At 43.5% G+C, this 72,089-nt stretch overlaps 1 protein-coding gene across 2 annotated transcripts; it reads left to right on the forward strand.

Moving 5' to 3' along the window:
* Window positions 1-15,000: 15,000 nt before the first annotated feature.
* On the forward strand, window positions 15,001-57,352 carry TMEM64 (transmembrane protein 64). 2 transcript variants are annotated; one of them, XM_075582937.1, is made up of 4 exons: window positions 15,001-15,944; window positions 44,885-45,040; window positions 54,542-54,654; window positions 54,775-54,903. In XM_075582937.1, exons 1-3 carry the CDS (start codon window positions 15,288-15,290, stop codon window positions 54,635-54,637), a joined length of 909 nt encoding a protein of 302 aa, XP_075439052.1. In that variant the 5' UTR covers window positions 15,001-15,287; the 3' UTR covers window positions 54,638-54,654; window positions 54,775-54,903. The 2 variants fall into 2 exon arrangements, with proteins under 2 accessions (XP_075439052.1, XP_075439046.1); XM_075582931.1 differs by lacking the exon at window positions 54,542-54,654 and having other exon boundaries at window positions 15,023-15,944; window positions 54,775-57,352.
* Window positions 57,353-72,089: the final 14,737 nt, after the last annotated feature.

Raw genomic sequence — 72,089 nt, forward strand, 5'->3', positions numbered from 1 at the left:
CGAATTCTCAATTTTCTCTAGGCTGCAGGGCATCTTGGTCCCCCTTTTTTCCTCTGTGGGATCTGCGGACATGTCTGTTCCTTCCACGGTAAGTGAAGACCCGCTTTTCTTTTTTCGCCTCTTTGTTTTGGATGACTCCATCCCATCAGGAATACTGGAGTCTTCATCTTTATTTGGAATTTTAACAGCTTCACTGGATCCACCATGCTTTTCTTGCGATTGTATTAGCTGGCGTATATATTCGGTGATCTGCTGCTCCCGCTCTTGCCAATCGCATTCGTCATCATAGAGAGCGGTCTTTTCGGTTCCTACCGAGTTCAGGCACCCCCACTATTCTTGGGGTGTTTTGTAGGTGTGACTTGGTTCGGGTTCCCCATAAGAGATGTCTTCCTCCTTATTGGACTTAAAGGGTCACTCTTCCATGGGGTAGGGTTCATTACAGGAACGCTGTATATTGTCCTCCATTTTGGGGCTATCAGGTGTATTTTTCTTCCTGACCTCTGGAGGCGCTATTGCAGCTGTTGCCACTGTATTTGCTAGAACCCCAAATTTTGGCAGTCCTACAGGTGGGCAGACTTTGCATGTATAGGTCGCAGCTCTCACAGGCATCTCTGTAGACTTTTTCTTTACTTTTGTATGTTTTACAATATTAGCAGTACTGTGCATGCATTCACTCTCATCGTCTGAATAAGGCCTGAAGGGACACTGCTCCGTGTGGTGAGGTTCTTTACACCGGGAACACATTTTCTTCCCCATTTTTGCAGAGTCTGTATTTGACTTCAGCTGGGTGGCCATTTTAAATTCCCAGAATCAGTACCTTGTGTCGGTCACCGTCTGTAAAAGTTTCCCTGCTTCAGCACAGTCTTGCATCAATTTTCACACTTTTCTGCATATACTCCATTCACAGCTGGTAGTCCTATGCGGTGTGGCAGTCTTTATTTCCAGAATCAGTACCGCTTGTAGGTCACCGTCTGTATTCACTGCTTCAGCGCAATTTTTTTTTAAAGAAAACAACAAAGCCTAGCTCCTCTGGAGCGCTAACTCACTTCTTGAACCCTGACTACAGATGGAAGGCAAAGCCCCTTTTTCAACAACCATATTACACTTTATTGTGATAGGCAAGTAAGGTTTACCTGCTTCAGCAGTCTCTCTCTCTCCTCTTGGGATTGGGGAAAAGAGTCCATCTGTAGTTTTGTGGCTTTCTTCAGTGCAGTGTAGATTTCCTGCCTGGATGTGTATCCCTTTAATTCTGGTCTCTGCTGCATGTGATTCTTTGCTTTGTTGCTCAGGCTGTTTGCAGGAACTATGCAGGCAAAAGCACAAAAAAATTCACAGGCAGTCTCCGGGGCCCCTTTGAACTTCAAGGGCCACCTCTCATCCCAACTTCTGACACCATATGTAAGAGATGTGTGCAGAGGTACGCAATGGAGACTGGTTTTAAGGTGAAATGCAATAAGGCTTTATTGAGCCTGTTGCTTTAAACACAGCAAACATGTGAAAATCCACAAACAAAATCTGCTCCACGTTGGAGTATATTTACACTTGTATTCCAGCGATTCACCAGCCCAAATCATAGAGACATTTATATATATATACATATATAGACAGACATAGATAATCAGTCTTATAAGAAAAGTCTTATCTGTCTCGTAGTTGTAGGGGGAAGGCTTCTCTCTTTCCTGGGTTGCTGCCTTTTCCTCAGGTTATCTCAGCATTGAGGTGTAGAAGTCTTGTGAGCTCCAGACATCTGTGATCCCTCTGTCAGTCTCATCTGTGAGACTCAGGAACCTCTGCTCTGTCTGTTTCCTTGGTCAGCCGAGTTATGGACTAAGGAATCTCTCTTCCTGTCTCAAAGGCAGGCTTTTCTAACCAATCTCTAATCAGCCAGGTGGTGTTGGTTAATTGACTACCAGCAGTTAACCACCACATTCCTGGATTAGAGGCACCTTTTTGAACAGGGACAAATCCCCTGTTACAGGCATATATCTACCTTATTTATCCCACTCATACCATCTGTCTAGTTGGTCCATTTTCACTGAGGGTTTTTTTTTCACATTGTAAATAAATATTCACTGTGTCTGTTATTATAATTAATATACATGTTAATAAAATGTTATTATTTTTCCATATTAGTGGGGTCTCTTGGGAACTATTATTAGCCCTTTAGTCGTTTTATGACGTTTTGAGTATTCTATTCTGCAGCACATTCTGCAATATATATTATTACATAGGTAGAGTGCAAATTGAGAGGGACTTGTGAACCCGAGAGGTATTCACAAAGTTTTTGGGATTCATTTATCTAATATTGGTTTAGATATTTTTTATTAGGTAATTTCGGTTTACAAAAGGGTATGGATAGGACGGATTTCGAAGTCCAATTTGATGGGTTAAATGGTGGGTTTAATGGGTCTTGTTAAGGTTGATGTTTTAGGCTAGGAGGCAGACTTGGTTAAAGTTATAACATGTATTTCCTTCTGGTTGGTAGGAGAGGGAGTGGTTTATTTTACTGTGTTTTTAAAAAAATAAGATGTTATTGTTTTAAATTGATGGTTAATTTACCATCATGTTCCTTTGTCGTGTCAAGTTATTTTTACTTGAGTTATTTATTAATGTATGTGTACTGCACAGAACATAAAACGTAAGGGTGCATCGGGAGGCAGTGGAAGTAAAACTCATAATAAATGTTTGTGTAATATGCTTGTTGTTTTTCTGTATGTAAAGGATTGAGCTATCAGTGAGCAACCACATACAGTACCACCTTGCTAATACTTTTTTTTTTTTTTAATAATCTTTATTCTAAAGTCTACTACTTGTCCTGTAAGACAAGCTGAACCTACTGTATTAAAGAGAACGTTTTTTGTGTGAAAATAAAGTTAGGTGACTTCTTTAGGAATTGCTTAGAAGTACCTCAATCTAGCTCTAGGAGAGAAGCTACAATGCTATCTATTTTTATGTGCAAAATGTTGTAGGGTCCACTGGAGTGGCAATCCTTTTTTTGTGTCAACGATTATACGTAAGCTTATTGCCAGGGTGCCAGGACTTCCACAGGGAATCTAGAAAGTCAAGTATAGTACATTCAAATACTAATAAGTAAGGTCACTTATAGACTTACAGAGTAACACAAATAACAACAGGCACACACAGTTTGACCCACTAAGAGCACTTTGTTGATGTATCTGGCATAATTAGAAGGAATGATGGTACGACAGAAGGAGTCCAGTGGTATCAGTTAAAGATTCTTATTCCCTGTTGCTGCAGATGTAAACCTAGTGATTATCAACTAGAGAGACAGTCTTTCCTATCTAGCAGCTCCAACGGGCATGGGACGGAACACAGTGTGCAAACGCGAGGATACTCTACAGGACAGTCCATAGCAGGCTGTAATGGCCCATCGGGATTAACACAGCGGGGGTCCCTGCATTTGAATGGGACTCGCGCTGTGTGAATCCAATCGGGCTGCGCCTGTCTGTAAGAGATGCGCACATAAGCTGCGGTCCCATTGACTGCGCTGTGCACAAGCACCGGCCACCCAGTCACTCAGGGCAGAGTACATGCGTCGGCGCACATTCAGCAGCCGCGCTGTACTGCAAGATTCCACACACACAAAAAAATTGTGTGTGGAACTTGCGACGGAGCCGTGGCCACTCCCCCGCTGGCGGTTCAGCCAATGAGGGTGAACCAGCCGCGTGAGGTCATGACCATGCCCTTGCAACCCCCCCCGCCACGCCCCTTACCATCGCAACCTCTCCACCACACCCCCTCCCGTCGCAAACTCTCCCTCCCTCCCAGGACGTGTGTGCGGGTGCAGCGCTGTGCACGCGCCTCCCCTCCGCTGGGCGCGTGTGCACTGGCACCGCAGCCTAAGAGTGAGACTAAATCAGTCACTCTACCTGCACAGGCGATCGTGTGGCTTTTATTTTATTTTGGTAACAGTATTGAAGCATGGGGTCTCCGGAACTGAATCAGATTAATTACAGCTCCGGGGACCCCTGCTTCCCGAGTTACAGGCCCCGTTATGGGGTGCCAGTATCCCTGCCATGTTTAAATTCTCCTGCGTGACCGGGACGTTTAAACAATGCAGGGAGAGACCGTCTCCCCATACCAGGACCTGTAACTCAGGAAGCAGGGGGTCCCCAGGCTGAAATTAATGTGGTTCAGCTCCGGAGACTCACTGCTTCAATACTGTGTTATTAAAATAAAATAAAAGCAGCTTCATTACCTTAGTGGCTAGCTGCTAAAGCAATGAAGGGGTTAAACCAGAGTACCTGGTTTATTGGGGGTAGAGAGGGTGGGTGAAGGGGGTAGTGGCCTGAGGGTGGGTGGTTAAGCCTACCGGAGAGTTTTGCGGTATGGGCTAACCCCTTCATTACCTTAGCGGTAGTAGCGATAGTTAACCGCTCCCACTACCCAACCGAGAGGCCTAACCACCCACCCTTGGGCAACTACCACCTCCACCCCCCTCTACCCTCAATAAACATTACAATACAATACAAACACCAATACAATACATTGAACAACCCCCCCTATCCCCTACCAAAACACATACAGTACAATAATGAGCAAAATCCCTATTATCCAGATCTGGATAATAGCACATTTGCCCATTAAAAATAAAACATAACCAAAACATTACCCAGACAGCATATAGTAAATGAAAGTTGTACTTACCCATGCCAGGATGAAGGCCATCCTCGTCCTCCTAATGTACGCGAAAGAGGGGCGGGGCGCAGCAAACCGTGTCAGGGTGATGTGCCTACTGGAGCACCAATGAAAATGTCCCAACGCGTTTCGTAGCATAGAAAGCGACTTCCTCAGGAGCATATTGGGTTATGCCTATGCATACATATATACACACATACACACATACTATATATTGGGTACAGCGTTATGATGACAGTACATGGTTACATTAAATGAACAGCAGTAATAAATTATATTTATAGACATTTCATGGACAGCTAGAGATAATATAAGTTGGGCGTATGTAACAGTTACAGACAAGATTAAAATGTGAGACAGCTGAAGTCTTGAAAGAACTGAAGTCAGAACAGCTTTGAGAGTTTATGGTAGGTTGTTCCAGACATGAGGTTCATGGCAGCAGAAGGAAGAGCGACCAGATTCCTTGTTGAACCTTTGGACCATTAACAGTCTTTTGGAGTTCGATCTCAGGTGATAAGTGCTGCATGTGGTAGGGGTAAGGAGTTTGTTTAGAAAGTATTTGAAGGCAAGATAGGAAAATGTACTTTGCGCCTGGACTCAAGTGATAGCCAATCAAGTTCTTGGAGCATTTTCCAGTGATGTGTGTTCTACTGTAGCTACTTTATTATAGGACAAAGCGACATATTAAGTTGTAGAGGTTGTACCATATACGTACTATCTCCACATAGTTTATAATTGGCATTAGATTCTGCTGTGCAATGCGCTTTCTGACAAGCTGGCTTAGGGAGGATTTGTTCCTATAAAGTACACCTAGTCTGGCATAGGTTTTGGATGTCAGAGTATCAATTTGCAACCCAAATGTAAAATCTGAGTCAAACCATATGCCTAGATTTGTAAAACTAGTGACGTGGGTTAGAAGGGTGTAAGAGTTGGTCCTGATCTGTACCTCTGTCATTGATGGCTTTAGAAATGTAGCCCTAGTTCCAAATACCATTGTTACAGTTTTGTCAGTGTTTAAAAACAATTTGTTTTGGGAAATCCAGTTTTCATGTGTTGAAAAATCAGATTGGAGTACGTGTCTGTAGGAGGCGAGTGCAGAGGTACAACCAGGGAGGCATATACTGGGGAAAATAAAGCTTGGCTTTTATTTAGCTCATATCTTCAAACAATACAGCTTTAAAGCAGCATACAAATAAACAAACAGCCTATCCCTTTGTAAGGGCTAACAAGCTCTCCCAGTCCCTATCTGAAAGGCTGTGAGGCTAGGTCTTGTACCAGCTTCTGGCCCAAAGTTGAAAGAGGTACTTCTTATCAGGGGCTCTTTCGCTCAGTCCGGGTTGGTGTCCATGGGGGGCGCCCTCTGGCGGGTTCCAGCGACTGATGTGTCCTGGAATAGAGGGGCTGATTCCCTGGGATCCCTCGCTGTCTGCAAACTCTTTCCATGTGCTAGAGCGATCCCCTGCAGTTCAAGCAGGAGGCTTTTCTACCTGTCTGATGAGCCAGGTGGAGACTGGTTGATTGTCTGTAGCTGCAATTAACAAGCTCCCTGCTGGACATAGTTACATAGTAGATGAGGCTGAAAAAAGACATGCGTCCATCAAGATCTGGGAAACTGCCAAAATTGTTACAACCTTCAACCTATGCTAAATTTAGACGGCAGATACTTTATCCTATATCTGTAGTTACAGTATATTGATCCAGAGGAAGGCAAACAAAAAACCCCAGTGAAATATCATCCAATGATATTTCATAAGGGGAAAAATAAATTCCTTCCTGACTCCAAGAATTGGCAATCATATTATCCTTGATAAAGTGCAACGCGAACGAAACATGTAGGAGGGTTGCTACACCTCCATTTTTTTAATATGGACCAAATAAAGTAATACTTTTTATATCTATTTTGTGACCCACTCTTGGCTGTGCGCCATATTCCTATTTTTGTCAATCACATTACTCCCTTGATCAACATCCTTCCCATGTTTACTTATTTGTATATCCTTGTATACCTTTTGTTTCTAAAAAGATGTCCAACATTTTTTTAACAAATCTATTGTATCTGCCATCACAGTCTCCATGGATAATTAATTCCACATTTTAACTGACCTTACTGTAACGAACCATTTCCATTGTTGCTGGTGAAATCTCCTTTCCTCCAACCTAAAGGTATGCCTCTGAGTCCTTTGTACTGCCCGTGGGATGAATAGTTCTTTTGAGAGCTCCTTGTACTGTCCCAGAATATATTTGTATATATTGTAGTTATCATATCCCCTCTTAGACGCCTCTTTTCTAATGTAAATAAATCTAATTTAGCTAGCCTCTCCTCAAAAGATAGATTGTCCATCCCCTTTATTAATTTGGTGGCTCTTCTCTGCACTCTCTCTAGTTCCAGAATGTCTTTTCTAAGTGCCCAAAATTGTACTCCATATTCAAGGTGTGGTCTTACTAATGCTTTATGACTCATCAGACCAATACAGTCTTTCTATTGAAGCCCTTTTAGACAGAGGTTAAGGCATCTAAAATACCTCCCCTGTTTGTGGGTAGATCGGGCTAGCTACGGCTGAAGCTCATCCCTACACTTTTAGTCACGAGGTACCTGTGGCTCAAATGAGAATGGGTGGAGGGAGAGAACCCCCAGTCATGCGGGGGTTGGAGCCCAGGTAACCAGTGTCTCTTCCAGAAGGTGCCTGAAATCAGCGCACTTTAGTTGCTCGAGGAGGACTTTTCCCACTTTCCAATATCTGCTTAGCTTCCTCAATTCTGCCGGGACTCTTCGCTCAAGCCATGAGTTTCCTTGCATCGGGCAATCTTTTCTTCCCTGAGACTAAGGTGACCACCTGCATCGGGTTCAGTAGCAATAATCAAGGGTTGTTCAATATGGGCAGAGTTTTTGTCCACCCTGATTGACCCCCGTGGCATCTCTGTTTGGTAGTTGGTAGACTTATCGTTTTGGACCTCTCTTGACGTATTCCTTTTTCTAAGATGACCGCTTCTTATATGTGTGTGTAAGTCCCAAGTGATGTCTGGTGGTGTTTCTCTACTGCAGTAGAACAATCTGTGAGCTCCTTCTATACTGGTGGACCCTGGTCTACAGCTTCCTTATCCATCACGGGCTTACCCGCAAACAGTATGACCCCCTTTTCCGTAGAGGGGTCACTTGCGGCTGGTTTAGGATCCCTAACTTCCAGAACATTAGTCTTTTTGTCGTTCTCCTTTTTGCAGTTCTCCAGCCTGAAATGTTGTGCCTTTATCCCTTGCAAAAATGAGTCGGTAACTACAGTTTCATATTCAGGCTCACAACACCGTTGTCTCTTAATCTAGCCAAAGATTGAATCTTTAAGCATCTATTTTCTTCGTGAGGAAACTGGTTTGGGCTACATGAGTATGGTAACAGGACTGAATTTGTATAGTCCATTGCGGTTTGAATTCGTCTTTTTTTCTGTGATTTCGCTGGACTGCCAGTTCTAGCACTGAGATGGTATTGTGGATGTGCTTATAGCAACACACCGCTTGCTTGGTTGTGACATAAGACCTATATCTGGACTGAATCACACAAGCAGCTTCTTTTATTTTTCTGTAGCATCTTTGCTGCAGACATTTCCTAACATTTGACTGGCGTAGAATTACACATTGCTTCAAATGTTCATAATTCTCTCTTTGTCATTGAATTCTCTATATTGACTGAAGGCAGGCTGCTTTATTCAAATGACACAGCTGACAAGTTTACATTCCTCTGTAGGCAGCCTGTATGAGGAGCGCTGCAGAGCGTTTGCTTGATACCTTTCTCTCACCAACCTTCCTTGGATGAGAGCTAGGCCATATTTCTGGAGGGGTTTCATGCTTCTCTGATCTGTTCTGATCTGAAAGAGTTCCAGTTTTATTCCACATTGGATCTCATTGCAAACTTTTAGGAGGGTAGTTATTGTGAAATGTTTTGGGTGAAAACCAGATTGGATTTGGCTAAAGAAATTTGTCTTGGTATAGTAATCACTTAATTCATATATCTCCATCTATCCTCTCTTCTCAGTTCATATAAACTACTTTCTTACCTGCACCCTCTGACACTACACAGCTATATCCCCTGCACTAAAACACACCCCTACAAATCATCCTCACACTATCCATGCTTCTCCTCCTTGCTTCTAGGGATATCTCTCCCAATCCTGGTCCCATGCTCTCGTCCTCACCTACCAAATGCAGCTTCTACTCCATCTGGTGTGAACCCCTCCAACCCCATACCAATCCCCTGCCACCCTCCCTCCTCTCTCCCTTTCTCCTGTTCCTTTGGAATGCTTGTTTCCTTTCTAACAAGTTCCTCTCTGTGCGTGACTTCTTTCTCTCTCACTCTCTGCTCCCCTTTGCTATAACCGAGACCTGACTCACTCAGTCTGACTCTGCTCCGGAAGTTACCTCTCTTATAGTGGCCTTTCTTTCTCCCACGCCCTGATGGCAGGGGTGGATGTGTGGGGCTCCTCCTCTCCTCTCTCTGCCGTTACCAAACCCTTCCTATTCCTCCATCTTTGCTTTTCCCTCTTTGAGGATCACACTGTCCAGATCTTCTCTCCTCTCCCTGTCCACGTGGCGGTCATCTATCGCCCACCTATCTCTACTCATCCTCCTTCTGCCTTTCTCTCTCACTTTGGATCCTGGCTCTCTTTCTTTCTCTCCTCAGACTCCCCTGTTCTTCTCTTTGGGGACTTCAACTGCCACATTGATGACCCCTCTCCCTTGGGCTTCCTGCTTTCTCTTTCTAACCTCTTCTTTTGGCCTGCAACAGTGGACTGCAGCCAGCACCCACAAGGATGGCCACTACCTAGACCTGGTTGTCACTAAAAACTTTTCTCTCTCCGATTTCTCCATTTCCCCTTTTCCTCTCTCTGACCATCATCTCATCTCATTTTATCTCTCTCGCTTCTCCCCTTCTCCATCTCCATCTCCCACCCATTTCTGCAGAAACCTGTGCTCTATTAACCTACCAGCCGTTGATTCACGTTATGCTCCTCCCTCTCCTCTCTCAGTTCTGCTCCAGACACTGACAACCTGGTCAGGAACTACAACTCTGCCTTATCCTCCTCTCTTGATTTACATGCCCGCTTTCTCGATGCCGTCCCCGCCCTTCTAACCCCAGAAAGCTAAATTCCCACACGCGCATGCTGCGTTCCTCCACTCGTTCCTCTGAATACCTCTGGAACAAATCTCACACTCTCGCAGACTTCCTTCACTACAAATTTATGCTGTCCTGTTTCAACTCTGCCCTCTCTCAGGCTAAACAAACCTACTTTTCTTTACTAATCAACACGCACAAGTCTAATCCACGCTGACTCTTCTCTGTCTCTGACTCTCTACTCAGACCACCCTCAGCTGCCTCTTCTCATTTAGCCATCTCACCTCAGGACTTTGCTGACTATTTTAAGGAAAAGGTGTAATCCATACGTCAGAACATCCCCTGTGTTTCCTCCTCCCATCTTACACCGCATCCTAACGCTCCTCCTGCCTTCCTTGACTCTTTATCTGCTATCTCGGAGGAGGATGTGTCACTGCTGATCTCCTCTTCTCCCTCTACCACCTGCCCTTTTGACCCCATTCCCTCCCATCTCCTAAAACCTTTTGCTCCTACTATAATCCCTATGCTCACACACATTTTTTTACTCCTCCCTCTACTCTGGTACTTTTCCGTCCTACTTCAAACATTCAACAGTTAAACCATTGCTCAAAAACAGCAAGCTTGACCCTACCTGTTTTTCTAACTATCGACCTGTCTCCCTCCTGCCTTTTGCCTCTAAACTCCTTGAACATCTTGTATTCTTTCGCTTGCTCCATTGTCTCAACACCTATGCTCTCCTAAACCCTCTACAATATGGCTTCCACACTACTCACTCGACTGAAACAGCCCTCACTAAAATAACTAATGACCTTCATGCTGCCAAAGACCGAAGTCATTACACTCTGTTCATATTACTCGACCTCTCTGCAGCATTTGACACCATGGACCACCCTATTCTCCTTCACATCCTTTATACTCTTGGTATTCGTAACAAAGCTCTATCCTGGATCTCCTCCTACTTCTCCCATCATACTTTCAGTGTCTCTTTTGCTAACACCTCCTCCTCCTCTATCAATCTCTCTGTGGGGGTACCCCAGGGCTCTGTCCTGGGACCTCTTCTCTTTTCTCTGTACACACTTTATCTAAGTGACCTAATCACAGAGAGAAAGATCAGTGTGGGAAGGGAGTCATCACATGACAAAGGGTCGGAGCGACCACAGAGAGAGCATCAAAGGTCCAAAGATAATCTGCAGCCTACAGTGTCTCAGGATCCAAGAGTAACCAACGAGGGGATACTGCTAGGACAAGGGTGGCCAACCTGACTGGGAGTTTGTCAAGATCGGGGCTAAGCCACGCCCCTCATACACGTCACGCACCATCATGGCGGACGCGTGCAGAGCGCCATCCACGCAAACATGCTGCACTGCAGGGAGACAGCTCTCTGGAGGGGCGGTCTCTACACTCCACTCCCGTGATGCATCCTTGGGGGACAGCCCCACCGGTAACAAGGGCGCCGCTTGCCGCATTCCACATGTACGCGCACGCCGCGCTGTAAACAACATTAACCTCAGCTGCTCCTCACCTGATACCCGTTACCTTTCCACTTATCAACACACAACCTATGTGTAATCCCTCCCTCTGGCTACCTTCCTATTGGCCCTCAGGACTTTATAGGCTCAGTCAGCCCCTAGGTTACTGGCTGAGCATAAACCCCTGTTTGTGTATGCGTGCTTGCTGTTCCTTGCTGTTACTGTGCCTTCTCTGACCTTCCTTGTGACCCCTGCTCATACCTGGACGTCTCTCTTCTGTGCCCCTGGACCTCGGCTTGCTTCTGGACTCCTACTCTCTACTCTCCTTGACTACAGCTACGGATTACAACTACTTTCTCCTCTCCAACCCCTGACTACGGCAAGTACCACGATTTACCTGAACTCTCTTAACCTGACCTAGCTACATGACCCTGACTCTGCAATCCGGACCTGGTCTCGTGTTTGTAGGGCGGTGGCTATATACATCCCCACCTCAGCCCCACAGTCTAGTCCCGTTTGTGGTGAGCACATGCAGAGTTTGAGCCAGAATTTAGCTATCACATTGTCAAAGGGCCAAAATAATAAGAAAAAAAATGAATACGTGTAAACCCTGACACAGAGCATAACCTGATTGTGTCAGTGTGTAGTGCCATCAATCACTATGCTTTGTGTAAGTGTGTAGTGCCATCAGGTCATACTCTGTGTTAGTGTATAGTGCAGAGTATAACTTGGCGGCACTATACACTGACAGAGTATGTAGTCAGCGGCACCATACACTGATACAGAACATAACCTGATGGCACAATACACTAACACAGGACATACCTGACGGCACTATACACGGGTACAGGTTATAACCTGACACAGAGTACAAGTGGGAGGGGGGGAGAGGGGGTGACACATGGAAAGAGGATGAAGAAGGGGTGACACATGGGGAGGGAGAGAACAATGGGTGACACATGGGGAGGGGGTGATATTGGTGGATGGAGGCTGTTTGGGGGACAACGGGGTGACAGGAGGGACAAGGGGGGCAGTGGGGTGATTGTCTCTACATTGTTCTCCATTCTCCACAACCAGTACCACATGGCGCTCTCAGCAGACAAGTTGTAAACTCATTGTACCCTGTGCTGCTTCGTAGACCACCAGGGGTCACTGGTCGATAGGAGCTCTGGATAGGAGCTGGCAAGGGGGCACTATCGCTTCTCCTCTTCCATGTCTCTATGGTCTCTACACTGTCTGCAGTCAGATCCCCCGGTTTTATTTTTTTTCCCCCTTTTGGGACCGTATATGAAGCACTGAAGGGCCGTATGCAGCCCTTGGGCCACAGGTTGGCCACACCCGAGCTAGGGGATTACCACAACCTTGTCAGTTCACACCTACACGGGTCCCCTTTATAAGTACTGGGCCACTGGGACTGAGAATGAGATACTGAGGGACAGCAGCGCAGTGATACACTCATTCTTGATTATTGTGATAAAATGTAATAGGGTCCTCACGATCGAGGTTCATTGTGCCGGTACATGAATACAAAATCTTGCAATTTTGAGATATGTGTTGTATCATATTGTCTGTCCCCAGCCAGGCTCTCTGCTGGCTGATTAGTATTATGTATGTAGCACTGTTTCACCCCCCCCCCCAGTGGGAGATACAAAGTTTCTGCTACCTAGGGTGTGGTGCGGTACCTGTTAGGGTCAGGAGAACTGAGCTGATCTGCGATGATAGGGAGATCAGGACAGGCTTAGGCCCTTCCCCTGAGCTTCTTCTCTGGGTGCTTAGCGCCTCATCAGTAGTGGGCTCCAGGGTGTCCAGAGATCAGTCCCCACTGTTGCACACTTCTTCCCTCCTGCCCAGGGACTGACACTTAGACAGGAGTATGATGAACAAGGGTCTTTATTCTGGTAATCACTGCAGATGTTCCACATACAGTGGTGCAGGGTCTCGAGGTTCCAGGCCTCTGGATGATGCTTGCCCCAGGTAATCAGCAAGCTCATCCCTGATGAGAGAGACTCACATCTCTATTGGTCCCTTCCTCCTCCAGACCAGGACTAAATTTGGCACTGCCCCTCATCAGGAGATCAGAAGGGGCGGGCTCATGGTCTATACCTATCCCTGATAGGCTTTCACAGGCCATGAGTCACCACTACACTTATGTCCATAGGAGAGGAGCATGTAGGGGGGTTAAAAGTCCAGAATTAACCTGTCACAGCCTGCAGCTAGCAGGAACTTACATAACAGGGGTAAAGACAGGCAGAATAGACATACCCTGTTACATATACATACAGTACAGGGGGGGTAAGACTCAGACCCCCACCCTAGTATATGTTTTAATTAATCTAGGGTAATAAAGAGGAGTTACATTCAAATTGGATATCGCTCAGTATATTTCTTAATGTCATTGCCTCTATCTCAGTATGTCTGCAAGTCTTTTATCATCTGTATCCTTGTTTTACAATCGTTTAATCTATTGGGTCAATGTACATTACAACTCATGCTGTTACAGTGTGTCATGGGCTCTGTCATTCGTAATGTCTCCAGTTTTCATCTATTTCACAATGTCTGTTTGCCTCTGTTTCTGAATGTCTTTCTTTCATTGCTGACTCCCCTTACCTTATACTACTTATATATACTAAATATACCGTGAACTTCTATTTCTCAATCTTCAGTATGCATTGCATACTTGAGGTCTCTCCTTTTTTTGGAAGGGAAAGCAATACTAGAGTATATTATTTATGTAAAGGAAGATCGAAGCACGTGAAGAACATGCCACCCTAGAGCATAATTGTTATTTTCTCCCATTTCTCCAGAATCCAGAAGACAACCACTCTTCTTTTACCCTGTTGTATACCTATTTTAACTTCTTATTTTCAGGAGCACAGGAAATTCAAAAGGGTTAACAGAGAGCCATTAAATAAAGCTCACATCATAGTAAGTAGTCATAATAATGTTAGAATGCATATATGGCCCACCGCCTCCTCACCATGAAACTGGCACTAGCTAGTTGGCAAGCTAACCCACAGAATAAAATGTGATGTTTCTAGATAACCAGGTTTGATGACACAGATGAAGTATTAAAAGGTCTGTACATACTTTAACATCTATTAAGACCTGCTTGCTTGCACCGTTTGGCAGAAGCCATAACAAGGAGGTCTGCTCCATGCAATGCTGGGGTTAATGAGTAGGCTACTAGGGGCTCCCTGAAAACATTCAGGGGGTTATTTTACTCTTCCGGATCCAATTGTTTGATTATTTTTCTCTCCAAAATGTTGTATGTAATATTTTATAAGGTCAATTAATCAATTAGAGAATTTAGGAATGATATAAATGCTATTATACATGTTTTACTATGCAATTACAGATCACATTTACAGTAATGTAAAAATGAATACAAGTCGTTTTTTTTTTTTTACACACCTAGAATAAGTGGGGTTGAGGTCCACAGTGACAAAACATTTATGAAGGGATCGGCAGTTTTTAAAATACTGATACCACGGACCTAGGACATCTACATTAATTCCGGACTAATCTATGCATTAGCACACATTTGTGACACAATTCCCACAGCTGGCAACAGTGCAGAGAAAGGACAGATGTGTGTGTGCAGGAGGTAATTCTACATGCGTGGCTGTGGACCTGGGGGCGGAGTCATCTCCTCACAGATTTGACTATGCCTGCACTTGGAGGAGGACTCTGCAGTCACACGCCCCGCCTGCCGGGACTTTATTCAGTAGCAGCTCAGCGGAAGGGCGGGGAACTGCTCTGCGACGCGCTTCTCAGCCCCGCCTCTTCTCCAATAGAAAGCCCGCTGGAGGTAGAGGCGGGGGCAGTGTCCGCGTGACGACTTATGCCACGCCCCCCCATCCCCAGCAGCCACACAACTAGTCCTGCGACCGGTCTGCAGCGGAGTCCGCGCTGTGCGATGCGCTGCAGAGGGGATTGGGGCACGGGGCCCCGAGGGTAGCTAGCTGCGTTGGGTGTGCAGGTAGCTTCCGCAGTGAAGGCGGCTCCTCATCTCCCGCCCGGAGCCGCCGTACTCCCTTCCCCCCGGGTGTCCTCCCGGGATGGCGGGCTCCGCGCTGCAGCTCCTCGCTTTCTACGGACGGCAGGCGCTGGGCCGCTGGCTGCGGGGCCGGGAACCCCCCGACTGCCCGGACTCGCCGGGGGAAACCCACCAGCATCCTCCCCCTCCTCACCACTACTACGCCCTCCTGCAGCCTCCTCCTTCCCCCCCGGAGGGCTCGGCGGCTGCAGCCGGGGATCCGGGGGGCTGCCCGGGGGTCTGCTGGTGCCGCAGCGCGCTGCTGCTGTGCGGCCTGAGCGCGGTGTGCTGCGCCTCGCTGGCCCGCCACTACCTGCAGGACCTGCTGCTGTGGGCGGAGAGCCTGGACAGCGTGGTGGGGGTGCTGCTCTTCATCGCGCTCTTCATCCTGGTGTCCCTGCCCTGCGTGTGGGGCTACATCGTGCTCAACGTGGCGGCCGGTTACCTGTACGGCCTGGTGCTGGGCATCGGGCTGGTCATGGTCGGGGTGCTGATCGGCACCTTCGTGGCCCACCTGGTGTGCAAGAAGGTGCTCACTCGCTGGGTGCTGAGCAAGATCGGGAGCAACCACCGGCTGGGAGCCGTGATACGGGTGGTGGAGGGGGGCAGCGGGCTCAAAGTGGTGGCCCTGGCCAGGCTCACCCCCATACCCTTCGGCCTCCAAAACGCAGTGTTTTCGGTAAGTGGCACCTGGATCGTTGCCTGATTTTAATATACTGTATGTATGACCCCCTCCTTCATACCTCTACCATCTCTACTCTCCACGTCCCTACCATATCTATACTCCGCCTTATACTGCCCCATCTCCACCCAACACTTGGACCACCTGGATGGGGATGGGACATTTGGTGGTGGCTGTTGCACTGCGACTTACCCCGCACCCGGTCGCTCCTAGGTAAAGTTGTATTACTGTGTAGGGGAGGTGGTTACTTTAAGGAGTGGTTAGGTAGGGGCTTGATTTTTAAGGTGTTTTTTTGTGTAGTGGTAAGGGCTTGGGGTAGTGGATGGTAGGGCTAGGGCTTAGGGTACTGGGTTTTTGGGTGGTAGGGTAAGGGCTCGGGGTAATGGGTTTTTGGGTGGTAGGGTAAGGGCTCGGGGTGGTAGGTTTTGGGGTAGTGGGTGGTAGGGTAAGGGCTCGGGGTGGTGGGTTTTTGGGTTAAGCATTTACACTAGCGGCGAAGTGGACAGCGGCAAAGCCGTCCTAGACCGTTACACCTTGCCTACAACACATACTTTCCTTATCTCTGCACTCTAAGCATTTGCTACTTCATGCTATTCATAGACACCCTGCTTCATCGCCCCACCATTGCATCACTTTTGCTTTATCAGCATCAGCGTACCTTGACTATATTTTCTTTTTCATTTATCTGCCTTTACACCACCCCTAAATAACCTATTCATCACCCCCTCTCCCCCGTTCCATCTGTGCTGTGCTCTTTTCACCACGTTTTAAGTATTGTCCACTTTTACTCTTTAGTAATTTTTTTACTATTGACATCACCAGCTCTCTCCAGGTAAATATTATATTGTAAATTATAAAACTGACTATTAAAAGTTTTAGCCAAGAGCCTTTTTATAAATTCTCTTGTAAAGTAGTAAGGATTTTGACTGTCAGTTTGTTACTTGGTGAAAGTAATTACAAGTTTTTGTTTTGTTTGTTTGTTTTTTTAACATTTCAGCTGGGAAGGCATAGTCCTAGGGGCAACAGGTGGTGGTTACAATTTTTGGAAACCCCCAATATTGTTTTGTCCTTTACAGCCAATGCATTTGCTTGAAGTCAATTACATTGTACTTTGCTTACAAAATTATTTATTGGGCAAACTACAAGGGATTGTAAATTTTAACTTCTTTGGTTTACTTTGTTAATCCATCTAATGCATTGATTTTCAAGCAGCCATAGCCCTGAGCTAAGTTCCATGAAACATTATAAAGTAAAACACGTTTGAAATGTAAACCAGGGTGGGAAATGTTAAATACTACTTTTTTTTTTTTTGGTGTACAATTTAAAACTGTGAGATTATTTAGCGTAACTTGTAAATTTTGAAGCATTAAAAGAATAAGGGTGTCACCTGTATTCGGAAAGCAAGGTAGAGGATTTACCATCAAAAAGAAAATATTGGGAGCTAATATTCTCTTGTGATTGTGCGGGTAACAAACATTATGAATAATTATAGAGAATGTGTTTTTTTTTTTTTTTTGTCTGTTTAGCAGTGTTACAGAATTTACTCAGCCACTGGAGTTAATAGAAATATCACTTTAAACTGTAACCTCAATTTAAATCATGTCTGCAGAAGAGAAATGTCACATTACTGAACTTGGCCATGGATAACTCTAGTTTTGTGAAGACGGTGCAGCATCTGATACGGGGCGGCCATAGTAGGTGCAATGTAGCGCAACCGAGGGGCAGAATTTTGAAAAGACAAATGATTTTGTTTTTTCACGCGGCGGTCGCGTCAAGTGAGCTGTTCAACCAATGCTGCCGCAGGACATGACGAGCCAGCGCTAGAAGCGGCCATTGTTTTTTTTTTTTTTATATAAGTTGTGGGAAGTAGGCAGAGCTGTCACCTTTTCACCCAAAAAGGTGCCATGGGTTGCCATAACATTGGCTGTATCTGCAGTTGGAAATTCCGAGGTGCTCGCAATGTGTTCTCTCGATAGCTGCGGCCCCGCTTGCACTGACCGCGCTTATGCTTAAGCGGTGACGTCACCAGCTCTCCAAGCATGAGCGCCGGGTGTCTGCTATTTCGCAAGCGCGCGCGTGGGGGGCATTGCAGACAAATTGAGCGTGGTTGAAAGTCTTTTTTTTTTTTTTTTTGTTTACGTGAGTGTGCGAGTCTGCACCGGACAATTTCACTTGCTGAAACTAACCTCCACAAGAGGAACAAAGTTCATCAATAGTGCTCAGAATGACTGTAGAGGAATACTTGTAATAATGTCCATATAGAATTTCTTGATTGAAGATATAGTGATGCAGGCGTCTGATATAAATGTGAGTGATGAGTGTATAGGTGAGCGTTGTGTATAGGACATATATATTAAAGTCCTAGGGGTGCTGAGAGTGGAGAATGATTAGCTCCACCACATTACTCCTAATGAGGACAATGTCACACACGCTTGCAACCACCTTGATAATACACCTTCCAGCAAAGAAAAGGGTAAAACACTCACATGAGAAAAGCCTGTCTTCTTCTTGTTGGTGGCGTGCATCCGTGATAATGATGAGTAGATGAGTATGCTGCAGGACGCAGTGTGGTAGGGCACAGCCAAAGATGATCAGGATAACAGCTTGTGGTTAAAAGGTAATCTTTATTCGAACATCATGGTGCAGACAGAGGAATGGAGGGTAGCTCTTACGCGTTTCACGCCTAGCTGGCGCTTCGTCAGAGACATCTAGTTTCATGTTGAACCAATAAGTAGTAATGTAATCTACTAATCTGTTTTGTTTGTATGTACAGCAGGGCCCCTGGTATATGGCGGGTTCCGTTCCAAAGGCCCGCCGTATTGCGAAAATTGCTGGAAAGCAGATCCGGCGATTTTCACTTCTGCGCATGCGCAAACCGTCATTTTTGCTGTTCTGCGCATGTGCAACCTATGGTATGCGCACGCGCAACCTATGGTATGCGCGCGTGCAACCTGCGGTATGCGCATACGTGCCGGACGCCCCCGCCCGTTCTGCGCATGCCTGACTGGAAATTCATTGCCAGGACCGCACACTGTCTTCTCTTCCCCCCCCCCCCCCCCCTCTTGCGTCCCTTCACTGTCTCACACACCCACACCTCTTGCATCCCTCAAGATTCCCTTCCCCCTTAGTGGCGCCACCGCTGCCAAACCACCAGGCCTGCTATTAGATCCTCACTTTCCCTTCAGGGGCGCCACAACATTCACACTCGCTTACCCTCCCGTGCGCCGACACTGCACCCTCCTACCGCCTCACGGAAATTCAGGGGCGACGCCGATCACGATTATCTCGGCCAGCTGCTAAGCCTGCCCCAACGCACGGAACAGGAGGGGGGGGGGGGGCTGCATTAAAGCTAAGGGGGGGGGGGGTAAACGCCCAAGAAAAGAGTTGGGAGAGAAGGGAAGTTGGACACAGAGAGGTGAATGGGGACAGAGACACAGAGAGGGGGGAGCGGAGAAAGAGGGGTGGAACAGAGATAGACGGGTGGGGAGAGTGGAGACAGGGGGGAGCGGGAAAATTAAATCCTGGGCAACGCCGGGTAGATCAGCTAGTACTTAATAAAGATTGTTGAGGCTCTTTACTTTAGAGAATCTATCCATAGTTAATGCATATGATAAAATATTTCCAGTTGCATGTTTTCTTCTAAATCTCTGCTTTCTTTCGTAATATTTCTAAACGAAAGATGAACCTCTGCATTATTTTCCTTTGACATCTGCTTTATTGGCTCTGCTATGTACAGTATCCTGTTTTCTAAATCTAAAGTGACTGTTGCATGTATAATAAGCATACACTCCCTTACAGCCTTCTCTTTACTATATAATGTACTGTATACCCTTTTTTGATTCTTTGAACAGTGTAAAGAATTCAAAGTATCTATATTCTGTGCTCGTAAATCTTCTGCTGGTTTTCAGCTGTCATTTCTCTGGCCACATAAGTTTTAAATAATACAGGGCGTTACGATTTTAAAATAAATAAAAGAATTTTACAATTAGATCTAGTTTATTTATGGCTAACTGTTATTTAAGGTTTACCACTTTGTGGTAACTCTTGTATAACTATGTAGTCAGCATTTGCTTTTCAAGCACACAGTAAATTTTCAATAAAGCTCAAAACGTTTTGGTTTAGTGGCTAATTTCAGGCGACAGAAGCTCAACATTTAGCACTGGGGTATCTTGTTTTTGTCTTACTTTATAGAACACATGGAGTGGTTGTGTAAAACCAGAACCAAGGCAACTGTGTGTGTGTGTGTGTGTGTGTGTGTGTGTGTTTGTGTGTTTTTTTTTTTTTTAGGACTATATGTGAAGAGCAGTTTGTAGCTTAACCAAGCATTATATGCAAAGAGCATATATTGGTGCACTAAGTGATGGGATTTATATACAATCACAAACTTGATGATGATGACCCATAACGGTCATGCTGAGCAAAGTATTACAAGAACATGTTAACATTACTTAAGACAAACTGTTTGCAATGAAAATTCACAAGTAGTGGATTATAGATTGTCACTAGAATCTAAGGTGTCCATAAGCTTGCTTGTGCAGAAAATGCAAACGATACTTGAAGTGCACATATCCTCTGCATTACACACGGTAAACAAACATTTTATTAAAATAATAAAATGGACCAGAAATTCTGTTGCCCAGGTGATATTTTGTGTTCTTGACGTGGCTAAAAATGTATACACTTTCAGACATGGCTGAATGAACGTTGTTCATAAGGAGCTGTAACCTATAAACATAATGAGATTGTTATAAATTGAAAGACTTTAACAATATAATGCATTTTGTTTTGCCCCCTCCCTACCCCCCCACCTATAGTGTTGGTATCTTGCCTCTGAGCATGCCTTAGACTTTTTAGGGAGGGCAGTCCAATGTACGAAAGGGCAAGACCAGGACTCTTCCAGTAAGGGAAATGCCAAAAAGAGGTGCCAACTTGAGTAACTTAGGTTGTGCTTATAGCGACGTCACGTCCAAAAAAAATGCATTGCCGGGTGCGCTTACAGTAAGCGCGACGGCTTGATCTCTAGCAGTCATCTCAATTTGATTTTTCCACCGACCTTAGCCGGCACTATAAGCGTAGCCTTATGCTATGCATTGTGTTCTGGGTTTTCATATATTTTTTATTTTTTTTCCGATTTGTATTTTATTATTTTTTCCCCATCTCTGGTTTTGTTGACAGAATAACACCTAACCTGATTGCTTTATGTCCTGTGGCTCTGATTTACACTTTTTTTTACAACAGGAAACAAATGCTTTAAACAGGGCTGAACAGAACAGCAAAGTTAATATTGCAGTATGATTGGCTCACATATATCTTCAACAGGATGCTGGCCACTTATTTCTGGTTTACTGTGGCGTGGCTGAAGGTAAAATGTTTATACAGTATATGAACATTTTGGTCCACCCGCACATTTATATTTCCCCTTTACCCAATTTCATCCTGTTTTTAATGTAACCTTGTGCAAGTTGCTCAATCTCCATGTGCCTTGGGCACCAAAATGAGATATCTTACAATTAGGCAAGTTCTCATTGTGCGTATAATATCTACATAAAGCACTGTGCAATCGGTGTTATGTAAGAAACAAATATATTTCGCTCTAAGTCAGGTGGCACCCGACTAGCACGGCCCATCTGCCAAGTCATATATTTATTCATGGCTAGGGTGCTGCCAAAAAACTGAACCTGCACTCTTAGAGACAATTTTGAATTTCACCAGTTTATATGCTACCACTGGAGTGTAACCAGGGTGAGCCCTAAGATTCTTTTTACAGATAAGCCACCGCAAGCCAATGATTATAGTTTGATTTGAGGGTCCACTTACTCCACATGCCATATACTGTAGTGTGTGTATTACCCTGATACGCAGGTTCATCACTCGGCACTTGCTAAATAGGAGTTTATCTGACTTTGACAGTGGTTAACATTGCTTTTTATTTAATATTTATGTTAGTTTGTATTAATAAAGTATAGATTTTTAATATCGTTCAGAGTTTGTAGAACTATCCGTTCCATTATATTTTGGTCTGTTGTGCACCACTATAGGGATTTCTCTCTGAGTTGTCTTCTGGATACCACTCACTTCGCTCTCTAATAGTCTGTCCACCTCCCTGGTAGCACACAGCACTTTATTTATTAACTATAACTTTAGTTAGAGCAGGGGTCTCCAAACTCGGTCCTCAAGAGCCGCACACAGGCCGACTTTTATGGATATCCCTGTTTTAGCACAGGTGGCTCAGTGCTTGACTGGGCCACTGATTGAGCCACCTGTGCTGAAACAGGGATATCCATAAAAGCCGGCCTGTGTGCGGCCCTTGAGGACTGAGTTTGGAGACCCCTGAGTTAGAGCAAGGTCCCTCTCATTTGTTCAAAAGTCTTTCTTTTATGGATAGTCTGTTTTTGCCTAGGAAGACCTTTTTGCCTCTGTCACCACACCATTGCAAAGTACCGTTGTTAAAATCCACTCTAACCTTTGTCCAGACTACCTGATGCAACAGAGGGATAATAAAGCAAAGATTAATGCTTTAAATATGTATTGGAAGAGCTGTAGCACTATAATGGGAATTGCACAACATGTTCAGTGCCTAAACGACTCATTTTTATGACATTAGATTTGTCTAACTGTCATATCATTATCTAGTTACAAAGTTTAATAGAACAACTTTAGAAAGTTGAATAAAGGGGAAGTATCGGTTACATTGGCACATTGCTTTGCCACCTGGCTTTCTGCGGAATGAGATGTTCGGCTGCCTGGCATGTCGCCGCCGGGGAAACTTACTGCTTGACATTTCTCCACAGGGCACCATGCTGCTTCTTCACATTTTGCCACCACAATCTTTAATTGTCCCAGCTGCTACTTCACATGTGAATATGCCCGTTTAAGCAGGACACACTGTGCGGCCGCTGGGCCCTCAGCGCGCCCTCCTTAGTCACCAAAAGTGTATTTGTTTTTTTTGTTTTTTTTAAATAAATGATTACAAGTTTTTTAATTAATCTTTATATGTTCTTGCGACGGGAGTGGCAGGAGAGGCCAGGAGTTCTTAAACTTGTTGCAAGAAAATGAAAAGATTTATTTCTAAACAATTTAAAAAAAAAAAAATCATTTTATTAAAACCTTCTTTGCGGTGCCCACGCCGAGTGTCCTGCTTAGCAGAAGCATTTGCATTCAGACATTTAAAAATTGTGGCGAATGTGAAGCAGCAGCGTGTCCAGCAGTGCTGTTGGCAGTTTGGTCGTGCCAAAATGTCTCAGACCGGGCTTTCTAGTCTTATTTCTGATTACATTTAGCCAAGAATTTGGGGACACCTGTTCATTATTTTATTGATCCTTGGCCATAATAATTTTATGTTTTTTATTTTTTTATTTCGGGATTGGGCTATTTTAGCTTGTCCGTGTGGTCCGTGTGTCCGTTACAGGAGACCAGGACGTGACATCGGGATCAATACCAGACAGGTCACAGATCAAATACACTTGTTTATTCTGTCCCGAGCCAGCTGACATAACACAATATCATCAACAGAGCTATACTCGCTCCATACAGGGGTATTTCTAGCAGTCATAGGTGCCCGGCACCACCAACATCGCTTACCTGACAAAGCTTCCTCTCCTGTGGCGGGTTCAGAACGCCAGGCAATGATGGATGCAAGTTAAGTTAAAGCAGAGCAGCTTTAAATCTCCCACTCGGAATAGCAGGCAGGCTCGGTTTTGGGTGTTTCCAGCACAGCCTCTGAGAACACCACTTAGTACCTCTCCACAGTAGCCTAAGCACAGTCTGCGGAGCTGAGATTGGCTGCACTTTTTCTAGAATCCCCGCCTTCATATGATATGGAGAACGGGGTGGTGTTGGGCCAATCGCTGTGCGTGAGCTTGCGTGTGTTTGCCAATCCTGGCTGAGGGTGTGTCAGGGAGGCTGAGGCAAAGAGATCGCGCATTACAAACCAGCCAATTAGAACCGTGCCTACCTGCCCATGTTAATACTGACCTGCTATCTCTTGATGAGAAGTGGATTTCTGTCTGAGGCAGACAATGGCTCCCAGATAGGTCAGGCTATACCCACTCTCCTTTGTTCTCAAGCCCTTCGTGGAATCGGCTAAACCCTGATCTCTGGGCATGTAGGCTAGGTACGTGTCTTACCAGCCTAGCATGCCCAGGGAACAAAGAAATAGTTACAGAAGCACAAATTGTATCTTGATGGTTTCCTCAAATTTAGACCCAGATGTGGAACTTCAGAAAGCACAACACAAATATCACTGAACATTCCTCATTAGTTGCCTTTGTCAGGTGCTCATATCTAACTTAGGATATCTTCTATTACTTGAAAATAGTTGTATTAATGTTATGATCTAATACTTGATGGGTAAGTGATGAATGCTTAGTCCTAAGTGCTCTTGTATTTTGACATATCATATGACAGAGCTAAATGTTCTCCCCCCCCCCCCCCCCTTCTTTCTTACGTACTGTAGAACTAAAGTGAACCAATGGCGGTGATATGGTGAAAGTCTTAAATCTTGTGTTACAAGTCCAGCACACTTCCCTCTTTTTTTTTTTTTTTTTCCCCCCCACTTCCAAAACCTGAATGTATCAGGTGATCAATGTTTTGGTCCCCATTGGGACCTTTTTGTCAAGAGTGTGTGTGTGGCCCGTAATATAGTGTGCGTGCCCCTCTGCGAATGAGCGTGTACGTGCCGCACACTTTTTTGTTTGTATGCTGTGAGCGTCATTTAAAGTTTAGACTTTATAATTTACTTCAAACATGCAGAGAACGATGAGGCACGTTTTGACCTTGTGGTCCATGGCAATGTCTTCTACATTCTTATTGCTTTGTCTATCTTTTTGTTTCAAGAAGTCTACTTAAGGCAACATAATGCAAACTTTGAAGGCCGAAATATTTTTTTTTCCTCTTTCCCCCCCCCCCACAGCATTTCTTAGACTTTACATTTGTTTCATAGACTTGCTTATTTCTTGTATTTTTATTGCATTCGTTACTTTTCTACTGTGTAATTTGCGTGACTCCTGTTATATCACCGTGAGCAAAATGTATAACTCCAGATTATGAGCCTTCTGCATATTTTTCTTTTATGTAGCAGGTGGTTGTATTTATCCTAAACTGAGCAAATTTGCAAATTAATAATACTTTAGTGTAGTTCTAGTTCTAGCAGACCGATTGTATATACTAATTGGCAGTTTCCACACTTGGGTGGCTGCATAATTAACCGTATCACAGTCTTAAAAGACAAATATTACAGGTTATTATAATATTTGAAAGCATCTTGCTTTATTGTAGTTGGTGAAATGTATTTTTTTTTTCTTTCTGTAAATCTCCGTCAAATGGATTTAATCTGATTCTAGCTTTGTATACATCGAAACAATGGACATGGATTAACCCTGTAAGCTTTTTATATACAGTAGCAGTAGAAAAGATTTATAAAGGAGCAATCCAAGCCAGCAATTTTGTAAAGTGTATGTGTGTCCCAAAAATCTACTCGCCACCTAGTCCCGAACCGCTTTAAAAAATAAATACATTTCATAATTTTGACATAAGTTTATTTATTGTATTACATTATACTACAATTTGTCCTGGTTACGCGTATGTGTAAATGTCGGATTTACAAAAAAAAGCCAGATGTGAATGACTAGTTTCCTGCACCCTTTATCCAGTGTCTGGATGCCCCTGCTTCACAATCTAAAGCAGCAATCCCACCTGGGATCTTACCTGATCCGCAGTCCCTCAATGTCCAGGTACCTCATTCCAGCAATGTTATAAGTTGGAGGGGAGGTGTTCTCTACCTGTCTTCTGGGTTAGGGGGATTCCAATGTCTCCCGTGTGAAACTTGAGAGTCAAATTTGGAAGAAAGCAGTATAGGTTATTTCGGTGTAGTATAGGACAGTTAAGATATATAGGGTAAAGATATATAGGGTAAATGAGAGGGAGACGACTGACTGGGCTACCGGTTGGGGTTGGGGTGACTGATTGGGGGGGTACCTCTGGTGTCACACACCCATACACACACTGTCCCATATATATATATACACACACACACACACACACACACATTCTCCCATATACACACACACACACACACATTCTCCCATATACACACACACACACACACATTCTCCCATACACACACACACACACATTCTCCCATATACACACATTCTCCCATATACACACACACACACACACACACTCTCCCATATACACACACACACATTCTCCCATATATACACACACACAAACACACTCTCCCATATACATACACACACACACTCTCCCATATACACACACATTCTCCCATATACGCGCGCGCACACACACATTCTCCCATATACACACACACATTCTCCCATATATACACACACACAAACACACTCTCCCATATACATACACACACACACTCTCCCATATACACACACATTCTCCCATATACGCGCGCGCACACACACATTCTCCCATATACACACACACTCTCTATCTACACACCACACACACTCTCTATCTATACACACACGGGGGGGGGGGAGAAAGAGAGGAAAGGCCGCTACCAGCACCACCACACTCTTCCCCGCGCCCATCTCCCACTCCGCGGGACAGGGGGGGTCATCCCCGCTCCCATCTACTGCCCCGTGGGCTGACACGGGGACCGGGGGGAAGCGGGAAACTGAGGGGACATCCCATCTCCCACCCTGTAGGCTCACAAAGGGACCGGGGGGAAGCGGGGAACTGAGGGGACATCCCCGCCCCCATCTCCCGCCCCCATCTCCCGCCCCCATCTCCCGCCCCCATCTCCCGCCCCCATCTCCCGCCCCCATCTCCCGCCCCCATCTCCCGCCCCCATCTCCCGCCCCCATCTCCCGCCCCCATCTCCCGCCCCCATCTCCCGCCCCCATCTCCCGCCCCCATCTCCCGCCCCGTGAGCTGACACGGGGACCGGGGGTAAGCGGGGAACTGAGGGGACATCCCATCTCCCGTCCCGCTGGCTCACACGGGGCCCGGGGGGGAGCGGGGAACTGAGGGGACATCCCATCTCCCGTCCCGCTGGCTCACACGGGGCCCGGGGGGGAGCGGGGAACTGAGGGGACATCCCATCTCCCGTCCCGCTGGCTCACACGGGGCCCGGGTGGGGAGCGGGGAACTTAGAGGACATCCCCGCTCCCATCTCCTGCTCCGCGGGCTGACACAGGGACTGTGAGGAGGGGGGGGAACCTGGGGGTACACAGCACCGGGACGGCTGGAGCTCAGCCCACCGCAGCCTCCCGGCCCGGGATAGCTACCTCGGCTCTGCAGGGGGTGGTGTGCGCGTGTGTCCCCCTGGTCCGTTGCCGCTGCCTCCGCCTCCGCCTCCGCCTCATGTTCTCCGCTGTGTCCGCCTCATGTTGGCATCAGGAGCACTCTCCCCTCAGGCCCCGCAACACTCCTGGTGGCTCCTGTCTGGTGCCCGCCCCTCCCACGCTCCTGTAGGATGAGGCTAAGGGGGGCGGGGAGGGGGCTGATACTGCTCATGTGGCGTGCTGCTTTTGTCGCGCGGCCATTTTAAGTGCAGTTGGAGGAGAATGGCAAAATGCCGCCCCTCTAAAACAACTCGCCAGGGGGTAAAATGCAGTCGCCCCGGGCGTCCAGAGGACCGTATTTGTCGAAGTGTTTGTGTATGTGTATGTGTGTGTGTGTGTGTGTGTGTGTGTGTGTGTGTGTGTGTGTGTGTGTGTGTGTGTGTGTGTGTGTATATATGTATATATATATATATATATATATATATATATATATATATATATATATATATATATATATATATATATATATATATTTCTTATTTATTTCACTGCAAACGGCACCTAATTGGGGGTGGAAAGAGATGGAACAAACGTCTTTTAAAGCACCAACTGACGTTTAATAATAATCATCCCCCTCCCACCATTACACCAAGATCTAAATCGCCATGAGGCAATTGTGTATAGGTGGTGTCGACGTTGACCCATTGTCTCCATCTCCACCCGTGTCAGTACACTGTGTTTGACTGCTATGACCCCTCCTCCCCCCCTTTTGTCTTACACCCTGCTCCTCTGTCAAATCCCTGTGACTCTACCTCTTCATCTGACTGTCTTAACAGCTCTTCAGAGTCTTGTAAAATCAATGAAAGCGCTTGTTCAGCATTCATGAATGTTTTTATTTTTTAATGTGACACGGATGAAATCCCTTTTTGCAGATGACTTGGTGGGCTTGGCAGCAGTAACAGGAGCTTGCAGTGGTGGTGCTGCTTTTTTTTTTTTTCCCCCTAGAACTTCAGTGTTCACAGTGTGTGTCCAATGAATATAAAAATACTGTGAATACAGTGATAATTGCAACAAAAAGTACATAGATTTAGTCCAAGAAAGTTTCACTTGCTAACTTAATGCGTTGGGATCTGATGTTCAGATGCATTACATCTCCACAAGTGGCTCGTGTATTGAAACAATAGCGCTACTTTGAGTGGTAAAGCCGATGCATTTGGACAAGCCTGTTGCCATTTTGTTTCCTGTTGATTCCAAGGCATGGACTCCTACAATACATCATGGACCCTGGAATCACAGTGATTGCCCTTTTGCTTTTGGAGCATAAGAAGTTACTCCTAGATGAGTACCACTGATTTAGAGATCTCTCAATGTGCATGTTCTAGCTACACTTGTGAATGTGCTATTTTTACTTTTTTTTCATTGAAAACAAATGTCAACACAGATTTATGCTATAAGGCACGTGCCACCACTTTTTTTTTTTTTGTGTGTGTGTTGGCACTCCAAGCAAAATAGATGGTGTCAAGGTGCATGCTCCATAGTATACAATAGAGTAACCCTGTCTTCCCAGGAGAGAAGGCACAAAAGCAGCACAATCGGATAAAGCAAAATAAGCTGTATTGAGAGATGACAAACAGCACACTTAAACCCAACATTTCGGTCCAGGAAGGACCTTCCTCAGGGGAATTCTCCACATATAAACACTCTAGCACCCCTGCTCTATACTCTCACCTAACACACTCCAGCCTTTTTCAGACTGATCTGTGAAATTGCGGATGAAAGGAATTTTAATATTTTCGGCGTATTCGAATTTCTGAGAACATTTTGCTCATCTCTTGTATTTGAGACGGATTAAAAAAAAATTCCCTTCCTTTTAACTTGCATACGTGTCGTGGCTTTTTTTTTTTTTTTCCCTTGTTGAATGCATTCTCCTCCAATGCTTTCCTGACTTTCAATTTCATGATTGAGCATGTTTTTAAATTATCAAGATGCATTTTATAAGATCCCAGTCACATTCTTTTATGTGGTTTGGTACGTTTCACTGTTACATATTTAACCTTTACAGTCGAGCAAATCTGCAACTGCTTCACAAGTCAATCTTTTATAGCCTGGAGGTTAAGAATCCCACACATTACACACTGCTTGCATGCAGTGACCCTGAATACAGAAATGTGTTGTTTTTTTCTTTTATTTTCAGCTTCATTAAAGAGCAATAAAGTAATCTTTGACTATGCCAGTGATTTGAAAAAAAACAAAAAGAGATACCGGCGCCTAATAAGTCCAATTAGGTGATAGTCCTGGAATTCCAAATGGAATGATTCAAGTCCCAGAATGATGATTTAGCAATTTCTCAGTCTTAGGGTGACCAGATGGAGCTTCATTCGTATGTAGTGTGAACATAGACTCGCATAGACTTACAAAACAACACAAACAAGACTAACAAAACACACACAAAAGCAAAGCTGAAAGTAAAAAGTTAGTTTAATACAACTATAAAATAATAAAATGTGTGGACGAAAAACTCAGGATATGCCGATCCGATGGAGTAAAACTGAAGCGCTACTCACAGGACGGCTATTAGGTAAAGGCAATGAGCGCCAAACAGGCAGATGAGGTCTGTCCTCCTCGAGCTGGAAATGTAATCCACCGGCGTGTTCCTCCGTGTCTCGTGTTCCTTGGAACCGGAAGTGACGTCACCGGCGTGTTCCTCCGTGTCCCGTGCTCCTTGAAACAAGTAGTGATGTCACCGGATGTATCGTCACAGGTAGGCGGGATTTTCGGGCGGAGATCCTTCCTCTTTCTGCTCCAAAGCCTCAGCACTCAGCCTTCCTCTCCTCAGATCGTCCAAACAGTATAAGAAAAAACCCTACGCGTTTCGTGCGCTTGCGCACACTTCCTCAGGGGTTATGAGTCATGTCAGTGGTGCCTGGTATATATCCTTATGCCGATGTTCTGATTGGCCTGTCAATTAAGACATTCTTAAAGCGATACCTACTTGGCACTACGGGGTACTAGTAGAAATCGAATGAACAGGGAAACCAAACATTCTAATGTATTTAATTTAAGTCAGTATTCATTGACTAATTTGAAAAACGCGTACTGGGCAAGGGAATCACCTTTGCTCCGGTTTGCGGTCCTAATAGTTTCAATCTATACATTGACGTTCACAAATTTGACAGGAAATTGGACTTAAAGAAATATTTTATGATGGATGCTATCTCTAACCAAACTCATATTAAATCAAGAAGTTAAAATTGATTTGACTCCACCAAATTGTTTCAAGAAGAAATCTACATTCTATCCTAGATTTGCCCAGGGACATCTAGTCAGTTCATTTGTCGAGATGGTCACTAAGGACCTAGAACATTCCAGTAGATCATAAAAAATTAAAGGTGACAATTTGAATATACAGGAAAAAGAGGCTTTGAATCGATAGTAATTAAATCTGCTGATAAAGGGGGAGGTATAGTGGTAATGGATAGACATTGCTACATACAAGAGTCCAATAGGTTATTGGACGACACAGCCACATACCTTCCCCTTCTCAATGACCCATTGGAACAATATAAAGTGGACTTGGAGTTTTTACTTAGCACTGGCTTGGAGAATGAGGCAATCACTCAAGAAGAAGCAGAGTTTCTGCTTATTCCATTCCCACGCACTCCTTTTATTTTATACCCAAAATACACAAACCCATCACAGCACCACCGGGTAGACCTATTATTTCAGCTTTATCATCTAATTTATCACATTTTATTGACTATCATTTACAGCCATTTGTAGTATACAGCAAGTCCTATTTGAGAGACACGACCCATACCCTCCAAATCCTGCGGGAGTTGAGGTGGCAGCCCGATTTTATATTCGTAACAGCAGATGTAACATCATTATATACGGTCATTGACCATGAGTTGGGCTGCAGGGCAGTGTCTCAAAAATTGGAGTCAGCAACCCAACTGGCACCAGCCAAAAAACAATTTTTGGTTGACAGTATTCGTTACATTTTGACACATAATTATTTTACGTTCAATTCCCAATTTTATAATCAGGTGTCGGAACCGCCATGGGCACCAGGTTTGCCCCAAGTTATGCTAATTTATTCATGGACAGTTGGGAAGAGGGTTTTATCTGGAACAACTGTCCCCTTGGGGCAAACCTGGTGCTCTGGAAACGTTACACTGATGACGTGATATTCATCTGGTCTGGTGGTAAAACACAGAGACTTTTTTCACTTATTTAAATCGCAATGATGGAAACCTTCAGTTTACTTTCAAATCAAGCACTGATCACATTGATTTTTTTTATATCACAAACACGTTACACACAAAACATTCTTTAAGCCAGTGCAGGCTAATACCTACCTAAGAGCTGATAGTTCACATGATCCATTATGGATAAAAAATATTCCAAGGGGCCAGTTCCTCCGCCTGAGACGCAATTGTTCTGATATTGGGACTTTTGCATCTCAGGCCGAGGAACTTAAGCAGAAGTTCATTAATAGAAATTACCCTGAGAATCTTCTAGATGAAGCAATAGAACAAGTAATTAGTTTGGAAAGAGATGATCTACTTAAATATAAGAAAAAAAGATTCAAAAAATAAATTCCATCAGATGATGCCATTCATTACACAAAATAATGAGATGGCACCAAAGATTAGGCGGATTATCAATAAATATTGGCCAATTCTCCTGAGGGATAGTACCCTAGCTGAAATCCTTCCCCCTAAACCAACCATTACATTTACTAAGGCCACAAAGCTAAAATCTAAATTGGCTCCAAGCTGCCCACTCAATTATTCTAAGCAAAAAAGTGATAAGATGGATAAAGGTTTTTTTTTAAATGTGCGAAATGTCTGGCATGTTCATATAGTTGCAATGCAAAGACGTTTAGATCAAATGTCACTCAAAGAATTTACCCTATCAAGTCATTTATTAATTGCCATACGGTATATGTCATATATTTACTCCGATGCCCTTGTGGCTTACAGTATGTTGGAAGAACAGGTAGAACGTTCCAAAGGAGAATATATGAGCATATATATAAATATAAAGAAGGGACTGGTCACTCAGTGTGTCCCATCATTTCCTCTCATACCACAATAAAAATCCAAATGGATTAGTAAATCAGGCCATTGGGACCATCCAAGCCAGCATAAGAGGTGGGAATAGGTTACAGAGATCCAGTATGCGTGAGGCATACTGGATCTATGAGTTACAGACACGCCGAGAGGCCTTAATATAGACTTTGACTTAGAAGCTTTTTTGTAATTTCCTGACTTGGATTTCATGTAAACTGTCTTTGCATCAATATACATGCCAGCATCTGCCACTGCATCATGACGAATCTTTTATGTTTTTATTGTTGTTTTATCATGTTTAGTTATTGTGTTAGGTATTTGTTGTTTCTTGTTTTTGTTTCCACGCAAAGCTATTCAAATGTCAGTGTTTTTCACTATGTGCCAAGTAGGTATCGCTTTAAGAATGTCTTAATTGACAGGCCAATCGGAACATCGGCATAAGGATATATACCAGGCACCACTGACATGACTCATAACCCCTGAGGAATGGTGCGCAAGCGCACGAAACGCGTAAGGTTTTTTCTTATACTCTTTAGACGATCTGAGGAGAGGAAGGCTGAGTGCTGAGGCTTTGGAGCAGAAAGAGGAAGGATCTCCGCCCGAAAGTCCCGCCTACCTGTGACGATACATCCGGTGACGTCACTACCGGTTTCAAGGAGCACGGGACACGGAGGAACACGCCGGTGGATTACATTTCCAGCTCGAGGAGGACAGACCTCATCTGCCTGTTTGGCGCTCATTGCCTTTACCTAATAGCCGTCCTGTGAGTAGCGCTTCAGTTTTACTCCATCGGATTGGCATATCCTGAGTTTTTCGTCCACACATTTTATTATTTTATAGTTGTATTAAACTAACTTTTTACTTTCAGCTTTGCTTTTGTGTGTGTTTTGTTAGTCTTGTTTGTGTTGTTTTGTAAGTCTATGCGAGTCTATGTTCACATGAATTATCGTTAGCTATGTTTTTTTTCGTTTCATGTTCCTCTCCAAACGAATGAAGCTCCATCTGGTCACCCTAAGACTGAGAAATTGCTAAATCATCATTCTGGGACTTGAATCATTCAATTTGGAATTCCAGGACTATCACCTAATTGGACTTATTAGGCGCCGGTATCTCTTTTTGTTTTTTCCATTTCCCTGATTGTACTATCAGTATTCCACCAGGCTGCCCAGCACCCCATAAGGGCTCACCCTCATATAGGGTTTATTGATTGTTAATACCAGATCATTAGCGCTAATTCTATATCACCTTTTTTCCTTTTGTATGCCACTGATTGAGCCACCTGTTCTGCAGCAGGGATATTGTTCAAACCTGACCTTTTGTGGGTTCTTGAGGACTGTAGTTGGGAACCACTGGACTAGGCTGTCGGTACTAGAAGGATAACAAAGGAAAGAGTTTGATTCAGCGGGAATTGGAGAATTGAGAGGTTCATAGATTCCAGGTGTAAGTGTAGCAAGGTGGTGAAGAAATTATAGTAGGACAGCAGTTGAAGATACAAGATGAGACATGGTAAAGGGTAGACTGAGAACTGAAAAGGGAGTTTGGGTGCTGGGGGACCGTTCCTTGCGGAAGACTAAAGATGGCATTTAGAGAGAGGGAGTTCAATCTGTGACAGTCCCATGAAAAGAATGGATGAGTCACAAGCTGAAGGAAACCTTAAATTTAAAATCTGACCGCTGGAGGCAGAGGACGTGAAGGCAGGTGGGTCAGTTCATTGCCTACTTCAGTGAAACTGTGAAGAAAAACCTGACAGTGTGAACCTCCAAAAGAAGAAAATAAGAGCAGATGGAATAAGGTGGAGCTGCTATCTGGGGAGAGCAGGAGAAGCTTCAAAACGTCACCTCTGCCCATCTCCCACACCACTTGGACCAAAGGTGAGCACCAGAGTCAGATTTGAGATGACATGTTCGAGGTGATGGGACTGAGAAGAGCAAGCCAGCAGCTTGTTGGAAAGGGAACACAGGATAAGGAGACGGGGAGAAGATTAGGACAAGATATTATGCTAGAGGGGTTGGTACTGAGGGAAGGGGCAAGATTAAGGGAAAAAGCAGGTGGACATCATACACTTTTCAAATAAACATGCAGTTGTGTGTGCTTGAAACTCAAGATGTAACCCCTTTTTTGAGTGTTTAAAGCATTTATTTAGATAAAATAACTTAAAAGAGATAGATGTCACTGATGGCGGAATCAGTGTATTTGTGTCACCATTTTGTAATTGGGGTAGAAAGACCTAATGGTGATATATGTACTAGTCCATACAAAGCGAAATTACAGAATGAATAGAGTTTAGGCGGATGAGTGTTCATCACAATAAAATTGGTCAGCACCTAGAAATAAGATTGCATACCATTACTGAAGGATTAAGCATAAATGGCCTCATATAGTGGTACAATAATTGATTTCCTAGATTGCTGCTAGAGAGACCTATAACACTTGGTAAGGCAGAAGTTAAAATTGTATGCCTCGCTAAACACAGCAGTTGCAACCAGCCTATACATATTTGTGACCATTGTAATTGCACATCTGAACAGAACTACCTACTGGGCATATGTAGCCTAACAAAAGACGTGTGCGTGCGTGCGTGTGTGTGTTTTTTTTTTTTTTTTTAATATATATACAGTTGAAATATGAGCACACTGTGATCAGGAGTCTACTGAGGACCCACACATCAACCAGTGTTTGCTATAAACTTTGTATAGAGGTGAATGTGGGATGCAGATGGCAGTTTGTTTCTTTGTCCAAGATTACATTTATGGTCAACAAGTAATTTTAAAATTGGGATATAAAGGAAACTATTTGCTTTTTGGGGGGGCGGGAGAGGGGAGAATTACCCAACGAGGTATTACACAATTATAGGAAAGGGCTAACTTTACCACAGCTAACTGTAAAAAAGCAAACATGTTCCCTGTATATGTGTAATGAAATTGTGGATAATCAGCGCATTAATAAAGGCAGTGTGCTCGGCTGGTTACCCCTATTTCGCACTGGGGATGAAGGGGTTAATTTTCCATGCACTGTACATGTATTATTTTTTCCTCTGTCCCTTGTCCTCATTTTGCAGGATTATATGTGCCTGCAGTAGTGTATGCAATGATAAACTGACATTCTTGGCTTTGGCACAAGATGCCTCTGCGAGCGCTAAACCACAAGATAATTGGTTAAGCGTGGCGCGGCCTCTTTGATCCATTGCAAGGTATAGGTATCCATTACTGAGACTAGAAGCCGTAACTGCAGTGTCAATTGAATCACAGGCTTGCGGTTTCCAATCAAGTGGTGCGCGCGGATACAATGTATCTCCGTCCCGGTTAGTAAGCGTAACTTGAATGGCGGCTGCTCAATTGGTGTGGGAACTAGGTCAATTGATGTGGGAATCCCGTAACCGCAAGTCAATTGCCAGGAGAAAACCATAGACCATCATTGCCAGTCAAGGAGAAGCTATCTCTGGAACGGAAAGGGTTAAAACCATGAAATTTGGTGTGCAGTCCCAGAGTAACATCCCAAGCACATACATATTTATAAATGTGCGATAAGGGGAGCACCTATTTTTAATAAAGTGGATTTTTGTGGCAGATTTTAAAGGGACAGGCAGGATGCCTTTTTTCTATCTGTCTTTGATATTCAACTAGCTACCAAATGTTTTACATACATGAGCTGGGGGCAACTTCCTACTCAAACTTCACAGACCCCCCGTTGAGACGACACCTCTGTGTCTGGGGAAGCTTTGCTGTTGAAAGACCCCAGAGCCACCAAGTGTGAAATAGCCAGGATGGTTGCTCACTGACAGATCCTGGGCTAGTTCACACCTTGGGGGACAAACCCTAGCCTGGAAGACGCCAGGTAAAGAGGGGAGTGCACCTATGCTAAGTAGCCAAGGTGGCAATGTAGCACAGGCGCTGTGTGAACAAGTAATCCCAGATTGCACCCTTTGCAAACTGTGAGCAATTCGGGGATTGGGGAATGAGAAAAATCCCATGAGGGGGTTAGGCTCTCAAACCCTATATACATGCTGCCCAAGCTATCCCCGTTGTCTTTCATTTTTCATTCAACAATGTGAGCGGACTTCCATCCGCTTAATAGCGGACAAGAGCAGCAGCACAATCCTAGAACACAAAGTCTTATCACATCGGAACCAAGAAGAGAACTCTGCGTCAGGACTCTGTGATTGCTGGGGGTTCTCTCTCAGACCCCAACGGACCAGAAAAGGCTTTGCACTCTCACAGAAGGATTGGGCTGGTAATTTGCGCCCTTGCAAAAGGACTACATTTTAAAGTACAATCTTCTGGTGCTTTGCACCTATCTGGTCATTATATCCAGTTTCTCTGTTCAGTAAGTGTTTTTATTAAGTGTATTCTAAGGTTGTTGTGTGTCTGTCTAGTAAGGAAATAAATGACAATTTATTTTGCTCAACTTGTATGCTCAATCTACTTCCCCAAAATATAAAATTGTTAAGTTCCGTCCATCGTGCCAATATGTACTTCTCTTTCCTATTTAAAAGGTCATATCAAGGTGTTAAACTCTTGCTATACTGATCTGCAAGATCACAGTGCAGGTCTTTTGGGGGCTATCATCTTTAAAGCTCTAAATCACTTGAGTTTTAAATTACAGGTAATTAAGTAAATGTAGCTCTGGAAAACCATTGGAATTTTAGACATGGAGAAAAGGTTTTGTCCTTGAGGAGCAATGTTTTCAATGCTGCTATTGCTGTGACTTAATTACCATTGCTGACTTAAAAACAGCAATCCACACTGCTGCTTGTTTACCTACCTCCAACATACCAGCATTTTCTTTGTGTAAAATGATCACACTAGAAAGTGCTGGGAATCTAATTTGTTACTGACCCTTGGCAAATCCCTCTTTATCTTGTGCTCCGGCACTATTAATTAGTTTGTAAGCAGTTCTAGACGGACTTGTGCTTGGAAAAATGGCAGAAATAACACTGTCGGCACTACTTAAGGTATTGGTGGCAGGAAGGTACTCAGTTACTATATTGCAATGCCCTTGTTTTAAATGTCTACAATTCTTTAAAACTTCGGTCACTAGATGTAGGATGTTGCTGCAATGCTACACTACTGCACCTCTGATTTGAATCATGTGGCGGAGGGGGCCTACTCTGGGGCCCCACCCTCCTACGCCCTGAACATGCTCAGTGTGCCCCTCTTTCCGCCCCCCCCCCCCCCAAACCCTCACAGAGCCTCATGAAAACCTCTTCAGTATCCCTTATGCTCTCTGCCTCCTACCTGCAGCCTCAACCCGGCTCTTGGACGACACAGTCGCTGGTACTCTCTCTGTCTGCAGAGGGACGGGATGGTTCACATTGCTGGGTGAAGGGGCACATGCCTGCCCGGTTCTCTACCCTTGATCTGAAAGCAGTGCTTTCATTTGCATTTTAGTGTTAGTCAGAATTTGCTGTTTGACATCCAGATCATTGTCCTTTTATGATGAGGTTGGTGCCAAAATACTTAAATATTGGATGAGGGCATTTCTTTTAAAATGATGTGCCCATTATGGAAAGAAACTAAAATGGCCAATAAAATAATTATAATGGGAGAAACATAAGGTGTCAGTCCAGTAAGATTTGGGGGGGGAAATAGCACAGAAGAATGTATGTGAAGGCTGGTTCTTGAACACAGGATCTAGTTTTTATGACAACAAATCATTGTATAACAATTTAGAAGTGACTTGTGTTTTACATGGTATGAGCACATCAATAACCTACATTTATCTTAATTTCCTGAATTCAAGTTTAGACGCTTGTTCCAGATGTTCTTTCAGTGTACATTTTGTTTGAGAAAATGAATGCTGTAAAATCTTGCTCATTTAATAGTACTGTTTAGTAATTGAGTGCAGTATAGGCTCAGCATCATATTGATCCTTTGTTGCATAGGGTGTATGAGATTCAACGTACCCACTCTTATTTGGTCGATGTATCTCATGTATTTACCATGTTAATGTATGCCTGCTGTTCTCAAATTGTTTATATAAGCAAATGACAAATCTGAAAGACCATGTTTTATTCTGGGATGAGCAGAAATTATTAATTTTTATTGCGCCATCTGAAACAGGAGATGCCACGTATGTTTCTGGCATCATGTATAAGCTTTAATTAAATTACACAGTATCTTGCTATGCTGAATACTGTGTTTAAATGTTCGTAACTAGACACAAGTGTCAACCGTGCACAAAGCTTTCATGTTTTTCCAAGTCTGCATTACTGAAGGTGCCTGCCAAACATTACTTATTACTTGCACGGTGCATGGACCTACAACATTTATATTGTGCCTTTTTATTGTGACACTGTACAGTAGTTGGTAAAACAAAGATGTGTGTAGCACAGTTTCCCACACCCTATGGGAGATGTGGCGGCTACTGAGTGTGTGGTGCTTTACCTGTGGCTCACAGGAGGCCTGGACCTCTGATGCTGGGAGCCTGGGGTGTACCTGATCCGTCTGGTGACGGCGCCTCCACCTATGAGGGATCCTAGCTATACTGGATAACCCAGTCATAGGACAATATACCCAGTAACACACCAGGGTATGGTATAACGATATTTACTAGGCACAAACTTAGAACACATACATAATATGCAACAATACCTTATAATACATATATTCACACAGTTCTTGGGTGCAGGGGCACCAGTGTCCAGCCCATGATAATTTATTTATTTATTTATAAAATATTTTACCAGGAAATAATACATTGAGAGTTACCTCTCGTTTTCAAGTATGTCCTGGGCACAGAGTAAAACAAATACATGATTACAAGTATAGTTACATAAATGAACAGGGTATACATTATATACAAGACATTGCGTGCACAGTTAAAGAAAATATATATTATGAGATTATGAAACAGTTACAGACCAGGTTAAAATGTGAGACAGCCTTAGATTTGAAAGAACTTAAACTGGTGGTGGATGTGAGAGTCTCTGGTAGGTTGTTCCAGTTTTGGGGTGCACGGTAGGAGAAGGAGGAACGTCCGGATACTTTGTTGAGCCTTGGGACCGTGAACAGTCTTTTGGAGTCTGATCTCAGGTGATAGGTGCTGCAAGTGGTAGGGGCGAGGAGCTTGTTCAGGTAGCTGGGTAGCTTGCCCATGAAGAATTTAAAGGCAAGACAGGAAAGGTGAACTTTGCGCCTAGACTCTAGTGTTGACCAATCTAGTTCTTTGAGCATTTCGCAGTGGTGTGTGTTGTAGTTGCATTGGAGAACAAAACGACAAATTGAATTGTAGAGGGTGTCAAGTTTGCTAAGGTGGGTTTGAGGTGCCGAGCCATATACTATGTCTCCATAGTCAATAATTGGCATTAGCATCTGCTGTGCGATACGCTTTCTGACCAGGAGACTTAGGGAGGATTTGTTCCTGTAAAGTACCCATAGTTTGGCATAGGTCTTGGTTGTCAGGGTATCAATGTGCATCCCGAATGTTAAGTGGGAGTCATACCATAAGCCCAGGTATTTAAAACTAGTGACAGGTGTTAGGGTGGTGTTAGCGCTGGTTCTAATCAGGAGCTCAGTCACTGGAAGCTTTACAAATGTAGTCTTGGTCCCAAATACCATTGTTACAGTCTTGTCAGTGTTTAAAAACAGTTTGTTTTGGGAAATCCAGTTTTCGAGTCTCAAAAAGTCAGACTGAAGTATGTGTTGAAGGTCAGAGAGGCTATGGCTGTGTGCATATAGGATTGTGTCATCTGCATACATGTGTATTGAGGCTTCCTTACAAGCTGTGGGAAGATCATTAATGAACACTGAGAAGAGTAGGGGCCCCAGAACAGAGCCTTGCGGGACACCACAGGTGATATCCAGGGGGTTGGAGTTAGAGCCTTAGATGGGATCTTCCTGATAGGTAGGACTGAAACCAGTTTAAAGCATGCTTCCCTATTCTAGAGCTCTGGAGTTTGTTAAGCAGGATAGCATGATCAACTGTGTCAAAAGCCTTTGCAAAATCTAGGAATACTGCACCAGTGAGTTGTCCCCGTTCCATTCCACACTGGATTTCATTGCAAACTTTTAGCAGGGTAGTTACGGTGGAGTGTTTGGGACGAAAGCCAGATTGGAATTGGCTAGGGAAATTTGTCTTGGTATAGAAATCGCTTAATTGGGAGTGGACACATTTTTCAATGACTTTGAATAGAATTGGGAGAAGTGAGATTGGCCTGTAGTTTGAGACAGTGTTTTTGTCCCCACTTTTGAAGATTGGGACAACTCTGGCAGTTTTCCAGGTCTTAGGGATATGGCCTGCAGACAGGATAGAGTTGACTATGGACGCAATTGGTTTGGCAATGGCTGGGGCACCAAGTCGTAGGAACCTAGATTGTAGTAAGTCGGGTCCACATTGGCTGCTTAGTTTTAGTTTGAGGAGCGCTTGTATAATCTCCTCTTCAGATACTTGGCCAAATTGAAAATTGTGGGCAGTGTTGGGAGGGGGTGGGACTATAGGGGTCCTCCCAGGATGAGATTCAGGTTTGTGGTTTGGGCTGCGTTTCGCTAATAAGTTAGTGGCACACCCCACAAAGTAATCATTGAATGCATTTGCAATGTCAGTGGGGTTTGTCAGAGTAATATCCCCCTTAGTGATATTACTTGGTTGTTGATGGTTAGGAGGCTGGAATATATTGTTGATAACCTTCCAGAAGTTAGCTGGGTTTGATGTATTTTGGTGGAGATTGTCAGAGTAATATTGTGCTTTAGCATGCCTTGTTTGCCTTGTGCACATGTTCCGCATGCATCTGTAGTGATTGAGATCCTTGGTAGTGCCAGTTACTTTGTAGCTTTTCCACAAGGCATCCCTGAACTGGTAGAGTGCTATAAGGTCAGGTGTAACCCATGGAAGGTGGGCCCCTCGTACCCTTATTTTGCGTAGTGGAGCATGGGAATCGCAGAGTTTTAAGAACTCAGATTGGAAATAGTCGAGCGCAGAATCAGGGTTGGGAATTAAATCGATTTCTGTGCCATGGACAGTTGGTAAGGTCATCCAGAAACTGTTGTGGGTTAAAGTTTTTAAATGTTCTAGTGAGGAGAACTTTAGTGCTTGAATGGGGCGGTTTAATTTTCTTTACACAGTACACTATTGCTTGGTCACTGAAAATATCAGGAAGGATGCCAGAGGATTGGATTCTGCTGGGGTTTGAGGAGAGAATCCAGTCTAGCAAGGAATGGTTATGCGATTTCAGGTTTATCCGTGTGGGTTGGGAAATGAGTTTCGATAGGTTAAGTGACTTGAGTTGTATCTGGATTTTGTGGTTTTTAGGGTCAAGCCAATTGAAGTTGAAATCCCCAAGAACTAGCAGCTCACTCTTCTCATTCAGAGAGGAAATGGAGCCAAGAAATGGTGTTATATCAGTCAGGGATTGTAGAGGGGCTTTAGGGGGGTGGTAGATGCCAGCAAGCAATATGGGCTTAGAAAAGGGGAGGCAGATTTTGCCAACTAGAATTTCAAAAGAGGGCTTGGTGGGCAATTTAACAGTGTAAATTTTAATGTGTCTGCAATATAAAATAACACCCCTCCACCTCTCTTTGACCTATCTCTCCTAAAAATGGAGTATCCCTGAATGGCGATATTTGCATCAGGGGTTTTAGGGGATAGCCATGTTTCTGTAAGAACGATGGCTTTGGGTTTATGCATAAGGCACCGTGCCCTTAGTTCATCCAGTTTGGGCAGCAGGCTCCGGATGTTTATATGGGCGACAGATAGCCCTTTTTGGAATTGAAAGGTGGAATTCTCAGGGCCATGGGACAGAGCTGAAATGGGAGGACCTGGGTTAGGTTCAATATCACCTGCTAAAGAGAGTAATAGTATGAGTAGAAATTTGGGTAGTTGTTTGCAAGTTGTAAATTTGTGGTGTTTGCCATTTGAGTGAGCAGTGGTTGGTGTGCTGGTTTTTAGAGTTCTCCACCAACATTCAGTAGATAGTGCAAGGCTTTTGAGTAGTCCAGGGTGTATGGTGATGTTGGGTGTGGGCCAGGATGGAGGAGTTTGTAGTGGATAGAGGGAGTAACATCTCCATGAGGCCAGGAGAAAGAAAAAAGTTAAAATACATAGCAGGTTCTTGATGCCAGAGGTAGGCAGTGCTGCAAGGAGCTGTTGTGAGCAGAGTGAGTGTGAGCAGACTAACAGCAGGTGTGTGCCTGTTCCTTGTCAAATGTTTAGCTGTATTGCAATGCTAGAGTCAGTTCAGGGTTTCAGTGTATTGTACAGTCAGTTTTGGAAGAGACTGCAGTGAATAAGTTGTAAATGGGTGGGGGGTTGAAATATGCAGGTTAGCAAGCATGGGATCATAGTGTGATCTGAATAGCTTACCGTTTGTTGTCTTGAGTAAAAGAGTTTGCAGTAGATCCAGTCCCCAGTCACCTCTAGTCAAACTATAGTCTAACTATATTTATCACTTAAAAAGCTCACTTTAAATGCCTCACTATCTAATGCCAATTGCAGTTCCTGCAAATTGCAGGAGAGGTGTTGGTTTTATACATCTAAAACAGTCACACGACCCTTCCCAATCAATCAGCTTGTTCCAGTTGGTCAATTAACAGCAAAGAGTTAAGAGGGGCAAAAAAAAAAAAAAAAAATACTTTTGAAATTCAAACATACTAACTTATTTCAATGCTTAAGGCCACAGAGTAAATCTTTTACACAGGACTTGCACATCAAGGGACATACCTGTGAAGAGAATACAATTAGATCCATGTCATATCAGCTGAGGTTATTATATATTATATATATATATATATATATATATAAGCACTCCCACCACAACTGTGTGTGGGTGTGTGAGAGTCAACACTGCCCACAGTAGAATGTTGGTGCACTTGTAGATGGGGTATACCTGCCAGGTGCTCCAGCACCCGGTAACGCAGACTGAAGACAGAGATCCGTTCGGTCCCACGCCGTCAGCGATGGCGTCAGCCTTCACGTGGGATGGTATCCAGCTGGAGGGTCCCACCTTAACTGTCTCTCTATATGTTGGTGGTCTGGTCCCAGACCACAGGATTGCCAGTTTGCCGCTGTGTCCCTCACACTTGGCACTACAGGGACAGTGTCCATATCTAAAGGGCCTGTCCCTGCAGCAGCCACAAGCTTAGGGATGAATCTTACCAGAATGTCCTCCTACTGTCTGTATGTTCTTACTACCTACCAGTTAGAGTGTAAGCTCTTTGGAGCAGGGACACCTTTTCCTAAATGTTACTTTTATATCTGTAGCACTTATTCCCATGATCTGTTATTTGTTATTTATGATTGTCACCTGTATTCCTACTGTGAAGCGCTATATAAATAAAGACATACATACATGAGTCGGGGCTTATAGGGGATCTCTGGCCTAGTGCAGGGGTCACTGACACCCTGCACACAGAACCTCACCTTCCTGTGTCCCTGTTCCGGCTGGTGTGGCTCACGGCGTGCCAAATGTATCAATTACAAGGTGCAGGGGAAACCGGCCGTGCGATTGGCTGCTTTGCGCCATGTGGTACATCGCCCCTGTGCATTCTGGGGGCTGTAGTCCCTGCAGAGCCTCCTGTGTAATGGCCGCTGGACCTCAGATGCCACTGTGCATGCACCGGGTCTCGTGCATGCGCGAACCTGTTCAAGATGGCGGCCCCTGTGTGGTCGCGCCGCTGCGGAGCCTCCTGAGTGCTCCCTACCAAGTGTCCCGCTCCCCCGCCAGCGGCACCCGCGCTAGCCGCAACTTCCCGGCCGCATCGGAGGTAGGGAACCACGGCGAAGCCAGGGGGCCCAGGCTATACTTGGTTCCATGTAGGTTAGTCATTGTTAAGATGTCATTGTGATAGGCTGGGGTGGGAACATTATAATTGGGCTATGGCTTAGGTGCATTGAGCGCTTGTTTGGTTAGTGGGCAGGGGTTTGAGGGAGTCTAAAGTTACCAAACAATTTAAATTAAGTATCATAGCTACAGTAAATGGATTTCAATTGGGGGTGAGAGACATACTAGTGTGTATTTTCAGAAGTGTGTTCCATTTTCCCTCTTTGTAGGTCACTTATTTGTTTTTAATTGGTAATGTTGCTTCAATGTGTTTAACTAAAAAAAAATGCTTTTGAACTTAGGTGGCTTGATCAACGTTTAAGTGCTGTAAGTGGATTGCCGTTTTAATAGGTAATCATAAGTAAGCAAAGTATTCTGTTATATTTATTTTTTTATTGTTGTATTGTGTTTACCAATTGCACATTTTCCAATACCGTGCCATATGTTCAGTGTTGCAACATTTGTATAAAATCTAAATATTTACTTGGGGAAGACTGTGTCTGAAGTGATGACACGAAATTGTGCATGTGTAAAATGAATAATGCTTGGATGGAAGACCAATCTCCTACATTCTTTATACAGTATATTTGTCATTATAACTGTAGGGCTCTTTCAAGGTTCTTCTACTGGAGAATAAGGTTAACAGCTGTGGTGTGTGCACCCACCAGGATTATCTGTTACACTTTTGATGACCGACTTCCCAGCACTGCAAATGTATTAAATTTGTTTTAAATGATTCCCAACACTTCTGCCAGCTCTACAGCCTTTTAAGGCACTGTGGCTGAATTATAGTCTTTAAATTTAAAATACATCATTGGTGCTTGTGTAACATTGTAACTATTTTAGATTACAGATCTATCATTGCCCAACTATCTTGCGGCTTCTTCAGTTGGACTGTTTCCTACTCAGCTGCTGAATTCCTACTTGGGAACAACGTTGCGTACCATGGAGGATGTCATTGCGGAGCAAAGTGTTAGTGGATACTTTATCTTTAGCCTGCAGGTAAGTCGGAATAGAATGGAATTCTTTCAGAAATGACATTTTAGCTGAAGCTAATACTAAAAAGCTGAAATTGTTTGAAAAGCGTAGCAAGGACCAAACCTTTTTGTTAGGGATTTTCCTTGTAAAACTTGTTTTGCATGTCTTTGAGAGAAGGTGGAACTTGTGTAAAACTACCACATCTGGTTTACATAGCTTTTTACTATATGTGAAACAATACTTTACAGCATAAAAGGCTTGTTAAAAAGCGCAGAAACTTTATTTTTATATAATAGAATTTACACAGAGTAGGGGGGGTGGGGATTATCTACAATATATTACGGGCTCACAAATTCTACTGGTTGTTTTCCAAATTTGTGGTAGGTTTAGAATTGCAGAAGACGTGTGTGTGTGTGTGTGTGTGTGTGTGTGAGATTTCAAAAAACAAAAAGCCTCGGCGCTACATCCAATATGACAAATTATATAGTTAAATAGCCTAGTTATCTGTTTTTTCTAAGTATTTAGTTACTCTTTGGCCACAGCAAGTAATAACACTACTGCACTAAAGAGTGGATACATGACATGGGCTGGCAGCTTAAAATGCTTTGGCCAAAGAGTTTAACTAAATGACCCTCACTTATGAAAAGAATGAGAGAGAACTATACAGTATCATTTGTCATATTGGATTAGCACTAAGGCTTTTTGTCTTTTGTTGTATTACTTGAAGTCACAATCTCTGTAGCACACCTTTTTGACACGTGTGTGTGTGTTCTTGCCAAGTAGGTTTTTTGCCTTTTCACACGAGTTGTTTGTGCTAGATTTCATTAGAATAATATGACACACACAATGGCAGTTGGAGAAAAATATATTTTGTACTAAACCCCATTGAGATTTAAAAGGAACTTGACAGTTCTCTTTGTGTAATATAATACAATTTTCAACTATGTAGGTATTATTTTTTTTACATAATGTGTACTCTCTTTACTTATAGTTACTACTTCTTTTTAGTGTGCATTATTCTGTCGCGTGGTTATATATATATATATATACAAAATCTGTGTATTTCCGATTTATAAAATGTTTAATTTTTTTTTATTTATATATATATATATATATATATATATATATATATATATATATATAAAAAAAAAATTAAACATTTTATAAATCGGAAATACACAGATTTTGTATCAAACTTAGATATTCCTATTTTTAACATAATTTTTATGGAGGGATATGCTACTGTTTTGGTGGATTACAATATACAGTGCGTTTTATCCATGACCACACACCTTTTTGACTTCTAAATGGTACTTTTCAGGATCACTTCAAACTCTACAACCCTCAAATGTAGTGTTCTGTAGTCGAGGAAAAAATTACCTTAATACGACCTAAATAGCAAAGTTTACCAGAAACTTTCAATGAATACACATTCCTAATACATTTTGCCAATCTTCTAAAAGCTTTAAATATTCTGGTAGTTAGTGTTCTGCAGAATATTATATATATTTAACTTTACAATCTGATTTTGTTGTGTAACTGCAGCGGCTACGATAAACATCCAGTTGACTGTTATTTTATCAGGTTTCTAAAGAATAAGGTCCATAGAGCAAAAATGAAGTCAAACACTGAATGAGCAGTAGTTTATATATTTTGGCAGTGGAGTATGGATTAAATTCCATTTAGAGGGTTATTCGGTTTTCAGGGAGTCAAGTCAATGTGGGTTTTTGGACTATTGTGGTACGATTTGGCTACTTTGGATTAGTACTGAATTACCCCCTTTGCTCATTATGAGATTAGCTTGCTTAAGATCACATCATAAAAATGACCCACTGTGTCAGGTTAGCCTGGTCTGCATAACCTTTTGCCCTTGGGACAGCTTGTTTTGTTTGATGAACTTTATTATCAGGTGATGCTCAAAAGGTCAGTTTTTGTGCAAATGTTTCACTTCATTGTATTGTTTTTTCCTGTTCACCATAGCAGTGGGCACCGTATAGTTCAGTCCACCCCAGCTGAATAGGACAGTGAATGGAATTCTTGCAGGTAGGCCATAAAAGGCCCCTCCTAACACCTGCAGATAGTCTTTTTCCTGTCCTACAGCTAGGAGTAGCTTTTATTTTGCTAAAGGACTCACCGGACTGTAGCTACTGCAGTCACGCCAGGGGGTTCTCAACCTCTCCTCCTGAAGTCCGTCAACGCACCGTGGGTGGTCTGCAAGATGGAGGCCCTTGCGACCGAGCAGACCTGGCAAACAGCAGGGCTGTAGAGCAGATCGGCGGCTCATATATATCCACCGCAGAGGTGTCTTGAACGCAGCGGAGTGGGGAGACAGACCTGCATGGTGTCCTACGTCAGTGCATAGCATGTGCATGTTCCAACGAGCGCGCGCTGCTTTCTCTTGTTCGCGAGAAGCCAAGCACTCCGATTGGTCGGATTGACGGTGACGGCAGAGCGACGGTACATAGAGCTGTGTGAAAGTGTTATAGACGAGCAGCTGCAGCATGGAATGCTCGGCAGACAGGAGAAATCAACTGCAAGAAACTGAAAGAAATTTAGAAACCAGCATGGAAGCTGTTGCAAGTAAAGGTTCACTTACAAAAAAAGGTGAGTCCTCAGTTTAGTAGAAAGTGGAAAAAAATGAAATAGATACTATGGAACTGAAAGAAATATTTTCACCTTAGTGCTATGGTTATACAACCAGAAAAAGGAACTTCTAAGGGGACAGTGGAGTCCCTGCATCAACAGAAGGAAGCTGCTAAAAAAACTAAATGGTGTGCAGCATGTGAAAAACTAGCGTTGGAAGCCAAGAAGCCTTGTGCAGACTGCCTTAAGCAGCAGGAGAGTCAAATGAACAAACAAATACTTTTCTATCATGGACGAAGGATACAGTAAAGCAGAGTGTAGAATCTGTGGTGCAGCAGGCCGTTAAACCAGTGCAAAAGAGTGCAATATTTTTGACCAGTCTGGATATAGTGAGAGACTCCTCGTCCGAGGAATCAGAGAAACTATATCACCAAGCATCGGAGGGGAAGTGTGATTCTTCAGAACAAGAAATGTAAGCAGAAGAATCAGAATGTAATTTAGAAATGGTGGATCGTCTTATAAGAGCAATGAGAGAAACGTTGGAATTAGTGGATACAGAAGAAGATACTCAAAAATCGGATAAATTATTTGGAGCAAGGCAGAAGAAAAGCAGATGTTTTCCAATTCATCAAGTAATTAAAGATATGCTACAAGTGGAATTGTCACAGCCGGGTAGAAAACTGAATATTCGCAGAAGATTCAACAGGCTGTATCCTTTTGTACAAAAGAAGGTAAAGTGCTGGGAAGTCAATCCAAAAATGTATGCTGCAATTTACAGGGTTTCAAGAAAAAAAAACCATACCAGTCGAAGATGCAGCATCACTCATGTAATGGATAGTGTTTTGAAGAAAGCATATTTGACAGCAAGCACAACATGCAAACCTGCGATATCAACGACATCAGTATAAAGAGCAATGCAGATATGATTTGCTAATATCGAAGAAGCATTAGAAAAATTCATTGAACTTCTATTTTCAAAGCATTTTCAGAGATAAAATGGGAAGCAGACTACGTAGCTGAAGCATCGCTGGATGCGGTAAGACTGGCAGCCAGGTCAATGGCATACACAGTAACAGCAAGAAGAGCACTGTGGCTCAGACACTGGATGGCAGACGCAGCATCCAGAAACAGCCTGTGTAATTTGCCTTTTGAAGGAGAATTTCTGTTTGGGAATAAATTAGATGCAATTATAACCAAAGCATTTTTACCACAAGAAAGTAGAACTTGAAGATATATGTCCCTACCTACCATCAGATGGAAAAAAAACACTGTATAGGGAAGCAAGAACATATCGTCCGGGAAAACCGTTCTCAAAACAAACTTTTTCATGGCTCCAGAGGGAGAGCTTCATTTCCCAGAGGGAAATTCTCATGAAGGTCATTGACTTCCAATTGAGGGAAGAGTGAGCCATTTCGAAGCAGCATGGACTCAATCAATAAAAGACAGGTGGGTACTTCAGACCCTTTCTTTTGGGTACCACCTGGAGTTCAAGAACATTCCAAGAAGGGTTCTATTCTTAAGGGCAAGATGTATACAGACCAAACAGGAGATCAAACAAATGAGTTTCATCCTGAAATATTTATTATAAGCCAACGTAATAACAAAGGTTCCTCAAGAACAGGGATCTATTCCAAAATCTTCTTTGTGGGAAAAGCATCCGGAGGATTCAGAGCAGTACAGGATCTAAGAACCGTGAATACATACTTACAGGTAAGAAAGAAAGTTCAAGATTTCACTAAACATCATCATCCAAGAAGTAAAACCAGGCGATTGGATGATATCAATAGATCTAAAGGATGCCTATTTACACATTCCTATAGCAAGGAAACATCACAAATTCCTCAGATTTTCAATAAATCAGGAACATTACCAATATATGGCGCTGCCGTTTGGACTAGCAACATTGCCCAGAACGTTTACAAAGGTGTTGGCACCATTGATAGCAGAATTAAGAAAAATGGGCGTAGAAATGTACCCATATCTGGACGATATTCTGGTAAAATCACAAAAACAAGAAAAGCTACTACAAGACAGAAAAATAGTGGTGTCTTGTCTACAACATCATGGCTGGATCTTAATTGTGGACAAAAGCCAACTTGTACCAACACAGTCCTTAAAATCCCTGGGAATTTCACACAGCAGAAGGAGAGGTGCGATTACCACACAAGTCCAAGACATCGGCCTCAGAACTGCGAGGGTCTCTTCAGCAGCAGATTGTATGAGACTCCTGGAAAAATTTGCATCAACGCTAAAAGTAGTAAAATGGGCAGGTCTACACATGAGACCACTACAACAACATTTCTTACAGCAGTGGAACGGAGATCCTAAGGATGTACGACAAGAAATATACATATACCCACACGCAAAGAAAGAACTAAGATGGTGGGAAGATGCCCAAAACCTATTAAAAGGACATATGTTACACCAAGTACAGTGGTTAACGATCACCACAGACGCACGCAGCGCAGGTTGGGGAGCCCAAATGGGAGACCTACTGTACAAGGGACTTGGGCAACAAAAGAACAGCAGTTACTATCAAACCTGCTGGAACTCAAAGCAGTGCTGAAAGCACTGGATGCATTCCAAAGCCACATAAAGGATGGAAATATAACAATAAAATTTGACAGAGCCGCGGTAAAATATATTGCAAAGTAAGTAGGAAAAGGAGCAGAAGACTGATGAAATTAACACCAGAAATTCTATCATGGGCGGAAGGCTACGTTACAGATATAACAGCCATACATATACCAGGACCAGAAAATATAACAAGTGCGAAAAGGGGGGAGTGAGGCGCTTCTAATAGAGGTGCAGTGATATAATAAAACCTTAAAAAGTGCTTAATAAATTAAGTGAATAATATGAGTGAATATAGTGAATTAATTTGTAAACCAGTAAACTTCGCAGCTTAACCCTTAAGGAGAAGATCCAATTCCTCCTTTTGTTGATTGCAGAAAAAAACTTGTGGGAAGCGCAGATGTCACTGTATGTGGAGGAAAAAAAAATATAATATATAGTGTAGTATGTTCTACAGGAAAAAACAACTTCAAAAATCACAAGTGGGGAAATTGTGAGTCCCCACTTGTGATTTTTGAAGTTGTTTTTTCCTGTAGAACATACTACACTATATATTATATTTTTTTTCTCCACATACGGTGACATCTGCGCTTCCCACAAGTTTTTCTCCAGAAAATATAACGGCAGATTTTCTCTGTCGCAACCTAATTCACCTGTGAGAATGGGCATTAGACAACCAAGTATTCCACAAATTGGTAAAACGTTGGGGTCAACCAGAAATAGACCTGATTGCTACTCGCCACAACAGAAAGGTGGAGTGTTATTGCACAAGTGTGTTCCTTCCTGCAGTGTTATTCAACGTGTACCGACCCGGCTTGACTTCTGAACCCCTCTGGATATTGACCCTGGCTTACCCTCGACTCTGCGGACCTCTCCAACCCAGACCACGGCTATACGGACTTTGACAATTCTGACCTCTCCATCCCAAGACCATGGCAAGTATCAAGACTAACCCACTCTCTCCAACCCAGACCCGGCTACGTTGACAATCCGCCGGCCAGGCACGCTTCTGCTGCTGTGGGTGCGTGGTTCTATACTTCCCTACCTCAGTACTGGGGCCCTGTCTTGCTCGTGGGAGCGCAGGCGTTACATTTATACTGTAGCTATTACATCAGCAAGGAGAATCACAAGCCTCGTCTTGTAAAGAATCGTTCCTGGTCATCCACCGGGATCAAGCAGTGATGCGACCAGTGTACCGTTTCTTGCCAAAAGTGGTTTATCAATTTCATATCAACCAAGAAATTGTAATTCCCTCATTTTGCCCAAAACCGGGTAATAAGAAGGAAGAAAGATTAAATAATCTCGACGTGGTGAAGTGCTTGAAAACCTATATCAGTCAAGACATAAAGTCGGATAGGCTGTTTATCCTTCCAGAAGGACCAAGAACAGGGCAAGCAGCGTCCAAAGCAACAATATCCAAATGGATTGTATCATGTATCAGAAAATCATACAAAAACAAAGAACAAAATCTGCCGTTGAACTTAAAGGCACATTCAACAAGAACCATGGTCACGTCGTGGGCATTCAAGGCACATGCATCCACGTTGTCTTCATTTAACACATTTAAGTATTACAGGCTGAACATTCAAGCTTCAGCTAACGCAAGCTGTGGCCGAAAAGTACTACAGTCTGTTACAAAATAATGTGGAAAACTGTAATACAATTAAGTGGTTGAAACGGACATTGGCCTTGTTGGTTTTTGTTTCCCTCCCTAAATAGCACTGCTTGGGTATGTCCCTAATGTACCCACTGTCATGGTGAACAGGAAAATATAAAATGTAACCAACTTACTGTAATTTTCTTTTCCGGGAACCATGGCAGTGGGCACATAGGGAGGTAACTATGTATGCCTAATAAATAAAAAAAAAATGTATGTATGTATGTATATATGTATATCAGTTGTATTTTTCAGCTTTGGGAGAATCCAAAGTCTATCTGCAGGTAGTGGGAGGGGCCTTTTATGGCCTACCTGCAAGAATTCAATTTTCTGGCCTACTCAGCTGGGGATAGAGTTAACACTACGGTGCCCACTGCCATGGTTCCAGGAAAAGAAAATTACGGTAAATTGGTTACATTTTATCTTATCTTGGAGTCTCCCTTTAACACTTTGAGTGCGATATTGACGTACTTAATGAGGGCAGGCTCTCTGGAGACCCTTATGGCGTATCCTGCAAGTTGTGCCTTTTTACACTTTTTCTAGGGAAGCTTTAGGAGACACACCTTCCATTTACATCACTGCAATGACATAGCAATCACGATTTTACAGAATCGAGGTGAGGCCATTTGGTTACCACTCAAGGGTTTAAGGAAAATCTTTGACGTAAAAATGTACTAAACACACCTGTTTAAAAAAAAAATCACTTTAATTTTCACAATTATTAATGTTTTTCAGTACTAAAGACTAATGTCGTTTTTTGGGCGGGGGGGCGGGGCTTGTTTTAAATTGCAGATTATCCAGCACAGTATAATATAAACATTTATTGCAATTTCATAAGTGTATTCTGAACAGTTTTTCTCCTAGAGACAAATACATGATTAACGGTCTTTACCAGGTACAAGCTATTAGAACTTTTCAAGTTACTTTTCTAGGTCAGAAATAGAAACAAAGTATTCTTGATGGTTTCATTCTGGAAAAAGCACACTCGAGAAAATCTGTTTCTTTGTCTTCGAGCTATTTTTTTTTCCTTTTACTTACCAAAAGTCAAGTGCCGATTGTGAGAAAGCTTTCTTTGTTGTGGAGGACAGAAATGTGCAAGTATGCCAACACTATCTTGACTGCAGAATTTGGTTTGGTGGGTTTCTGTAACATATATATTAATTGATTGATTGGCTTATGATGTTTTTTTGTATGTAACATCTGTATACTTTTTGTTCCGAAGTATGAAGTGCTCAAGGTGGTTGCTCAGACAAGTATGTTCATTATAACATACATTAATACTGTACATGTCAATACTGATTACATACTGTAGTTATATGTGTGGCAAAGACACACACACTAAATCAGGGTTTCCCAAACTTTTTTTCCGTGACCCGGTTATTTTTGAACTTCTCCATCGTGACCCACTAAAAATGTTATCGCCTATACTGGCCTATAGGGCCTGCACAGACACACAGCCACTGATACACACACACACAAAGCCACTGACAGACACGCAGCCACTGACACACACACTGATACATACACACAGCCTCTGATACACACACACGCAGCCACTGACACACACACACGCAGCCACTGACACACACGCAGCCACTGACACACACGCAGCCACACAGATACACACACACACTGATACACACACACACACACTGATACAGATACACACACACACACACTCGCTCTCCCCTATACCCACACACACTCGCTCTCCCCTATACCCACACAGACACAAACAGTGAATTACAGGCAACGACGGATGTGAGTGACTGGAGAGGGGGCCAGGGGCACTTGGGTGGGAGGGAGGGAGGGGGACCAGGGGCACTTGGGTGGGTGGGAGGGAGGGAGGGGGACCAGGGGCACTTGGGTGGGTGGGAGGGGGACCAGGGGCACTTGGGTGGGTGGGAGGGGGACCAGGGGCACTTGGGTGGGTGGGAGGGGGACCAGGGGCACTTGGGTGGGTGGGAGGGTGACCAGGGGCACTTGAGTGGGAGGCAGTGACTGGGTGGGGTGACTTACCTTGCCGCCGGACACTTTCCCCTGCTGCCCCCGATATCCCCTGCTGCCCGGGACGGGAGGTGGGCTTGCGGGGACGGGAGGTGGGCTTGGGGGGACGGGAGGTGGGCTCGGGAGGGGGTGCCACGGGAGGTGAGCTCGGGAAGCTGGCTGCGGGGGGGAAGCTGGCTGCGGGGGGAAGCACGCCGCAGTAGGAGCTTGAACTTCCCCCTCTGTCCCACGTAACGTGCGGGCCGCAGAGGAGCTGGTACTTCCTCCTCTGTCCCACGTTGGGAGCGGGGGGGGGGGAGAGGAAGGGAGCAGGCCCTGCTTTCCCTGCGCAAGCGCGCGGGACCGCAGGGGGAAATCGCGGGCATTTTTTTAAAATTGAGCAGGGGGGACGGGAGACACCGCGCGGCCAGCCTCGCTGCGACCCGGCAATTTTGGTGCCGTGGCCCGGTGCCGGGTCGCGACCCACCGTTTGGGAAACGCTGCACTAAATGAAAGAACAAATGAGTAGTAATTTTAGTAGTTCATCATGCAATAGCTATGTAGGATTTTTCTGTAATAGTGCACCTTTGTTGTACTGGCTACTATATTTTTCATATTTTTGCTCTTTTTGTAATCTTGCTACATCTTCCAATATTTACTATTTAACCAATTTTATATCGCTGGCTGCATGCATTAACAAAATGAACAATCCTTGTTCTTTTCAGAGAAACCACAAAGTGCAGGTCAAGAGCGTTGGACATACAGTAATATACAGTAATAAGAAACAGAAGCAAATCTCCTCCTTCTTTGAAGAATTTTAATGTAACCAATATAGGAGGCAAGCAGATGGTTTTAGAAGCTGGTGTGATTATGAACATGTTTGTTGGATACTGAAGTATGTTGGTTCTTTAGTTAAAATACAGACATTTTACATGGACTTTTTTGTTCTGATCCACAGATCATAATAAGCATAGGGCTTATGTTTTATGTTGTTCACCGAGCTCAAGTGGAATTGAATGCAGCAATCGTGGCATGTGAAATGGAACTGAAGACTTCCCTTAAAAGCAGTCAACTCAATGGCAATGGCTCCACATTCTGTAGCAAAAGAACATTATTTTCCGTTGGAGGAATTAACATTGTATGATTCTTGTTAAAACTTTGTTAGGTTGTTCTAAGACTTTGTTCATTGCCAGGATAATGGTTTCTACAGATGACCATTCCTACTTTATTTGAAGGAAATTCATACTTTCCCCAAGTAACTTTGCAAATAAACTTTAAATGTTTTGCATTTTTGAAGATACCAGTCAAAATAATCTACAAGTTTGAAGTGTACCTACAAGTTAATATTCTGTGTGCCATAGAATATTCAGTGCACTTTCCTTTGTAGCTTTGAAGTAAATATTGCATCCTAGAATCTTTATTTATTACTGTACATAGTTATTATTTCATATGACGATAAGGAAGGTAACCTGTATAAAATTAAATTATCTGTGATTACTTTTTTTTTTTTTTCAAAAGTATTGCTAGAAATACCTAGTCAGTGTTTTAATAATCACAGGACCATTTTCTTCTAAGGGAGACAATTTAAGCTTATACCCTACAAAGTGGGACAAAGTGCTCTTAAACCAGTTTTGTTTGATTTTGACTGTGCTAGCCAGAATTAAAAATCTGGATTGGCGAATGTTTTGCAATGAGTTAAGTGATCTTCGCTGATTTATGCATAAATTTATCTAGCTGGTGACTACAGATTTACACAAATTGAGTGTTTTTGTTTTTTTGATGGAATTTTCAATTGAAAGCACCATTCATGGTTTTAAATATATATGGAAATTTGTTGTGTTTCAGAACTACAGAAATAATTTATACATTTCCTTTCTGTATGTACAAATGTTTATTAGAGAAAAGAACATTGTTAATGTCTAGCTGTGTTACTACATTACTTATAATGTATAATACACTGTTACACTTACATGTTCATTTGTTTTCAGAAAAGGAAGATTATCTCCCTACTATGAATGTTGGACTGTCTGCAATTGTTCAATTGAGTGGCCTTCAACTTTATATGCTTATTTATATACAGTATGTTTTCCACTATTAAAAAAAAAAAAAAAAAAAGAGCTTGTAAATCAACCTAAAAGTCAGCCATTTGCTTGTTACGTAGTGTTTAAAACTTGTAAATAGGATGAACTGTTTGCAAGCTAGCCCTTTTTGCTTTGCATGTTAGTCTAGTGAAAAATTTGTTTCAATTTCAAGGAAAACAAGTATGTTGTTAAAAGAAAAAATTAAAAAATCTGTCATCGCATCGGGGCATGCTAAAACCCCGTTGGACTCAGGACATTTAAAATGTGAATTTACACTTGGGAACAATTGGAATTCAGTTCTATGAGATAAAATATACCATTTTTTTTGTTCATGACTTTTAGAATGTAGTAGTTCAAATCTGACCATTGTTAATGCAAACAAGTGAATTGTGATTTTTATTAAACTGATTTCAAGCTTAAAACGAAGCAATGATGTCGCTAAGAGAAATGTAATTCTTGTAATGTTACAATATTTTTGTCCTGGTTTTAAAACATTTCACATATAAACCATATAAAATTGTTGTTAAGACTCAGTGATAATGAAAGAACTTTAGCTGTGATAAATAGTACCAGTATGAAAACATGGCAGCCCTTTTACTATAAAGTAGTAAAATGTTGAAAATCTGATCATTTGCCTTATGTAGATTTAAATTACTTGTATTTATTATTATTTTTTGATCGTTATATGGAAAGCAGCTAGACAGATTAATTCTTCAATAAACTTGTATGGTGAAGTTCATTAACAAAGCAGTTTGCAACAAATACGTTTGTTATGGGAAATGTTTTCTAGTATGCAATGAGTAATTTTGCTTACAACTTGTGCAATTGAAAGGGGTTGGTTAAAATGTTGTATTTTCACTCGGTTTTATACAAAAAATATTGAGATTCCCTAAATAAATTGTATGCCAGTTATTCTTAGAATGTATACTTGTGTATGTCAAATGTATATTTTTCCTAAGTAGGTGCTCAAATTCTACATCTGAACTCTTGTCTGTCTTTTTCTTTGTCTTCATACGATTTAATTGCACGCAACTATGTGGAAACTACAGTACATGCTTATATATTTTACTTAATTTTCAGCGTTTAAGGCTATTTAAAACTGAACCGTCTGCCACACTGCAGATTTTAGCTTTTTATTTATTTTACCGTGCCTAAATGTTTGCCTTCCAATGACCTGTCTTAGTTTGGTGTTCATTATATTAAATCTTCCTATATTCCTATCACCTATATATATATTTTTTTTTAGTATCAGATTCATATCCATGCAGATAATTCCAATTTAAGTGGTTTGACAATTTGATATCAGATATTTTCCAGATCTAAAACATGAATGTCATGATTTTAAGGGTCCACATGACACATTACAGATGGATATTCTCTCTATTTAATTCTAATTTACACAGCAGTAATGTGCATTTTCTGCATTGGTCACAAAATAAATTTGTCTGGTGCCTACTTCTGAGAGTTTGTTTTGAAGCTTCTATGACAGTGACAATTTTTTTTTTTTAAATCTTTTAATTCTTAAAAACAATTAAACTTTTTTTTTTAAATATATGTATACGAAACAAGGTTTGGTTTTTTTAGACTTGTGTTCTAATGATCATAAGGTTGCTGTTAGACCTGCATGCTGACTGATAAGTAGCTTCCTTTTCAGAATGTTTTTTGATGGAAAATGGGCAGTGACTTAACCTGCTGCATTAAGTACTGTAGCCACGATGTATGGGTTGTAATTGTAAAGTGTACCCAACTCCAGTTAGCTGAGTTTGCATGTTGCCATCGTATCCTTTTACAATTGAGATTTTTCTTTAATCTTTACGCCAGTGTTCGTGAGAAACACATACGGTTTGTTTAACATACAAAATCACTGATTTATATAGAATGCTCCATTTTGATACTTAACATACAAGTGGCAGTTGGGAGGACGTGACATTTTAGGAAATATTAGCAACTTTATTCTGCGCCTGGCATATTACAGTGAGGAGCAGTGACCAGGGCATGCGACGAGAGGAGATGGGTGTTATGCTTCAACAATCACTTTGGAACCCTTCCATTTCTGTGATTTGTAAATGCTCTGTAGCAGAGAATGTGTAGTTAAGTTGTATATTATGCGCCACATAGTACCAATACCACACGCACGTATAAATTAATCTCAAAGCCAGTCAAAGTAAAATCACAAATTGTAGGGGCTATCTTTCCAAGGATTACAGAGCAGAGTTGAAATAGGAATAGTGGTTTAATAATGAATTTAATTAGTGATCAAATTTCCCATTTCAACCCCCCCACCCCCACCCCTAATAGTGCCTCAATGCTGGATCACTAATTGAATTCTGCCTAGTTAGTAACTAAATCTGAGCAGCACCAAGTGAGAACTACAAAAGAGGATGCGCCATGCCATGGCTCCCTGTGCCATACCATCGTCCACTGACCAAAGGGGTGCAAGGGGTGATGGGCAAGCATGCAGAAGGTTTAGAGCCACGTCAAGGGCGGAAGATTGGCACGTGCTGGTCCATACACAATAGAATGGCTATCACACAAATACCTATTTACAATATTACAGTTTATGAAATATTTATGAAATATGTGCCAATGTTGAAAGATGTATGAATTAAGATAAATACACACAGCCGTCCACATAGAAGTGTGTGTGTTGTGGGTATATAGATATACATATGTCAGAAGAGTGTCAAATCAAGTACAGGCAATTCTCTGATTTGCATTCAGATATTGTCATTGTCACAGTTTTCATGATGCATACTTTAACATAACACACACACAGAGTTGGACTCCAGACCATTTATTAGACTTGTTACTAAGCCAACCAATAATGTAAAGACTAGCCAACCCATGAGGGTGAGTGCTAATTACAAGGTGCAGCCCTTAAAATAAGATGTTTTTACTAGTAATCATTTTGCCTTTAATAAGTGCAACATGGAATAGACTAGGTAGGAATAGTGTGTGCAAAAGAATACAAATACTGGACTTTATTAGAAACTGACCAGGGAGTAACATTTGGGGAATTGTTTGGGGGGAAAGGGGTTAATGCTAAAATTGCCTGGATTTATTTTTTTTAACCTTGTAGACAACTGTACTAAATAACCTAACCTACTCACTTTGTTAAACACATACTACAGCTCAACCCCGTTATAGCGCAATCCGCTTATAACGCGGTTTGAGCGTGGATCCCGAATTAAAAAAAAAAAAATTTTTTTTTTTTTTTTTGCACACACTTACTGCACACTGCTGACACACACACTGACACACACACAGTCTTTAAGAGAGCTTGCTCTCGCAAGACGGAAGCAGAGACAGGAAGAAGAGCTGCCGGGTAAGTGCTGCGTGCTGTTTCCGCTGCCCCACCGGGTCTGGGAACGCTGGGAGAGTTCTCAGCTTTCCCCCTCCGGCAGATGCGGTACCACCAGAAAAAAAAAATTCGGCGGCCATTTTTTTTTCACGACCCCGTTTATAACGAGGTGGTCTCGGGTGGCCCCCGAGGACCATGCTATAACGGGGTTAAGCTATAGTTTGAAATAAGAGGACCTACCAAACATCGACAGAAGCTTAACATGTTCTTGCACTCTTCTTGGCGTCACACACACTTCTTACACTGGCAAAGTGTATTGAATATCCATGATTTCTTTTTTTAATTCAAGGAAGCCAAGCTTTGGGTGTAATTTTGCGCAGGAAGCATACATTGATTTACATAAGGGTAGCATAGAGGTAGATGTTTTAAAAAGCTTTAAGAATAAATGAGTTGAATAAATGAGATACATCATTTTAAACGAAGTACTGGAGAACATTGAACTCAATATCATTGTGTAAGGTTTAAAAGCTATTTTAGCAGGTTGGGCACTACAGGACAGAGTATCATTAAAGCCTTAATGATCAACTGATTTTCATGTAGAATAATTAAGGAGATTTTTAGAGAGCACAGGGTCTTCCTACTCCTGTTGGGGTGTAGGAATCACGACAGGTACGCAAACTTTCCCCCCTGCGCCCCTCCCCCTTTTACCTTTGCTCCGGCGTTAAATGACAGCCGGTACATTGTCATGGTACCATGACCACATGAATGACACCGCATTGCCATGTCGAAGCTTCGCTGGAAGCCAAGATAAGGGAAGTTACAGGGGCCTCGCGTGGTCCCCCAGCATTTAATGTAAATGCCTTGGGGAAGAGCGCGGGGCCTCTGTAACCGCCGTGCTTCCCCCTGGAAAATCTTGTGCCCCCCCCCAGTTTTCGCACACCTGACTTAAGACACTTGCAGACATCTCTCATACATGGCGAATGATCACATTTATGGATAAGAAGATACAAGTGCTTAAGAACAGTTTTTTTTTTTTTTTTAAGGGGAAAACCAAATAGTACAAAAATGTACTAATTACAGTGATTATGTTTGAGAGGTTGTAAGGGGTATTGATACCAGAATCTGATTCCTGTAAGTATTTTATATTTTGATTTAAGGTTGGTTTATAAACATGGTAAGCTGAGGCTTGGGCATAGTTTCATTTCCTCTGGCTACTCGTGTGTGTAATATATCACTGTGTGTACACAGACTAAAGCCCCCTCTCTGCTGCTTCCTATAGAATACACCATTGATGAACACATCCATTCAGAGGTCCCTTAGAAACGCAATTTTACATTAATATTTTTTTTTTTTAAAGAGCAGACTAATCATTTACCATGGTTAAGTTAGTTTAAGGTAAGCAATTCAGAATATTGGATTTTGTCTCGCCAACAACATAGCCCCTGTGCAAAAAATTTGGAATTTTACAGTATTCCCTACATGGAAAAACAAGTCCCAGTAGGATTCAGTAATTGGCAAAATGTTTCTACTTTTCTGTAACAACCTTAAAGCAGTGGTCAGGCTTGAATGGTAAACTTGGGCTTGTAAAATATATTTGATTGATGCACACTACTCTCCCTTATTTATGAGCAAACACTGACCCCCCCAGTCACAGTCCTAACATAACAGGAGTGATTGAGAAGAGAGTAATGAAAAACCTACAAATGAGAAACTGAGGGATGACCTACTGCATACTTTGAGTGACTTGGCCAAGGTCGCAGGGAGGTTTCCCCCGCTTCCATACTTATTAATTATATTAATACAATTTTCTTCAGACATGATCTTGCACAACACTGAAGGTTAAGTGGTTTATTAAATATCAACAGAAATTGATTTTTCCACTATATTATTAATGGAAACCAGATGGACCTAATATTTTTTATAATAAAGATATGACCGTATACAGTAGGTTGACACTTAAAATTATTTCTCCTTCTTGAATTGCTCAGTTTTCTTAAAGTCTGTATATGCCTTCCTGATTTAAAATTATTCAAGTACTGTATCTTAGTGTTCTTGTTAGCTGCAAGTAGGACTGTTTGCCAGTAGAGGGCGACTGTACTTTTGAAGACAATCAAGAGTTCAATTGATTTCTCTTATTACTAGCTGTTCGTTCCTGAATTGGATAACAAAAATACATTTGTGGTTGTAAATATTATTTTGTTTTATAAATTAACACGTAGAGCCTAACTATTATTTAACTAAATACATTAGTTTAACATACTTTTGCCTTCAACTTTGCTATAGAAGAAAAAAATAACTCGTTTGGTCTTATTTTTTTTTGGTCTTATTTTTTTATTATTGCATATCAGGTTAAAAGATTTAAGTCCTTCTTGGTCCTTCCCCATCCTTTTGTAGCAGCCTCACACATGCCCAAATAAATTCATTTTTGGTTTGAGGGAAAAAAGCCACATATCAAAGTGTTGAATCAGCATATTTATTATATTGCAGGCATTTTTCTAATTCTAATCCATCTAGTAATACTGTACCTTCATCTGTCAGGTCTTTTTGCCTCTTAAATTTATGAACTCCAGGGATAGCTTGGATTTTATTTAATGATTGGAATAATAACAGTAACAGAAACAAAGTGTGGCATGTCATTTTGTAAATACAAATAATACAATGATACACAGTTTAGAAATAATGAACTGATTTTATTATTAAAGCAGAGTCGCACAACATAGCGCTGATGATTTTATATTTTGTGTGCAGTATGGTAACGGGGGGTGGAGGAGTAAGCCTTTTTGTAAATTTGTTTTTTTTAAGTCTTGCATTAATCTGGCAGTGAGGGTCGGTGTCATAAAAAAAAATATGGTTTTGCGTTGCTTAATTTGCGAATCCAGGTAATCAAATAATTATGGGAGATGTATTCTCAAAACAACTGTTGTGTAGCCAACATCTCATGACTGTTTATACTTAAGTGACAATAAGGGAGGGAAAGATTAGTTGATCCAGGTACTCCAAATGTGTTATTGTGGGGTATGCTCTGTAAAAACCACTGAGACCTTAAAGGTTATCAAAATGTACCGTGTATTTGGTACAAGCTAACATAAATTAAAATAATTCACATTTTGTACAGCATGCTGCAGCTTTTATTTATGTACTGTACAACAAAACCAGGATTGGTTGTCAGACCGTAGAAAAGGTATAGAATGACACTATGGCATGTGTTCATTTATTTCACCTTCAGTTTTGAAAAGAAATGGATTGCGTATGTACACGTCTGGGGGGCTGTCCCGAGAGTGATGATGCCAGTACAATTAATCTACTGGGAAAGAGTTCTTGAGCCTTCTACTGTATACCTTCTGATTAAACATGAAATAGAATACTTGTTTTTCTCCCAGTCCTAATCTTCAGGTCACAAAATTGTTGAGGAGCTAAGGAACAGTAAGAGACGACTGTAAGGATTTTTGGAAATGGGGGAGCTTGAATTAATTGCTACAAGGGAGCAATATGATATTATAGGCATTACTGAAACATGGTGGAATGAAACTCGTGACTGGGCAGTTAATTTAGAGAGTTATTCCACTTTTTGGAGGGATCGAGCAAATAGAAGAGGAGGTGGAGTATGCTTATATGACAAACTGGATTTAAAACCTATTATAAGGGAATATGTTTGTGAAGGGAATAATGAACATGTAGTGAGGGACCTTGTGGATAGGTGTTAGCAGTGGAGGGGTAAAAGTACAAAGAAAATGTTTGTAGGGATATGCTATAAACCACCAAATACCTGTGAAACTGAGGAAGCTAAAAAAACCTTTTGCAAATTGAGATGGCATCAAGATTAGGTCATTTTTTCATAATGGGTGATTGTAACTATCCGAACATAGACTGGAGCAATAAGATTAGCATTACAACAAAGGAAACAGGTGTTTGAGTTCTCTAAAAGACAATTACCTGACCCAAGTTATTGAGAAACCAACCAGGACAGGGGCAATACTCTATTTGGTAATATCAAACAATGTAGAAGTAATAACAAATATACAAGTCCGGGAACATTTGGGAAACCGTGATCATAACATGGTCTCATATGAAATAAATTATCATACAACATATTCAATGGGTTCAAGGAAGACGTTACATTTTAGAAAGGCTGATTTAAAAAAACTGAGAAATCTACATTGGGCTGATGTTTTTGTAGGGAAAAATGTAGAAGATGAATGGGCAGTCTTTAAAACATTGTTAGAAGAGCACGCTTATCAGTGTATATCCTTTGAGTAATAAGTATAAAAGAAACAATGTGGCTAAATAAAGTAGGGGAGGAAATAGAAAAGAAGAGTCCGGCATTTAGATTATTAAAATCAGAAGGGACAGAGCCATCATATCAGAATTATAAGGAATGTAACAAAAATTGCAAAAGGATAATCAAATTAGCAGAAAATGAAGAAAACTGTTGCAATAGAAAGTAAGATCAACCCTAAAAAGTTCTTTAAGTACCTTAATAACAAAAAGATTAGAAACTAAAATATACGACCCTTTCCGTGTGAGGTGGGCAGGCAAATTATTTGCCTTTGTTATTGCTAGGGGGGAATCAATTGCAAAAATAGCGCCACAGGAGGAACCACAACCTCTATATTAATGAAAAGTTGGTTAACTATGGAAGAAGTGCATAGGCGGCTTGATAAACTTAAAGTTAATAAAGCACCTGGTCCTGTTGGCATGCACCCAAGAGTTCATAAGGAGCTAAGTTAAGTAATAGCCAAACCATTACATTTAATAAAGGACTTCATTGGCTCGGTACCACAAGATTGGTGTAAAGCAGAAGTGGCGCCTATATTTAAAAAGGGATCTCGATCAGATCCGGAGAGTTACAGACCTGTAAGCTTGACATCAATAGGGGGGAAGCTACTTGAAGATATACTATGGGATAATATTCAGGAATACCTAATGGATAACAAGATTATTGGTAATAGTCCACATGAATTTATGAAAGATAGGTCTTGCCAAACTAACCTTATTCGTTTCTTTGAGGAGGTAAGTAGGAATTTAGACCAGGGTAATGCAGTTGATGTGGTCTACTCAGATTTTTTTAAAGGCTTTTCATAAAGTGCCACACGAGGTTAGTGTACAAAATAAAGAAAATTTGACTCCGTTAAAATATGTGCACCTGGATTGAAAATTAGTTGAAGGATAGAACACAAACAGTTGTCATAAATGGAAACTTTTCAGGTTGAGCAAAAGTCGTGAGTGGAGTACCTCACGGATCGGTATTGGGAATCCCCTGCTTTTTAATTTGTTTATTAATGACCTTGAGGTTTGCATAGAAAGCAAAGTCTCCGTCTTTGCTGATGACACTAAGGGGCCTATGCAGAGAGCAGCGAATTTAAAAATTGGCGAGGGTAATAAAAAGTAGCTTTTTTGGAGAGTTTTATTCTCCATATGCAGAAATGTGCGAATTCAGCAATTTATAGCATGAATGCGTGTGGCGAGTTAAAAATGGAGAGATGCGCGCTGCAGAAATGTGTTAAAAAAAATCGCGCATTTTTTTTTCCTTTGCTATGGCTGGCGAGTTGCGGCTTCTTGCCAACTTTTCTTGGCGGTGCAAATTGTAGAAAATCGCGCCATTTTATTGGCACGAACAGCCGCTAGATGCCGTACGCGCCTCTCTGCATTAGGATATTTTTAAAACTGGCGAGATGTAGGTTCTCGCCAGCTGCGCGGCGAGATTTTCAAATAAAAAAAAAAATGGCGCGTTTTTCGTACCTCGCCATTTTTTGCTGTTTTTTGCGCGATTTTCGCCGAAAAATGGCGAGATTTTAAATAGCGCTGCTCTCTGCATGAGGCCCTAAGTTGGGTAAGGTAGTAAAATCATAACAAGATTTCATTTCTCTCCTGAAGGACTTGGATAGACTGGAAACATTAGCAGGTAAATGGCAGATGTGGTTTAATAGAGATACATTTAATGTTATGCATTTGGGAAACAGGAATATACAGGTGACTTAGAAATTAAATCAGGAAAAATTAGGAGAATCTTTGATGGAGAAGGATATAGGAGTGTTTGTAGACAGCAGGCTTAGCAATAGTGTGCAATGTCATGCAGAACTGCAAAGGCAAATCAGATCTTATCTTGCATTAAACGGAATGAATGGAAGGGAAGTAAACGTAATTATGCCCCTTTATAAAGCATTATACATTGAATATGGAGTACAGTTTTGTACCACTCCTTAAAAAGGGCAGTATGGAATTAGAAAAAGTGCAGAGAAGAGCCACCAAATTAATAAAAGGGATAGAAAATCTGATTTATGAGGAGAGGCTAGCACAATTAGATTTGTTTACATTAGAAAAGAGGCATCTAAGAGGTTATATGATAACTATATACAAATATATTCAGGGACAATACAAGGAGCTTTCAAAAGAACTATTCATCCCAAGGGCAGTACAAATGACACAGGGTCATACCTTGAGGTTGGAGGAAAGGAGATTTCACCAGCAACAAAGGAAATCGTTCTTTACAGTAAGTACAGTTAAAATGTGGAATTTATTACCCCTGGAGACTGATGGCAGATAAAATAGATATCTTCAAAAAAAAGGTGGGACATCTTTTTTTATAAAGGAAAAGTATACAGAGATTATACTAAATAAGAAAACATGGGAAGGATGTTGATCCAGGGAGAAATATGATTGCCAATTGGAGTCAGGAAGGAATTATCAATAGATAATATTTCACTAGGCTTTTTGTTTGCCTTCCTCTGGATCAATATACTGTAAGTACAAATATAGGATAAGTATCTGTCATCTACATTTTGTATAGGTTGAACTTGGATGTTGTAATCTAGCTTCCTTTTTAAATATAGGTACCACGTCCGCTTTACGCCAATCTTGTGGTATTGATCATGTGTAAATGGAGTGCCTCCTGTGGCACTATTTTTGCATTTGATTCGTCCCTGGTAAACACAGCGGCAAATAATTTGTTTAAAGCAGCAAAACAAGAAACATTCTTTTTTTTTTAATAAATCAGTTCTATAGTATTAGATACTAATGTCTGCATTTAAAAAAAAAACCCCTAATGCCATTTTTAATGATTTTTTTAATGTACTGATCATCCTTTGTTGATATCCTAACTATATTTAGGTCTATTCATCAGTATATTGAGAGATGCATTACACAAACGCACAATCTATCTAAAAAGCTGTATTTGTAAGAGATATAAAATAAACAGTCCGCTGAAGAAACCTGCTTGAACTAATTTTTGGAAGACTTGAGGGACCACCAGTCATTCAGCGATAATTGTTTGAGAAGTTCTGGCTTAGAGCAATGGTGGAAACTGACCTACACATCAGGATTTTTCTGTTTGTATTTTTCCACTATTGCTTTATACATTAATGCTAATAATATTTTTAACTGTTAAGAGTTACTTTATTTTTTATTTACCGCATAGAGGTAAATTATATATACTCTGAAGCTGCCGTTCCAGCCATTTTGTGGCGGACAATCCCCATTTAAGCCAATGACAGTTTTGGCCAATAATGTCCCAAATGGCTGCTACATAATACTGTATGTAGCCCGGTCACCTGTTTCCCCCTTCGTCCTCCTAGGGAGCCTCCGTGGCCAGGAGAGATGCCGGGTGCTGCCGGAGGCCAGCGGCAGACCCGACGGCCATCCCAAGGGTGGGGGCCGTTGCAGGGAGCGGTGCGCTGTCTCCGCGAGCGGGCCGGTTGCCGGGGACGCGATCGGGCCGTTGCTAAGGCCGCGGTCGCGTCTCTAAGGTCCCGGCGGCCGGCAAAGAGAGCGCCGCCATTACTCCACCACTCGCGCATGCGCAGTGATCGCGCGAGTGTAGGAGCCAGCCAGGAGAGTCGCGCGAGAGTAGGGACAGTGAGAGGGATGTTGCGGCGGCCATTAGGGGTTAGTGCAGGTGTAGGAAAGGCACGCATGCGGCCCCAATGTTATTACAGGCGCCCAGGGACTACAATTCCCATAGTGCTTAGCGAGGGAGGCACCAGGTGCCTCATAGGAGCCAATAGGGCTGTAGGACTGCCAGGAGGAGAAGTGGATACATTTGGCGGGCTTGCAGCTACGTGGGCAGTCAGAGCAAGGAGCAGACAAGGGAAGGAGGTAGGGTAAAAGAGCGAGGGACTCCCTGTACTAGGCCAGCACCCCCTTGGCCCAAGATAGCCCTGAGTCCCCCAGTAGTGTGAGTGTTGCCAGGGACAGCCCTCAGGATAGGGAACCTGTCACTTACTTTAGTTGGCAACTGGGGAACAGAAGGGAAGATAGGGACAACTGGGGGGGTTTCATAGCGGTAACCAATCCGGGGAGCCATAGCCCAGGGTCCTGTTGTAAGTTAGTGGCACGAGACAGCTGGGGGGTTCATAGCGGTAACCAGTCCGGGGAGCCATAGCCCAGGGTCCGTGTTGCGAGTGGCGAGGCGAGGGGGGGGTTCATAGCAGTAACCAATCCGGGGAGCCATTGCCCAGGCCGGTGTTGCGCGTAGTACGAGGCAACTGGGGGGGGTTCATAGCGGTAACCAGTCCGGGGATCCATGGCCCAGGGCCCGTATTATGAGTAGGGTGGGTACAAGACCTACCTATATAGGATAGGCAACCCCGAATGCCCTAGGAGATTGACCCTTAAGCCACTTAAGGATGCTGTGCTATAGGGACGGCCTGTAGTGCAGGGTGTGTCACGTTGCTGTATCGTTAGAGAGGGACTCAGCGGATGCTGCGGTTCCAGTGACGGAGTTCGGACCCACGTTGGGGGTCCACAGAGAATATCGCCAGGATAGGATCAGATGGATTCATCACGCGTCTGACCCTTTGTGAAGCGTTGCTGATCCGAGCACTGGAGTGCTCGGCAGGTATCTACAGTTCTAAGTGCACCACCGGGCCCTTAGCTTAATAGTGACTGCGCAGTCACCCATTGACTCTCTGCAAGAGTGCGGGACATTGGGTGGGGTTCTTTGGACACTGGGTGGGATCACCTAGTGTTGGGGAATCGTCCTGCGAGACGTCACGGTTAGTGTCTCCTCCTGAGAGGGACACAGGTTATGTTATGAATGTGATGTGCCGTATTACATGTTAGTAAAGTCCTTAGTTATTATACCCCATTGTGTATGTGATCATTGTGTTTGTCCTGCGAGGATCCACTCCCCCTCTGGTGGGAGCCATCGCAGGTGGAGGCGCTGCACCTATTGTAAGTGGTTGTCCATAGTATTGTAATTGCCCCAGGTTCCCCGTGGCGGAAGCTCACACCTGGTAACACGTATGTTCTCCGCACCCCCACCATATATGAGATTGGGTGGGGTGGAATACCCGTTACATTTGGAGGCGCTGCTGAGATAGACCTGGGGTGTCCTGTTTCATTTTTTTTTTCAAATTGTCCAGTTCCCATTTTTCACCATGTGGGCGCTCTCCAGACAGGAGGTCTCCACCTGGGCCTCGAAGCTTAGTGCAACTCCTAAACACATGGTTGCCGTGGGGGCAGTCCCTGCTGGCGTGTCTCTGCTGGACGTTCAGGCGCAGGTTCGGAAGCTCCCTGGCCTGGATCGTACATGGGTCAGAGGACGAAGGTATGATATCACCTGGCAGTGGAGTACTATACTGATGTATGTAGACCATGCCATAAGCGAGGAAGATGGTCCTCAATTCTTGAGTCTGTCCGAGGGTCCGAACGAGGGGTGCCCCTTTATTTACCCTGAATCGGCCGTTCCTGCATGCAACGAGAGCCCTAATGTAGTTAGCAGGACTGTGATCAAAATGGAGGCTCCTGTAGCAAGGGAGGCTAATAGTGAGTCCCACCTAACATGGCGGCTCCCGCCAACTCAAAATGACACACGTGCTTCTGACTGCCAGGCTGCTCAGAAAAGGGTTGCAGAAAACCCTCCGGGACTGGCGGGAAAACCAGAGCCCCGCACCCGTAATTTGAGTGACTCAGTGCAGAGCCAGAGCCACTCAGTGATAGAGCACACCCCTCCTTTAAATTCCACCAGGGGGAGTGAGCACAGTGAACCGCCATTAGACCCTTCTGTTCACCAGGAGGAAGGCATTGTCGCAGACATAGATTACTTTCTTTATGAGCAAGAAACAGAGATAGACTGTCAGGACATACACCCCAATATGTATGTGGCCTGGCGTGCGTCCGGAGTAGATTCTCTTGTCTTCATGTGCTCCTGCCTGCAAGAAGCTCACGCGCAGGGAGCTGACGTGGCTCGGGGACCCCTCGACTACAGGACCATCGAGGTGGAGGGAGAAATGGGCATACAGTGTTTTAGCCCCACTTGTGACTGTTCTAGAGGGACATTGACATGGTGGTCCTACTGTGAATGTTGCGGTGTGCGGTTACTGAAGTCTATTGTGCCCCAGCATGCAGAAGTTTCCAGTGAAGAGGTTGAAGTCCCATCGGTGGCGATGCGCCTACCGGCGAACCACCCCAACGATGATGCAGAGGATACAGAGTCTGCTGTGGGTCCGTGTACCCTGGAAAAGGTGTATCCCGATGTTGCGGACCCTGCTGTGGACCCGTGTGCCCTACAATGGTCAGTCCGACCTACTACAGAGGTACCATCGGTCCTAGGCGTGGGACCAGTACCTACAGACGACCAGGGTGAGTCGACTGCCCCAGGGGTGTCGGGGGTGAGCCTCCAGGTGACCGCGGAGCACGATGGCTCTTTAAGTCTGGTCGCCCGGGCGAAGGGCTCCCCTCTGCATCGCGTCCTGGTGGAGGTGTCCTCATTAGAAGGTAGCTGTCCAGAGATGAAAGTGGACCAGTGTCTACCGTCGATCCTTCCGGAAGAAGGGAAGCCCATCGTCAGCCAGCAGAGTGGTAAGGAACCCCCTTGTTCCCCACCGACTCCGATGGAGGTGGCCGTGAAGAAGGCCAAAGCTACGGTTCCTGAGCGGAGTGTGAGCCCGTACGCTCCGACACAAGTGGTCCCAGGACTGGGATCCAACGCTCCCGAAGTTCGAGTCCGTGAGTGGACTGTCCCAGAAGAGTTGGGGACAGGTTCCGATACCACCAAGGTGGGAACTGACAGCGTCCCCGATGACCTGTTGGCCACCGTGAATCACCGCAGGGGTAAGGTGTCTACTTTTTCCCCCCTGCCAGGTGAAACCGAGACATTGTCCAGTGCTTGCTTCTCAGTGGAAGCCTCGCAAAACTATAGGGACAAGGACTGTGTAAAGGGAGATCCAGGGAGACTGGCCTCCTTTAAGCCCAAAAAGGAGCGTGCCATTCGCCAAGTAGTGGACCGCGGGAAAGGTCCTGACCTCCTGGTCTACCGCATCCCTGCCGCGGATGACCGGGTAAAGGCCCAATTCAGAGACACTGTGCTACTCCTTCCACCAGGGGGAGGAAGTAGCGAAGAGCCAGTAGCTGTCGCTTTAGGGTGTGCTCTCCGAGAGATTCACCCCGGGGAGGCTCACGGACGCAAAAGTGAGGTACCCCCATCTGATCAGTTAGGGGCACCCCACAAATGGTCTCAGCAAGCAGCTGATACTCAGCTGGCCTCGGGTAATAATGGGTGTGATGTGTCAGGTTTCATGGATGTTGCAGCCGATCTGTTAAGTGTACGGGTTATGCCATGCCATTTTTCACTGTGTAAAATTGTGCAATGTGATGTGGTTCCCCAAGCGAGGACGTTGGGTTTTTCACCAGGGGGAGAGTGTAGCCCGGTCACCCGTTTCCCCCTTCGTCCTCCTAGGGAGCCTCCGTGGCCAGGAGAGATGCCGGGTGCTGCCGGAGGCCAGCGGCAGACCCGACGGCCATCCCAAGGGTGGGGGCCGTTGCAGGGAGCGGTGCGCTGTCTCCGCGAGTGGGCCGGTTGCCGGGGACGCGATCGGGCCGTTGCTAAGGCCGCGGTCGCGTCTCTAAGGTCCCGGCGGCCGGCGAAGAGAGCGCCGCCATTACTCCACCACTCGCGCATGCGCAGTGATCGCGCGAGTGTAGGAGCCAGCCAGGAGAGTCGCGCGAGAGTAGGGACAGTGAGAGGGATGTTGCGGCGGCCATTAGGGGTTAGTGCAGGTGTAGGAAAGGCACGCATGCGGCCCCAATGTTATTACAGGCGCCCAGGGACTACAATTCCCATAGTGCTTAGCGAGGGAGGCACCAGGTGCCTCATAGGAGCCAATAGGGCTGTAGGACTGCCAGGAGGAGAAGTGGATACATTTGGCGGGCTTGCAGCTACGTGGGCAGTCAGAGCAAGGAGCAGACAAGGGAAGGAGGTAGGGTACAGGAGCGAGGGACTCCCTGTACTAGGCCAGTACCCCCTTGGCCCAAGATAGCCCTGAGTCCCCCAGTAGTGTGAGTGTTGCCAGGGACAGACCTCAGGATAGGGAACCTGTCACTTACTTTAGTTGGCAACTGGGGAACAGAAGGGAAGATAGGGACAACTGGGGGGGTTTCATAGCGGTAACCAATCCGGGGAGCCATAGCCCAGGGTCCTGTTGTAAGTTAGTGGCACGAGACAGCTGGGGGGTTCATAGCGGTAACCAGTCCGGGGAGCCATAGCCCAGGGTCCATGTTGCGAGTGGCGAGGCGAGGGGGGGGGTTCATAGCGGTAACCAATCCGGGGAGCCATTGCCCAGGCCGGCGTTGCGCGTAGTACGAGGCAACTGGGGGGGTTCATAGCGGTAACCAGTCCGGGGATCCATGGCCCAGGGCCCGTATTATGAGTAGGGTGGGTACAAGACCTACCTATATAGGATAGGCAACCCCGAATGCCCTAGGAGATTGACCCTTAAGCCACTTAAGGATGCTGTGCTATAGGGACGGCCTGTAGTGCAGGGTGTGTCACGTTGCTGTATCGTTAGAGAGGGACTCAGCGGATGCTGCGGTTCCAGTGACGGAGTTCGGACCCACGTTGGGGGTCCACAGAGAATATCGCCAGGATAGATTCAGACGGATTCATCACGCGTCTGA

The sequence above is a fragment of the Ascaphus truei genome, chromosome 2 (genome assembly GCF_040206685.1).
Source record: "Ascaphus truei isolate aAscTru1 chromosome 2, aAscTru1.hap1, whole genome shotgun sequence".
In the NCBI taxonomy this organism is placed as follows: domain Eukaryota; kingdom Metazoa; phylum Chordata; class Amphibia; order Anura; family Ascaphidae; genus Ascaphus; species Ascaphus truei.

Bases quoted from the DNA above. Each gene is read 5' to 3' on its own strand.
- TMEM64 (XM_075582931.1), top strand. From the start codon at position 15,288: ATGGCGGGCTCCGCGCTGCAGCTCCTCGCTTTCTACGGACGGCAGGCG. The intron at 15,945-44,884 runs GTAAGTGGCACC...TAACTATTTTAG, and splicing joins TCCAAAACGCAGTGTTTTCG to ATTACAGATCTATCATTGCC. The intron at 45,041-54,774 runs GTAAGTCGGAAT...TCTGATCCACAG, and splicing joins ACTTTATCTTTAGCCTGCAG to ATCATAATAAGCATAGGGCT.